Consider the following 71,309-nt stretch of genomic DNA (forward strand, 5'->3'; position numbering starts at 1 on the left):
TAGAGTCTCTCTTCGTGGCCCACTTCCTGCTCCATTGACCCTCTGCTTATAACAGTTATACCTCTTGAGTCGATGGCCATGCATCGGCTTTCTATCCTTAAGTCGATGTCTGCTGCATCGGCCGTGCTTAAATTTTTTTGAATTTTTTGCGGCCGATTTATGTATCGGCCCCCATACTTCCATACCCATCATCAAAGAATATCTTGGGCTGCTGGGCATTTGCAAGATACTTCTACTTCATATCCTCGTGTCTTATCCACCTAGGTGCCCCCCCCGAGCCGATTCTGTCAAGAGAATTGATGGTATCGGCTCTTTAGGTATTCCCTGCTGGATAAAATGTTGAACCCAGGCAGAATGGATGGTGAGGATAATTTTGGCCGATTGCTGGAATCGGCCTCCACGTTGCTTGCTCGATGAAGGTTTTGCAATGTTCCTCCATAAATCCTTGGGGCCGATCTCCTGGATCGGCATCGCCACGTTCGTCCATAGACGCTGCGTTCGCTACACGGTCGGGCCCGTGGATAAGACCATCCTAGTCCCATCCTGCGTCACGTTGACGCGCTCGCAGTCGTCGAAATTGGGTGCCTCGTAGAATCCTGGAGCACCAAACTCCGTTGGAAGGACGAGCACCATGTTTGTGCCAGCCGATGTCTCATCATCGGCTTTCCTTTGTCTAGGGCGCCACTCTTTTCTTTGTGGCCGACCTTCTTTGTTCCAGGGTTCGCTGAATTTTGGCGGCCAGATCAGGCCGTGCCTTTCTCAACGTGTGCAGGTATAACCTTTCAGCTTCTTCCAACCCACGTAGACGCTGAAGCCTTCGCTTCTGGGAACGGCTGAGCCCATCAGGGCACCACCTTGGCCGATGATACTTATCTTCTTCATCATCGTCCTCTAGTTCCTCGAGATCTTCCACCCGAGCGGACTCAGCATGCTTGTTCCGAGGCGGGAGAGGCCCTAGACGCTTGAACACGGACACGTTAGCTGCATCCTTCTTCTTTTGTTTGCATTCTGGGCAGTTGCCGATTGTAGGCAATCGGCTCATTCCTCGAATCCCAGCAGATGTCTGAAGAAGGGGCAGTCCCAGTGCCTATCCACGTCGTCTTGCTCCCTCGACTTTTCCTTGGCGTGGCGCTCATATCGCTCCTCGTCGTGATCATGCCGACGACGTCTCCTTTCGTCCCTAGCCAGACGATCCTTTTCATCATCGTCGTCGTCGTTGTATCGTCGGCGTTGGTCATACTGACTCACATACTTGTTGAGGAGGTGATCAGAGAGAGGTCGCTGATATCTTATGTTCTTCACTTCTCCCTCTGTGACGTAGCGCTTGCCGTCATGGCGGAGCCGATCGCGTGGAGCGGCTTCCTCTGTGTCTTTGCTATGAGAGCAGCTGCCCTCATCTCCGTCCTTACCGCAGTGGTGCCCGAGTCCCACCATGTTGATATTGCACGAGAAATCTGGCTGGCACCCTCCATGGTAAGTACACTCCACCATATTAACGGCGGGGAAGGGGTGTGTGTCGACCTTCATGGCGTACAGGTTGAAAATTAACCGCCCTTTTTCTATCGCCATTTGGATCTGCTGACGCCACACCCCGCAGTCGTTAGTGGTGTGGGTGAACGTGTTATGCCACTTGCGGCATGGCTTTCCGTTCAGCTCTTGCACCGTGGGGATCTTGTGGCCTTCGGGTACCTTTATATGCTTCTCCGTGAGTAAGAGATCGAAAATCTGCTCGCTTTGGTCACGTCGAAGTCGAACCCTTTTGGAGGGCCTTGTGGCTTAACCCATTTGCAGGACACGGGGCCTGCCGCCCGAGTCCACTCAGCCATCGCTACCTCTCGATCTCCCGCAGCACCTTCCTCCTCGTCTCGCCTCAACCGGGACCACCGCACGCTTGAATTTGTCCTGGTAAACATCCGGGTGGCGCTCGTTCATATGCTGACAGCCTTCGCACCATGTGCGCCAATGAAGGGTAGTCTGCTTGGGAGGCCACGTTCTTGATCGATGATGAGAGACCCACCACCGCCAACTCGATCGCTTCTTTTTCACTTACGTGAACCGAATAGCATCGGTTCCTAATGGTCCCGAAGCGCTGGATGTATTCCGACACTCGTTTCCCGCGCTTCGTCGTACTTGTGCTAGATCGGCAATGCCAGCCTTGGAAGCCTCTCGAGTGATACTGCTCATGGAATTGCTCTTCCAACCGCTTCCAAGTCCGGATAGAGTTCGGTGGCAGCGATGTGTACCACCCGAAAGCCGATCCCGTGAGGGACCGTGCGAAGAACCTCACACGCAGCTCGTCCCGATGCTGAGATCGTGCCCAGCCTGTGCCAAATATCGGCTCACATGCTCGATGGAGCTGGAACCATCCGATCCACTAAACTTTGTGAAGTCCGGGAGCCGATATTTGGGTGGTAGCGGGATCAATTCGTACTCGTTGGGGTACGGCTTGGTATAGCCGAACGTCTTCCTTTTCGGCATCATGCCGAACCGATCTTTCGAATTGTACAAATCTGATCCGCGGTGATGGCTGAAGGTGTCGAACCCCGAAGATTCGCCGGGTGGCATACTTAGCCAGCCATGCTTGCTTTTCCAGTTCCGAGCCAACCGCAGGAGCTGGGCTCGGAGGTTTGTCGGAGTGGCGTACTTAGCTAACCACGTTTGCTTCTCGAGATCTGCTCCCGACGTTCCTCCCTGCCGTTCCGGAGGCCCCCGCTGTTGCAGCCTGGTTCGAGAGTGCCCGAGTACTGCAGTCCGGTACGTATGCGCACGTGTATCCGTGCGGGATCTCCTTGGGCGCCTCGGTAGGAATTGGTAGTCACTAGGGTCACCACCAATCTTGTAGACGACGTATGCCGATGAGTTCGGCACTTCGGTGCTGCCAACGCGAACGGCAGCGGAGGACGGGAGTGGAGTGGCATCTCCCCTTTGTAAGTCCCCGAGCCGGTCCCGACGGAGAATACCGATGGCTCATGATTTCCTGGATCACGCGCAGAGCGACACGCTCCAAAGTGTTCACCAGGCTCTCAGAGTGGCGGTGCAGCGAATGAGCCACCATGAAGTTGATCTCCTGACGCAGCGACCTGGTGCGTTCTTCGGACGGGGTGGACAGGTCCACTCCATCGAGCGCGCCTTCAGGTGAGAACCCCTTCCACCTGACGCCGTGGGAGCGGGTTCTGTGGAAAGAGCCGATGAGGTCGGCTTCGAGGACCGCCTTGATCTCGTCATGCTTCTTCTTGAGCTCGTCGGCGCGATCCTCGTACTTGACCGGAGTGCTTTCCGCCATCTCGGATGTAGATGGCGATGCGGTGGATGTCGAAGATTGTCCCACCGGGCGTGCCGTAATGTGTTGCGGTCGAAACCCACCGGCGAGCAGCGACCGGCAACACAGTAGAGCCGGGAACAACTAGGGCTGCGGCTGGCCCCGGTCCCTCAGAGCGACGGCCCGCAAAGCCTTCTGGTCACACGTCCGATGCTGTCGCAAGGGCGTGCCACCCGACCTATACCCGGTCAGGAAGGTGTTGGATGATGCCTCGCTTAGTTTCCTGCAGGGCATACATGTAAACGTTAAATACGAGCCTCGATCGGCTCTCGAGTTATCATGTGAATCGGCTCAAAGAGCCGATCCACCCATGATTCGTACAAGGTGTCCGAATATATGGTGGTCCCGCTTGATCAAGATAAAGCTAATGCGATCTACGACGATTTAGGATTTTCACCGCATAATCGGATCATCCTACTCACGATTGGGCCTCGCGCTCGCGTACGGTGATCGTAAGTCCGATCCTAGACAGGGCCTAAAAACCAACACGAGGTTGATCCCCGAACATCCTGTCTAGGGCTAGCAAACTACACCCTACACGCCGCTGGATCCTCCAACCCTTTGTAAGGCCTAACTATTGCGGATATTAAACTAATCCTTGAGGAACAAGGAGCAACCGTAACGGATCGGATCTACTAAACAATGAATCAAGCGGGGTGCCGCCCCTACACCTAAGATAGGTGTAAGGGCGGCTAGATGTATAAGGGTTGCACTACAACAGCATATGATACGAAGAACAATGCTAACCCTAACACATCTAAGATAACTACGTTGCTCGCCATCAAAAAGGCTTCAGCACGAGCAACGCATGAACAACGTAGACAAGCTTATGCTGCCTAGATCGCAAGATGCGATCTAGGCAGCATGGTGCTTACCAAGAGAAACCCTCGAGACGAAGGAGTTGGCGATGCGCCGAGATTGATTGTGTTGAACGTTGGTTGTTGTTTATTCCATAAACCCTAGATACATATTTATAGTCCAGGGGACTTTATAATTCAAGCGTGCACCTAACCGTGCACGGGTAAAACTCTAACTCCTAACCGACACGTATCCTACTATGGTACAGATACAAGGGAAAACTAGCCCAAACTTTGCATATAAGGCCGATTCACGTATTTCTTCCGCATATAATCTTCAAGCCCATCTTGATCGCGGCCCACCTCTGACTCGGTCAAATTCTGGTGATAACAAATACTAAACAAAAATGAGGGATGTTTGTTTGAGTGAGAGTTATTTTTAAGTTTTTTTTATCTTGAATTAAAAATATGAACTCAAAACAATATGAACATAGTCTTGGTGTATTTTGCATACGCCATTGTAGATGTCTTGCCTCACCTTCAACCTAGGCCAATTCCTTGAGAAAGAGAAACTTAAAAATGATGGTTCGAACTTCACTGCCTGGTATCACAACTTGAGGATTCTCCTTGCTCCCCGCAAGTTTAATTATGTATTGGAAACTGCGCTATGTGACCAACCCCTGAAAATACCCCTGCGGACGTCAAGGATGTCTACCAATCCAAGGTGGACAATTCTTTGTTCGTCCAAAGTGGCATGCTTTGTTCCATGGAAGATGAGCTGCAAAATCACTATGAGAATATGGGTGCATACGAGATGATCACCAATCTCAAATATGCATTTGCACCGCAAGCTAGGGCTGAGAGGTATGAGGCTTCCGAGCTTTTCTTCTCGGCAAGGATGGAAGAGCACAACAGCATGAGCGAGCATGTGGTCAAGATGATTGGCTATGTTTAGTGCCATAATGCTTTCGAATGCTCGATTCCGAACGAACTAGCGACTGATAGGGTGTTGCAATCGTTTCCCCTAGCTTCAAAGGATTTGTCCTTAACTACAACATGCAAGGGATGACTAAGACCATTTGTGAGTTGTTGGCTATTCTCAAGATTGCTGAGAAAGAGATTAAGAAGGAGCGCAATGTGATGATGGTCAACAAGACTGTTAGCCACAAAAAGTCTGGTAAGAAGGACAAGGGCAAGATGGCGAAGCCTAAGAAGAGTGGCAAAACTATTTCCACAACTCCTAGGGCTCCTAAGCCTGGACCTAAGCCGGGCGTTGAGTGCTTCTACTGCAAGGGGGATGGCCACTGGAACTGTAACTATCCCAAGTACCTAGAGGATAAGAAGGTTGGAAAGATCCTCGTAAATTACAAAGGTATATCCTATATACATGTTATTGATGTCTAATTACATCACAAGTGCCAAGAGTAACAATTGGGTATTTGATACCGGATCTGTTGCACACATTTGTAACGCTCCACAGGGGTTACGTGATAAGTGGTGCTTGGCGAAGGATGAAGTGTTGATGCGCGTCGGCAACAGTCACATGGTGTGGGCATGAAGGCCGTCGGCGAACTTCATATTAGTCTACCTTCAGGATTGATATTAGTTTTGAATAAAGTATTTCATGTACCGCATTGAGAATGGACATCATTAGTGGATCTTGCTTGTTGCAAGCTGGATATTCGTTCAAGTCTGGGACAATTGGTTAGTTTCATGACCTCGTCCTTAATTGGGATGGTCTTGCTCTGGTAGGTGGATATTTTAATCTTGTAAGATCTCAGGGAGGACAAGAGTAACGGTAATGTAGATTTTAAATGGGTAGATAAGTTTAATGGATGGGTAGAAATGTGGGCTTTGCTAGGAATTGGGTTATTTGGTAGAGCATACACTTGGGTGAATACTCAGGAAAACCTTATCATGTGCAAGCTTGATAGTTTTTCTGTTCAACCTCTTTTGATGCTAAATTCCCTCTAGCTAATGCAAGGGCTTTGCTTAGAGTGGGTAGTTACCATACCCCCATTATTTGGGATTCTGGTGAAGCCATGAGTCCAAAAGAATGTGGTTTAAGATCCGAAAAATGATGGTTAGCTATTCCCAGATTTTAAACATCTAGTGGTTAAAGCCTACGATTTGAATGTCATCAGTAGTAATGTTGATCTAAGCTTCGGATTTTAGAAGGATAGCAAAAGGTTCGAGTGTCAACTTTGAGGCTACTACTAGGAAATAAAAAAGAGATTTAATAATGGAGTATGATGCTTTGGACATTAAATCTGAAACTTGTGTCTTCACTGTCTTTGAGAGAGTTGTATTTGAGTTTATCCTTTGAGATCTAAATAGCTTTTGGGTTCTGGAGGAAACAAAAGCAAAGAAGAGATTTAGCGATAGGGATGTTGTAGAGGGTGATAGAAACATTGCTTATTTTCACATTGTAGCTAATCCAAGGAGAAGGGGGGAAATTTAATCCATGTGCTAGATGGGTCTCATGGTCCAGTTACATATAATAAAGATATGCTTAAAGTAGCTACTGACTATTATAGGGATCTTTTACAATTTGAAGATAGACCTGAGATTAATCTCAATGATGATTTATTCCCTAAAGTGAGAAAGTCACAGTAGAGGAAAATATCATGCTAAGTCGTGATTTTACTCAGGAAGAGGCCAGGCAGTCTTTGGCTCTGATGGTGATGGGGCCCTGGTCTCGATGGACTTTCTTTCATGTTTTACCAAAAAAATTGGGACATTGATGCATGTAAAATGCATACAAGAACTTTGTCCTTTATCATATTGAATTCCCACATATTTGCAACATATAACCATGTTTTACATTGATTTATGGGGATTTACCAATGATCCCTTTTATTTGGTTTATAACTCTGCAGAACAAGAATTCCCTATTTCGCGTATTTTTCACTTGCAGAAACCTATACGGAGTCAAATTGACCTAAGATTTTCGGAGCATCACTTTTTCATCGGGAGAAGCACCCTGGAACCTGGAAGCAGACCTGGATGGGCCTGAAGCCCAAAAGAGGTCAGGTGGCGCGCCCAAACATGTAGGGCGCACCAGCCACCATCTTTCGACCGTCGATCGTTCAATCCACTTGATTCTTTCACCCACCGACGTATTTTGACCTAAAAATCAATATATATTGCTCCGAAGAGTTCTTGGGAGGAGAGGGCCACAAAAGACAGAAACGCGAAAATAGAGGCTGCATCAGCGAAGATTGGAAGGGGAAACTCCGGAGGGATCTCCACCTTCTCCAACGTCTTCATCATCATCACCATGATCAAGGGGGAGTAGTCCACCTCTGGACTACGGGTTTGTGGCAGTAGCTTGATCTATTTCTCTCATGTTCTTCATAGTTCTTAGTGCCATGAGCTGCCCTACATGATTATGGCCGTATTTGTAATACCTATGTGGTGGATCCTTATTCTATGATATTGTGCTATGAGATCTGATCATATTATGTGCAAGATGTATTGATATATGCATATTATGTACCCCGTTCTTAAATATTGTTCTGATCCAACATATATGCAAGAGCATGTGCGGGGTGATGTGTGTATTAGATAGAGTAGCATTGTTTTAATGATTGGACAGTGACAACAAATTCATGATCTATTATGGTTTTGCCTTTTCTTTTGCTACCTCACTAGCGATAAAGTGAATGCATGTGCTATGTCCGGCACGTGGCAAAAGTGATGATCTTGTTTATTCAAGGTAGCATATTTGATATTCAAACATCATGTCAAAGTACTTATGGCTATGCTCTGTTAATTCTTAATACAAGATTGCATGGATTTTTCCCTTTCTTGTGGAGTATAAGAGAGATGTGTTGCATCATCTCTATGTTAGGACGTGATGCCCATATGAATGCATATCTTTCACATGTTTTATTTTGCATCTTTCATATCCCATTGATGAATTGCTATTGTCCACTACAACTTAAAAGAGAGAATAGTCAAGTGAACCCATGAACCCCGGTCCAATTTTTATATGAGAAGCACCTTTATGTTGCTTTTATCTTGTTTTCTATTAGCTGCACTATTTTAATCCAAAAAAACAAAAATATTCAGTTTTCTTATTTGCATTTAAAACACCCAAAACAATCAACTGTTTTACTGTTTTTTTACTTAGTTACTCTATTCTATCTAGTTTTACTTGCTTTATTATTACCTGTGTTTTATTTACTTACGCGAAACCTTGTGCTTGACAACCACAAGGTGGAGTTGGGGGCATAAGGCTTTTATTTTACTTTGGAGGATTGGTAGGAGAAGAGAGGGAGAAAACACTCTTTGCTCAGTTCCTCGAGAGTTCGATATAAATCCTCGAGTCACCCTTGTGGGGAAAATACTCTGTTGACACGTCGTCGGGCCCCGGGAACACACACCACGCGTTGAGATCGAGTAGCGCATGGACGAAACCTGGTATCATCTCCCTGGGAAGGTCGCTGGCGCATTCAGTGCACCATGCCACCCTGCACGCTGAAGCAGGGCGACAAGACAGCTGAAGGACGTCGCATCAAGGCCGGCGGTGAGGCTCACACTTCTCCTTTAGCTACCCAATATTGGGAGATCTATTTTGTCTCTAATTAGCAAACTCACACCATTGCTGATCTTTGGGATGAAAATGAGATTAGAGGTAATTTTAGGAGAACTTTTACAAGTAAAATAATGATCCAATGGCAAGAGATCTTGGAAATAGCTAGAACCATTTCTTTCTCTGAAGAAGAGGATTATCTTATCTGGCAGTATGATTCAAAAGGGATTTACTCCGATAGTTCAATTTATGCTGTCGTTAACTTCAGCGAGATTAATCTTGTCTATTTACCTTATGTTTGGAGTTTAAAAATTCCTCGTATAGTACAAATCCTTTTGTAGCTTTTCTTTGAAAATAAGATTATCACTAGAGATAATCTTAGGGCTAGAGGTACGGCTAAACCCATGAAATGTGTATGTGTAAAGAATTTAAATCTGTTAGATATCTTATGTTTGAATGCATAGTTTCGAGACTCCTTTGGTAGGATGTGGCTGAAGTGTTTGATTTCCCTGCTTTGAATTTCGAATTAGTTGCTTCTAAATGGCTTTATAACAAGAGATATTTATGCATTTCAACGTAGTTACTTACTTCTGCTATCGTGTGGGGGCTATGGATTAATAGGAACAATCTTTTCTTTAACAAGGTTACTTAGATTAACATAAAACAGGTGTGACATCTGGTGCTCTCTTTCCTTCTAGATTGGAAGAGGCCTTTCAAGGAACTGGAAGGAGGCAGAGTCGATCAGTTCATGAACCGGCTGCTTGTCAAGCTAAAAAAAAAATCCTTTGTGCCTTCTAGTGGGGTGACCTCCACTGGCTTTGATTGGATCTCTTCCTGGAAATCTGCTGGCGTCTCAAGCTATATATGAAGTAAGATCATCACTGGAGTATCTCCTGGGGCACCCACATCAAGCTCGCAACATCCATGTGTTGTTGTGATGTTGTTATCCTACTTCTTCTGCCATCTGCTTTCGTCTTGCAACGAGGAAGGAAAAGAAGGATATGCTGGAAGGTGTCGCTGAGCTTGAAGTTTCTAGGGTATGTTCGTTTGTTAGACTTTTGTTTTGTTTCACTTCAGCCACAGCTGGGATGGCAACTGCTGTCTGTTTGTCATGTTTAGCTTCCTCGCTTTTGTTTTTCTTTGAGCTGAACACAATTTGCGCTCTGGTAGTTTCAGTTTAAGTTTGTACGAGAACTCGTAAAAGCTTCTATTCTATGAAATAGAGCTGGAAAGAGATCCCTATTCATCTAAAAGAATGAATCAAGATTAAAAGCTAACTGCCACGTGAATCAGGATTAAAAGCTAACAGCCAGAAGCTGCTGCAAACATGTCCAAGGATCCACGCAAAGCCTGGAAATCACCACCACAAGACTGCATGAACAACACCACATCATCAGCAAATAAGCTAGGACACTCTATGCTTGATGCCATGGTGATCAAGAGGCCTGAATAGCTGCAGCTGATCGCGTCAACTATATGGCGTTAAGCCGTTAAAGACTTGAATGATTAGAAGGAACAGCATCGGCTACACGGGGTCGCCGACAGTGCCTAAAATCATAGCGACCATCTCCCTAAATCTAGGGCCAAACCCACAATGCTCCAACACCTGTAGTTTCAGAACTGTGGAGGCTGCTTGTATGCGCGCATGTCGCTAGATCTTGGTGTAGGCCACCAGCATCCGTACGTGTCCATGCGGCTGCGCTTCGGCCAAATCCTGCTCCAAGACGCGTCCAGGACATTGGATGGGATACTAGAGGCGCCTCGGCCGAGTGTGCATGCGTACGTGTCCCGCCGGTGTTGTCCTCTGGTAGACGCCAGGGACTCGAAACTGTGCTAATGGAGCCTTGCGTACACGGGCGGATCCAGTAACACTCGGGCCATCAATGGCTTTCAACGACTGAATGACCCAAGCAATAAATTAGAGCAGACTCATGTATTCGTACGAGCACCCCTTACGTTCATACATTTCACATCCACAGTTCAACACATATACATTACCGCCCAAGACACCGTATTAGCAAGTGGCACCTGATACTTGTGCCCCCATGGCGAGTCTGGACAGCCATAGCACGCTGTAGCACACGGCCATGGCGGCCCACCCGCCGAGCAGCACCCGGGCGCCAGACCTGGCCGGGCTGGTGCCTCCGAGCGCCCCTCCGACGGCCCCGAACCCGGCCAGCGCGGCCGTGGTCACCGCGCACACGGCAGCGACCCGAACGGCCCAGGGGCGCACGAACCCGCCGGCCAGCAGCGGGAGCGCCGCGCCGGCCGCGAAGGCCAGTGCCGACGCGGCCGCCGCCTTCGCCGGGCTCGGCAGCTGCCCAGGCTCATCCTCGAGTCCGCGTTTGCGTCTCAGCAGCCGCGCCGCCACCTCGATGTCGTACTGCGCGTGCACGGACACGAACTCGCCGATGGCCATGCTGCACGCGCCGGCGACGAGGCCGGCGAGCCCGGAGACGAGCATGGCCCTGGCGGACTGGTTTACGGCGCCCACCCCGATCATCAGCGAAGCCACGGACACAAGCCCGTCGTTGACGCCCAGCACCGCCGCGCGGAGCCACTGCGCCCTGTCGGCGTAGTCCACGCCCGCTGCCGCGTCGTCCTGATCCTCAACTTCGATCTTGACGACGGCTAGCGCCTCTCGACCCTCGTCCTTCTTTCCTGGCGCCACCGGAGGAGGAGAAGTCGCCGTGGTCGTTGCATGGACCGAGGAGTTCATCTGCACTGCCATGCTCGGACGTGGGAGAAGGCGAGAAGCAAGAACAAGCTAGCCTGGAGCCGCAACAATGGGGGCCAAAGTGTGTGAGGCACACACTTTCCAGACTCTAGTGTGTCCCCGATTTTATAGAGCTCATGAGAGAGCATATATAACTGATCGATGGTGCTTGCTTCATTACTTCATGTGATTTATAAAGCTCGGCAAGACACATGGAAAGAATGATCAAAGCCATGTTTCTTACAGCTTGCTGCTCATCATGAGAGATTGCATCATGATATGGGGACGTGCGGGGAGTGAGAGATGACGGATAGCCGATTTGTGATGTTCTATACGTTTTGAATTTGGTTGCGAGGAGAACGAATTCTTGCTGGCTGCGCTTTATGTTGGTCGATATGATGATGAGAGTGTGTTGGTCTACAAAGGCGATTTTTCTGGACCTCCCTGGTCGCTCCACCGCGCTCGCCGGGATCCGGGGGATTCCTTCTCCTCCGTCGGCCGCTCCAGCGGCGGGAGGTGGGGGAATCCCCGGATCAGTGCTTGTGTTTAGTGTAGGATCTTCTGGGTGGCGTCGTGGAGGTGGCGCGGCTGTCGGCGTGGTTTTTGTTGGAGGAGCTTCTCCCCTCTGGCGGTGGTGTTCTCCGGGATGCTGCTGTCGAGCTCCTGCCTCCCCGGTGCTCGTGGATCTACGGATTCGGTGAGTACCTCAAGCCCTCGCCAGATCGGAGTAGGTGGTCGATCTGGATCTTGAAGTTGAAGTTGGAGATGGTGCTGGAGTTCGTCGCGACGGTGGCGGCGGCCTGGGGTGTAGGTTCTTCGGAGCCGTTGATCGGTGTCTTCCCGTCTGTGGAGGGGCTGCTTCCAAGCCAAGGCATGAAGTGGAGCAGTGGCAGTGGCGCGAACTGGTCTCGTCCTGGTGCTCGTTGGTGTCGTTGGGGTCCGGTGGGACTTTTCTGTAATTTTACCTTTGTTTTGGACCTATCTGTAAGATCGGCGATATAATATCATCTCCTTTTCTTGCAAAAAAAAAAACAAATTCAGCCCACCATACACTACGGGGAAAAACGTATTTTCCCGTGTTATTATATTTTTGCCTTGTGCATTATAGCACGGAACACAACAAAGGTGAGCTTTGCCGTGTGCTCCCAAAAAAGAACACGGCAAAAAATAAAAATACGGTAAATCCGCGAGAAAGACCACGGCAAAAACCAATACACGGCGAAGGGCATAAAAAACACAGCAAAAAATTGAACACGACAAACCCTATAGGAGGCACACGGCAAATGGCTGGACATGTGGCACTGGTGGCCTCCCAAGACGGCGCTATCATAACGGTTAGGCTTTGCCGTGTGTCCCTAACAAACACGACAAATCTCCCTTCTCGCGCGCACGCCCCCCCCTCCCGCCAACTTTTCCCGAGCCAACGAGCCAAGTCGGCAGCATTTTGACGCAAAACCTTCGCCGTGTGCAAATTGAGAACGAACACGGCGAAGAAGGAGAGGGGGTAGGCCGTGCCTTTTTTGCGGTGTCACGACTGACGGCGGCGCACGGCAAAAATGGAGAACACAGAAAGGCACACATAAAAAAGTCGAATTTCGCCGTGTTCACCGCAAAAATGCACACGTCAAAGGTTTTCTGACGTGGCACCGTCCGTTAGTGTGGGATTCCGTCAAACCGTGTTTTGGGGGGGGAAGGCACACGGCAAAGGCAACGCCGTGTTCTGGGAAGAAAGGTGTTTTTTATTTTGTTTTGCTCTGGTAAAGGTTGATTGTACTTAACGTGCAGACCGGTTGACACCAATTAGACATTGGGACTTGTTCTCCTTGTAATTAGCATGCCCGGATTCGCTTGCTTCCATGCCATAGCAACTCAGTGATCTGTCTTTTTTGATCCTTGCATGTAGCCGCGTTCCCCGAGGGATTTGTTGTTTCCATCCTAAAGATTCTTTTTATCTGGGCGGCCTAATACGGTATCTGGTGTTCCGAGCCCGTCCTCGCTACATAAAGGATGTTCCGGGTACACCGAACATAACGAAATGAGAGGCAAGGAGACGCGGGCCCGACGTGTCAGCGGCTCGGACGCTCAACCGCCGCCTATATAGTGACGATGCAGTTGCCGGGAAGGGGAATCGTCGCATTGGCAACTGCGTCGATCAACGAGCGAACCGCCGGATGGAGCGCGTACTCCGCGAAAGAGCAACCGCCGCTCGATCTCTTCGACATCTACGCCGCCGTTCATCCACGCTCAATAAGACCCCTACGTATGCGCTTTTAGATCTACAACCGACCGCCATTCATCCAAACCTCTCACGATGAGCGATCTCTCTCAGCTTTCATCAGACACCGACAGCAAGGGTAAGCCTCCGGGATGACGCCATTGGTGGGACAAAGTTGCGACGCCTAGCAGCGGCGATGATTCCCCGCCGCCGCTGGACAGCACAGAGGAATGGGAGGCCGTGGAGGAGGAGGCGGAGGATGAAGAGGCTGAGGCGGCGATGGCGGCGGCAGCCCAGGCGAAGGTGAAAACGAAGGCCAAGACGAAGGCGAAGGCGCAGCCGGCGAGCACCGTCGACGACGAGGAGGACACAAGTTCCTCCGACGCATCGACTAACACCGCCTCTGCGGAAGAGGTGACGAGTAGGAAGCTTCACCGTGAGGACGACCAGGCAGGGCCATCAAAGAAGAAGTAGTAGTTTAAAAAAATTATATGTAAGTTGTTTATGTTTTTTCGAAATTTTTATATGTAATTTTTTTATGTTGCACGTTTTAAATATTAGTACAAAATTTTCTTCTATCTATTAAAATAAAAATACAATGTTTTAAAGTTTTGGAGGCGCGTTTGGGGGATGCGGCTGGGGAGCGACGTCCCCCAAACACGGTACGAAAGAAACACGTCCCCAAACGATAAATCTGGCACCCTTTGAGGACAGCTTTGAGAGACGCCTTTGGGAACAGCTTTGAGAGACGTGCCTGGAGATACTCTAATAGCGCCGATCTTGATTCTTCGGCGAGTTGCTCTTGTCTCAATCCATGCCGGACTCGTCAGATAAGATTGGAACGAGATGAGATGTTACTCGGCGCCTAAGGGCATCTCCAACGGGGCGACCCATCCCGCGTCCGCGCGTCCGGATGGGTCGAGCTGGACAAAAATGCGGCCCAACGCGGGGACGCACCGCAAAAGCGGATGGCCGCGGCGTCCGGAACGACGCAAACCCGGCCCAAATCTGGGCCGGGTTTGCGTGGCCGCGGATGGCACGCGCCGTCCGCTTGCGTCCGCGCGCTGATCGCCTCGTCTCCCTTGGGCCCACCTGTCGGTGACCAGGGAGGCTATTAAATGGGGACTGGAGGGGATCTGGCCCTCCACTCCAGTCCCCACTTCACTCCCGCAGCGAAACCGCCGCCATGGCCCCGAAGCAACGGTTCGCTGCCGAAGCCAACGACGACGAGGCGAGCAGCAGCCGCCATCGTCCGCCGGCGCTGCGGCCATCCGGACGAAACCGAGGCGGCCTCCACATCGGAGAGGCCGCCCGCGGCGGCGCGGCATTGCCGCAACCGCCGCCGCTCCTTCTCGAGCCCAAGCCCGAGTCCTCGGAGGAGGACCCGGACCTCCGCGCCGCACTGCTCATCTCGGCGGCGGAGGAGGACGCGAAATGGCCGCACCTCCATGCGGCCATTCGCACCTCCGAGATGGAGGAAGCGGCCCGGCAGGCCGTGGAGGAAGCCGAGGGCTGGGAGCTCTACGCCCAGGCCCGCCAGGCGCGACGGGGGGAGGAGGATGCGGCGCGGCGGGAGGAGGCCAGGCGCCGCGCCGACGAGGAGCGCCGCAAGGAGCAGCGGCGGCAGGAGGCCAGGCGCCGCGCGGAGGAGCAGCGGCGCCGGGAGGCCGTGCGCCGCGCCTGGCAGGAGAGGCAGCAGCGCCTCAGGGAGGAGGCGCTGCTCCGTGCGCCGCCGCATCCTCGGGTCGCTCCGGACCCCCACTCGGCCTGGGAGGAGGCCCTGTGGTCTCCGTGGCAGTGCCTCGCCGCCTGGGGACGTCGTCCACGATGACGACGACGCCGACGACGCCCACAGGGGCTAGACGGCGCACTGGCGGCCACCGCGCCGCCGACCAAACCCTAATAGAGGGTTTTTCGTTTAAATTTTAAAGCCCATATAGGGGCTTCTTTTGTTAGTTATTTGCCCAAAATAGGGCAATGTACAAATTTGCCCAAAATAGGGCATATGTTTAATCAAATTTCGTTTAAATTTGCCATTTTTCTTTTATTTTCGTGTTTCTCCGATTATGCGTTACGTCCGCGCGTTGGGCGCAGCGCGCGACCCAAACGGACACGCGGACGCGGGCCGCTGTCCGCGTGTCCGCTCGGCCACCCAAACGGCAAAAACAAACCGGGCGGCCCAACGCGTCCGTTTGGGTCGCTCGGTTGGAGATGCCCTAATTCATTGGAAGCTCCTTTGAAAAAAATAAAAAATCTGCTTGGACGCTGCTGAGCTTTTCAGGGCATGAAAACAGACGATATGCACAGGCAGGTCACTGAACAGAGACCGCTCGCTTCGCCGGCTGGCGGTTCAACCCCTCGGCCGGCGAGCGTGGTGGCAGGGGCGCGACGTTGATCAGACGCTTGTCGCGCACGGCTATCGACCACAACGCGATGATGTTAGCCGGGGAGCGTCCTTCTCCGTGCAGTTCGGTCGGGCTTCGGCTCGTTTGGATCGGGGACGTGCCAGCGCCCTTCACACTACCGGCGCCACGACGCGCCGACGGCATCTTCATCCACGGTGTGTCACGCGGCTCGTTTTCAACACCGACGTCCCTTCGCTTGAAGGAGGAGGAGCACTCGCCGCTGCGAGAGCGTCCGTACCTACGATGTCCAAAGAAGGAGAACGTCGTGAAGAAGGAAAAAAACCATCATCCCCGCGCGATCGCCGCCAAGGTAGAAGAAATGGTGGGATTTTCGAGCTCGAGATCCAGGCGGCTCAACCTGCTCCGTACGACCCCGCCGAAGCGCTTGGCCCGGCGGCGCTCCTCAACCGCTCGTTCAACACCGCGATGGCGCGAAGTGCAGGAACTACCCCGGATTCTCTTAGTTAGGTATTTTTAATGTGTTACTGACTTACTGTATGAAGTTTTCAAAAGTCCACATTTTTGGGGGCCAGACTTTTGGGGCGCACCTGTTTGGAACTGTCATCCTATTCCTAGGATGGTGACGCCGGCGCCTTGAATAGTGGCTCTACCGGTGCCCTATAGTCGCCTTTTTGGGGTCGCTGATGGAGATGTTCTTACTGAAATAAAGAAAACATGGTGAAGTGGCCCGCAATAACGACATGTGCAGTTGTCGTTGGCGTCAGAGAGCCGCCCACGGCAACACCCGCAGTAGTCACAGTCTTCCTACACAGCAAACATGTCCCCACTTCCGAGAAGATAGTTGTCGTAGCGCAACTGTTGGTGTTTGCAGCACTGGCGGGATCCTCACCGGCGTCGCTTCTCCTTCTGTCACGGTTGCACCTCCAACTATAGGTGCTTGTGTCGGGGTTATTGCCGAATAGGTTATTTCACAACAGGGGCTTAACCTAGCAAGCGCAGGTGGCCCACTTGGGTGACAAAGATATCTATGAAGCCGGGCAACCTAGTTGCTAGAAGATGAAGGCCTAAGACGACTAAGGAAGGCTTCAAACCGGACTCAAGAAGGTTCAGAAATATAGAAGACTTGATGTACAAGATGCGACATACTTGCCGACATAGAGTAGGACTCCGTGATCGGTAGGTCTTTACCTCCATCTTACTCTAGGTCATGACATCTTTATAAGCCGGCCTGAAGACAAGCTTCAGGGCACGAGATGTACATCATTGTAACCTGTAATTTGAGTTATTATAATGAATTGTAGCATGTAGCGATCCTCCACTGAGGACACGTGAGCTTGGGTAAACCACCGAGTTACACCATCCCGAGCATCCCATCATCTAGTTTCACTACTAACCCTAAGTTGTGAGTACCCGAACATGGCACTATCGTTGATAAGGCAACGACTGTTGGCGTCCACCGTGAGGCTAGCGACATCTGGAGTCGAGATTCGAGCGGAAGCACTTGGAGGCATCGGTGATACCAGGTGGCCGGCAGAGTTGTCTACTTCGACGGCACGCCGTTTATCACGAGAGATACTTTCATGTCGGATTCACGTCAGTGCAGACGGCATATGAAGTAATCTCTACCGACTCACTCTAGATGCGGAAGAAGTCAGGTCTCGATGTACCCGATGCTGCCAAGTTCCAGATCGGAAAAAAAACTCTACCCAGACAATCTCCTCTCACCCTCTCCACCATTGAGGAGGAAATTGTGGTAGAAAGCAGATCTACGTCCGTCTTCCCGGTCAAGGGTCCCGACTATGATGAGCGGCACATTGTGGGCCACGTCGACGTTTCCCGGGATCGCCTGAAGACGGCGAAGACCATGAATCCGTGCTCCACGCCATAAACGAGGGGTGCATAGATAGCTACTCAGACGTAAGTACCGGGACTACCCATGTTCGCCAAGAGAACAAAGATCTTCGTGCTCCACGCCATCGTCGCCTGCTCTTCTTTGGTGGTGGGGTAGATGCGCTCGGCTCACCACTCTCGGTCGTGACCGAATGGCCGACTATAGGTCCTCTCGACTCGCAAGGGGAATCGAGATGAGCTCCTCCGCCATGCATGTGCTTGATCTCTTCTCCGGCGAAACATGCGTATCGGTGGCCTATGTTAGGGAACAACCGTTAAACAGCAACGCCCACACGACATAAAGCTACAATGATTCCTACTCCCTTTGGTCTCTTTCAATTGACTCGGATTTAGTACAACTTTGTACTAAATCTGAGTCAATTAAATAGGACGGGAGGAGTACGTCTCAGAAGCGCGGCGGTGAGATTGCGATGGCTCCGGTGATTAAAAAAAAAGTTTCATGGCATTCGGACTCCTTTGCAAGATCCCGCTCGGCTATGCAACTGACATCTTTCAGTAGGTTGGACCACACACACAAGGGCCGAGGTGGAGGGCTGGAGCAGGCATCCACGGTGGATCATTGGCCATGCCGGCAATGGCCGCCGACCAACAGACCCCGCAAACATATATTCTACAGCACATGTGCTAAAGTTTCTAGGTTGCACCTACCTTAATTAGCAATTGTTCAAGTCAAGTTGATTTGCCAATTAAGGACACTACAATGCTGGAACACGTCCACCCTCCTCAAAGAAATATAGATTGGACCATTTCTATCCAAAATCAACCTTGTATACATGAATTATCATCAAATCTGTTTCTTCCGCTATTTTCCGTCATAAAATCTCACCTTTTTTTTTTAGTGAAGAGGGTCCTCGAATTCGAGAGGCATAATCTATCGCCATTATATAATGCAGCAAAGCACTGTTTACAATTCTTCAGATCATCTCCACATGGACCAAGCTGTACCTAATAACTAGTTGGATCACAATCTACTCACTGGGATCAAGGAATCCGACGAGGCACTTCTCCAAGAGGAACTCTGCATTTACCCAGGCATGGTATTTATCTATAAGGAAGTCAAGGAAATCGTATAGAGAAATTGCATACATGCCCAAAAATCATTGGCCTACAACTATGACATTAATAATCACAATGATCATCTTGTACTCATCCAATTATGCCTGCAAAAAAACAAGTGTTGTTCAGGTAGCCATCTATAAAGCATGACGTGTCGCTACCAAACACATGTTAAAGCGTGTTATGTTCTTGTGTCAATCCACAAGAAGGTGGTAAACTATTTTCAATTTATCTGTGACAACAATAATAGTAGCAAAAGGATACTGAACAAAGCAGTGCAGTCTTTTCCAGCGCCCTTCATGAGCATATCAACTCCTGTAAATGCACAACAAAAATACTCATTCTGAAGTACAGTTGAATAGTACTTTCAAGGCATATAGCTTCGAAACTCAAACAGAACCAAAAAATTGCACGATGTTGAAGTTTATAAGTTACCTCCAGGATGAAATTTCATGTAGGGACCAATGTTGTACACACGACCTTTTAGAACTGTCCAAATACAATCTCCAGTTTTATGCTGTTTAACTTCTTCCAAAGTTATTAGCCTCCGGTTTGTCTGCCCCCTAAGCCCTACAGAAACAGGGAAATTGGAGAAAAGGAAAGCAACCTTACATCAATATGATTATTTGAAAGAAGAAAAAAGAAGCACTTGAATACAGGGAAAAAATCGAAGAAAACAAATAAAGAACTGATACACATAACTACACAAGAGTGCAAGCGTCAGCACCATTATTTCCCACTTTGAAATTATTGTTCGCAAGACACAACCTATTTACTGATATCCAGTCGATACAAATAAGAAAGAACTACATGCAAATTGATTTGTTCGGACATTTCAGATTTCTAACATCTTCAGCTGACCACTTATGTGTTTTGTATAATTTCAGGCAGCATTTTACACATTTATAATACGTCCTGGTCTTTCTCCATATTGCATAATACTTCTCAGCTAGACAAGGCAGACTTCCAAATAGTACAGGGAGCAAAAAAACAGCGTGTCCAGTTACATACGCAGGATGTAACATCATATCTGTCTTTTGTGATACATTATTACCTTGTTTGCACAAAATTATCTAGGGACCAACTTATGTCAAAATAAATCACTTGAAGATCATACGGGAGAGAGTTGGGGTAGCACCGATTGAAGAGAAGCTGGTCCAACATCGTCTCAGATGGCTTGGACATACCCAACGGAGGCCTCTGGAAGCGCCAGTGCATAGCGGACGGATAAAGCGTGCTGAGAATGTTAAGAGGGGTCGTAGTAGACCAAACTTGACATGGGAGGAGTCTGTTAAGAGAGAGAAGGTTTGGAATATCGACAAAGATTTAGCCATAGACAGGGGTGCGTGGAAGTTAGCTATCCACGTTCCGGAACCATGACTTGGCTTCGAGATCTTATGGGTTTCAACTCTAGCCTACCCCAACTTGGTTGGGACTGAAAGGCTTGGTTGTTGTTGTTTGTTGAAGATCATACAAACTAACTCTCAATTGAGTCAACTTAATCACTTGAATAAAACTACAATTAGCAGTAAAAATCAAAGTTTGCAACAGCCTAATTCGCATGAGTATACCACAGGGTGACAATGCAACAGTACAGCTACTATCAGGGACCCAAAACAATCACGGTTAGCACAATAGAAATGGCATCAGCAAGTCATATTAACATGAGTTTGTTTATATTATTAGTTCAGACAATTACTGCTACCCAGTCAATAGAAAACAAAAAAGAACTGCATGCACATTGATTGGTGCAGCCATTTCAGATTTCTAACATCTTTGGCTGACCACTTATGTGTTTGCATAATTTCAGGCAACATTTTACACATTTAGCACACTTTCTGGTCTTTTACTTAAGACAATGCATGCTTCCAAATGACACAGGAAGCAAAAAACAGTGTGTCCAGTTACCTACGTAGGATGTAACATCATATCTGCCTTTTGTGATACATCATTATCTTGTTCGCACCACAAAATTATCTAATTACCAACTTATGTCAAAATAAATCATGAGTCAACTTAATCTCTTGAATAAAACTACAATTAACAGTAAAATTCGAAGTTTGCAATGGCCTAGTTAGCATGAGATATACCACAGGGTGACAATGCCACACAGTAGAAGAAAAGTGAAGGCAAAACAATGGCATGGGCTTGAAAGGCTACGTCCCTGAAAGAAAGGGGGCAGTCCAAGGCGGGACCTATCCACTAATTGCGAAGTAATAGAAGAGAGGATTTATCGTATCTAGCAGAGGTACCACTACCAATGCTAGGCTCCGTAGAAAGGACATCAGCTCCTAGAAAATCCTGTTAGAGAAGTGCTTGATAGTCAGGGACCGCAAAACAATCCCCGTTGGCACAATAGAAATGGTAGCAGTAAGTCATGTATTAACATGAGTTTGGCTATGTGAGTAGTTCAGAAAATTAAAATCCAAGTCTGCGTTTCCCATTTTATTAATCCTTAATTAATTATGAACTAGCAGCATAAAACATGAGTTGGGCTATGTGAGTAGTTCAGACAATAAAAATCCAAGTCTGCGTTCCCATTTTCTTAATCCTTAATTATGAACTAGCAGCATAAAACTACCCAGTAATAATCAGAGACATTGATGTGAACAAACAGTACTAGCGAATGTCTTTCACAGTTTACCTGCCAGATCAGGATGTGTACGAGTTAGCTTAAGCCAGTCCATGGGGCTAAAGCCCTTCTCGAAAGGAACCTTTGCCCGTACTGCAGATTTTTTTGAAGATTTTGGTTGAGGTGATACATTCGATTGCACAGACTCTCCACTACTCTTTGGTACAACTGGTTCTTTTATGCTGGAGTCCTGGAGCGATCTTCCATCAGTGATTGGATTGTCTGTTTCTGTGTTATCCTGGATCTTCTTAGCTTTTGAAATATCTGCACCATTACCATCAACATCCTCGAGTGTCATGTTTGCCACAGTGATGGAACTAGGGGATTCCAAACGACCATCATTTTCAGCTTGCTCAACCTACAAAATAAAATAAACATGGATAAAAACCATATAAGATAGAAGCAAGAAAAGTTAAATTGACATCGACAAGTTTCTAGGGCAAGCCACTGGGGACATGTTTCAGTAATTCATGAGAAGATGTGCATTATATAATCAGCCACAGTAGGTTAAGATCGCTTAGCAGACTCACTTTAGGAAATTAAATTAAATGTACTCAATGGGTTGAAGATGTTAAGAAATGGGCACAGCATAAGGGTTATAATTGGTTACATAGCATTCGCATGACACACCCAAGCTGACACTATAATCACTTATCACAACAGAGAAAAATAAGAAGAACGAATTTAACCTGATATTTTGCAAAACAAAGATAGATTAAACATTAGGATCTTGCTGCACTTAGACACAAGTATTGACGGAGCAAGTTAAGACGTGCAGTCGCGTTTCGTACCTTGCAGAAGGTGAAATCGGACGAGTCTTCATCCGCCATCTCGAGCACAATATTGTACTCCCAGTTAGCGAAGAGTGCTGCAAGGCCTGAACCACGGAGCGCCGGTAGAATATTAGCAGAAACCTCCAAAAAGGGACGGCGGGCACAAATTGATCTTGGCCGCCGAAGAAAGTAGGAACCGCCCACAAGCTAGGGTTGCTTACCAAGAGGAGGAGAAATCAATCCGCGCCGGCAGAATATCGGCAGGACCGGCTAGTTGCGTCGCGCGCCAAAGACTGCGAGGTAAAGGAGAAGAAGAGCAGATTGAGGGGTGGGGCGGATTTGGGGAGAAGTCACCAGCGAGCGGTGATGTGGGGGAAGGTGGGAGGAGTAGTTCTTTCAATTGGGTTTACCTGCTGGCTGCTGCAGGTGGATCTGGAGGCGGCGGGTTCGCTGAGTCTCGGACGGCGTCGGGCCGCCGGCGATCGAGAATACCTACCAGGGAAGGAACGGGGTTGCTGGCTGCTGGTCACCGTCGTTCGTCGTCCCGCCACCTACCCCTTAATTTTCCTGCGACCTTCCTCATGTAGTGAGGAAATTACAAATAACACCACTTATTGGTGCAGTTTTTTGCAAAGAACACATTCTAAAATACGTTTTCATAAAACACCGAGTTTTAGTGTAAATTGTTACACAAAACACTAACAAAACACTAACCTAGTTGTCAATAGGAAAAATACCTAATTAAGCACATAGGGCCATTGGCACTGCCTCCAGCGTGGCTGCTAGTCTCATTCTTTCATGACAGGCAAAAAAAAGACGGCGGTGGTGCTGACGATGTTCGATCCCAACAACTACACAATAACTCACAACGGATGTAGACAAGATCCCGAGTGAGGGGTTTGTGCCACTGGTCGGCATGTACATCGACCATTTAAATGACATGGTGGCGTCATGTGCGTTCTTGAAGGACAATCTCCGATACGTGGCATAATCATCCTTCTCGAGGTCATGCTCTTCTCCATCTTCTAATCCCTCAGTTAACTACACCTCACTCTCTATGAGACACACCATGGGGCGGCGGAGCAACGCCATAGGGAGGTGGTGTCGGGACGTAGGACAACGAGATCGCTCCAGAGGGCACCATGGGGAGGTCGTGGGACTCAAGAGTGGCGGGGTGCGCCATTTAAGTGGTGGTGGGAACCTGGACAAACGGCGTGGAGGCCGATGTGATCGCGGGAATGGCGACGAGCGTAGAGAACACCCAGGCGAGCGGCTGCGAAACCAGGAACGACGAGACAACGGATGCAACATCAACGGTAGAAAGGATAGACACGGCACCGCCAGAGGCGGCGGAAGACATTAGAGATCGAACTAGGCAGATACCATATGAAACATAGATAGTTTAGAGTCGTGGGAAATAGAGCTTGATGCCCTGGTTCGGCTAACTTGTATTTATATCTAATACATGTTACATGGGTACACTTTAGTTACAGAAACTACAACAATTTAACTCTTTTGGTCATGCCCACCGGAGGAATTGACCTAAAGCACCGAGAAGCATCATTGTTGTCGTCTTCTTTCGGTCTAATAGTTGTCGGCATGACCAGTTTGGTGCATGGAGTCTCTACGTTCTTAATTTGGTATTTATCCTCTTAACAACTAGGTTTGTGTTTTGTGCAACAATTTAAATCAAAATCTGGTGTTTCGTGAAAAAAAATATTCAGATTGTGTTTTGTGCAAAAACTGCACAAGCAAGTGGTGTTACGTGCAATTTCCTCTCATGTAGTCATGTGGACCACAAGGGGTCGGTCATTATATGTCGGAACAAAAAGGATCTATCTGCAGAAGTTTCCGCTTCCCTTCCTCCCCCGATGTCCACTCCGCCACCGCCGCCGCTGCCAACTGCCACTCACCGCACGCGTCTCCGACGGCTTCGCTCGCAGCAGGAACAACGGTGGCCTCGGTGACCACGTTGGTTCGTTCCGAACAAGGAAGGGGGCAAAACCGATGTCCAAGGGGTGGAGCGGGTGAGTTCAGTAGCGTCATTTTACAATTGTTGAGGGCACGGATTGTGCTTTCCCAGGGGCATAATAATCACGAGTCTTCCATTCCTTTGATTCCGTGTTAGTGTGGTATGTGCATCATGTGAACTTGTGAAGGCGAAATCTTCGTCGGTTTCGGGGCAAAATCTTCCTGGGTATGGATGGATGATAAGTTTGATTTCATGGTGTTTTATTTTAGGCTTTTGCCGTTGGTCAGTTGCATTACTAACTTACCAAATGGGTCGAACTTAGTTGAGAATTTTGAGATACAAATATGCAAAGTAGCAAAATGCCCATGGTACGAATAAGTTTTCGTCAGAAAATTGGGATCACCCGCATTTCTCAAGGGCCTTTTTTATTCAATTAGAAAGGAACTGACGAAGCTAGGTTAGGTGAAAAACTGGAAAATAATTCTATACCTATGTTCACTGGTGTGACAACTGGCGGCGTAGAATCTTTTCCCTCAGATCTGGGCTGTGAGGTGTAGTTATACACATCACATTTGGCTGTAGTGGGCCACTGCTATAGAGCCTTACAAACTCAAGAATGAAACTGTTTCTTGGAATTATGATGTTGAATTATACACACAGCTCATTTGACTCTAGTGGGCCACTGGCTGCAGTTACACACAGCACATTTGTCTTTACATTTTATTCTTTAAAAGACATCAAATGCGTTGAATGATGATGCCACATGAAAAAAAAACGACCACGAGATCAGTCTTTAACCCACTTTGATTTGCATACTGTACAGTCTTGCGTAAATGCCATTGCTTGCTGCGAGCAATGTTGCGTGGCTACCCGTTTCTACCACCTCGCCTTTGTCCATCACGACGATCACATCTGTGTTTGTGACAGTGGACAGTCTGTGTGCAATCGTGATACTTGTCAGCTTGCTTGAAAGCTCACCTTTGCTTTTCCACCCCTTTGCGCCCAGGGTGTCCATCACCACCCTCTCGGATTCACCATCTAGAGCGCTCGTCGCCTCATCTAGTAGCAGTATGACGGGCTTCTTCAGTATAGTTCTTGCCACAGCTATCCTTTGCTTCTGACCTCCAGAAAGTTGGCTTCCTTTGTCCCCTACCACCGTGTCATACCCTTTTGACAGGCTGCTTATGAACTCATGGATGTTTGCCTCCATTGCAGCCTCCACTATTTCTGTTTCCGACGCACCTTCATTCCCGTAGCTGATGTTCTCTCTTATAGACAGGTTGAACAAGATTGGCTCTTGCTGAACAAATCCTATCTGCTTTCTCAGGCACTTCAGGTTGTAGCTTCTGAGGTCCTTACCATCGACAAGTACTCGCCCGTTGCAAGGATCATAGAATCTTAGCAGAAGAGCTAACACTGTGGATTTTCCTGAACCACTTGGCCCGACCAATGCGACCCTTTGGCCTGACTCAATAGATAGACTCAAACTATCTAGTATGGTCACTTCTGGTCTCGAGGGATAGCTGAACCTTACATCTTCAAACTCAACGTTACCTACAATTCTGTCTTCACTGGTCACTTTTGGTTCATCTGGCACAATCTGCGTTTCTCTGTCGAGAATGTCTAGTGCAGGATCCAATATTGCAATGGCTGACAGTACCATAGGTATCAAAGACCATAGCTCCGTGATGGAAGATATTGTCATTGCAAATGCTTGGTATGATCGCACACAGTCTTTAAATGTTGCTAGTCTCTTGTCAAGTAGCACAATGGTATAACTCAATGCAATAGCATGTGTCATATGCCACAAGCAGAGGGAAATCCCCTGTACTACGCCATACTTGATACTCTCGATCCTGCTTATCCGCATCGGTTCTTGCAATGCCAAATCTGCTTTCCTGAGTATTTCTTCTTCCTGAACAAAAGACGCCACTGTGCGAATGTTGCTAACAGCCTCTGAAGTGAGTGAGATGAGCTTCCGATGAGACTTAAAGGTGTCAGTAGCAAAACCTTTTGCTGACCTGACCTGTACAAGGCCGGCGACAAAGTGACATGGCATCAGAGCCCATGAAACTAGACCCATCCTCCAGTTCACTGCCATGCTTAACACTGTTGCAACCAAAATTGAGGAGATGCATTGAACAATAACAGCCATTCGATCAGATATAATTGTTTTAATCATGGAGGTGTCAGTGACAACACGTGAGGTCAGGAAGCCGACACTGTTCTTTGATTCTTCAAACCAGCCTATTTCGTTCCGAAGGACAACTGCATTTATTTTAGAGAATCGCTGTTACACTATGAACAGCAACAATATACTTTTTATAATGCAACTTGTTACTTTGTAAGGGACATACCTGAAAACAGGGCCTCCCTTAGGTTATTCATTGCCCTTTCGCCGACCAGGCCATAGATATAGTGCTGGAAGATGTTACTAAAGAATGTTGACATCCCAATAAGGAACAAAATTATTGAGTATTTGCTGACCATTCTCTTTGCATCTGGATCGAGGTATGCTATGCCAACTGTCATGATGTAGAAAGCAAATAGAGGCCTTGAGATCCCGGAGATTGCTGCTGCTGTGGAGCCCAGCAGAACCTTTTGTGGTACTAGTTTCATAGTTCCGAGGAATATCCTGTTGAAAGCAGATGTTCTCTTTCTGACCCCTTGCTTTGGTTGCTTTGTGGTGGGTTCTGGTTTCTTCTCTTGTTCATGGGCAGTGAAGGAGTGTTCTTTGTATGTTTCAGTGTCTTGTTCTGCTCCTTGATCAGTAAATCTGTTTTACAAATCAAAATGAACAAGTGACTAAACTATACTTCTATTCCAGGTAACCAAATTAGATATCACTGGTCTAGTTGCAGTTCACTCTTGCATCTTCTGGCATGTATGTCATCATATACTATTTGTTCATAATTGCATATGTACATTCCGATCATGGCTTCCCTAAGTGAACAATATAAAGTGTGAAAGAAGAGTTCAATTGATTGCATTTACCTTTCTTCACTCTTGCCAGATTTCTTCTCTAGATTTTGCATATTGCATACACTCAAGTAGAATGTACTTTTCTCCAGCAATTCTTCGTGTGTTCCAGATTGAGCTACTCTTCCATTCTCCACAACAACAATCTTGTCTGCATTTATTATTGTTGACATTCTGTGAGCAATCAAGATAACTGTCCTCCCTTGCATAGCTCTGTCAAGAGCATCCTGGACTACCTTCTCTGATTCTGAATCAAGTGCACTTGTGGCTTCATCAAGAAGAAGAATTGGAGGATCTTTGAGAATAGCCCTTGCAATTGCTATTCTCTGTTTCTGACCACCTGATAGTTGCACACCTCTTTCTCCTACCTGAAGTGATTCACAAGCATAGGAATGATGCTTACTGCCATATAGATGTGGCATGTAACTATTTTTCTGTAGGATGGGCAATTTTTATGTAACAAGTCGCTATTGTCTTGCTTGATTGCTTAGTTGTTCATGAATTTCCCAAGGGACAACTAAAAAGCTGTATATCTGTGCCAAACTTAAAAAGTTAAAATGTAGTCTGCATTTTATAAGTCCATTTAAGCCTATCTTCTTTTAACTTCAAATTATTTGATTTGTAACGATAGAATAGAGATATATGTGAAGTTTTCACTTGTCTTTGCTTTGTGAATATGAAGTCTTACCTCAGTTGAGTATTGGTTTGGAAGTTTGGATATGAAAGAGTGCACATTAGCTGTTTTTGCTGCTTCAATTATCTCTTCATCAGTTGCATCCATTTTGCCAATTCTCAAGTTATCCATGATAGTACCAGAAAATAGTGCTGGTTCTTGAGATACTGAACCTATATTTCTTCTCAAGGACTTCAGATCGAGTTCCTTAATGTTTTGACCATCGATAATAATGTCACCTGCACGGTTACATCATCTTACTAACATGAGAAAAAAACTGAAAAATTACTCCATGAATCACTTCCTTTCTTGTGATGGAAAACTAGATTCTGTTTGACGTGCAATCATCTCATTTCTATGTTTGTAACCTTAAATTATAGGAAAGTCAAGAATTCCTGGACATAACGAAGCACATGAAGTGCAGAACATACACATCAGGAAATATTTGTGCAGAGATAGTGTTAAAGACCTTGATCCACATTTAGATAATTTGGGTAGGGTAAAGGTCTGAGGACCAGGGGGGTCTGAGGACCAGGGGTAGGGCCCTAGTCCAGGCGACAGGCAGGCCACTTCCCTGACGGGGAAGAGCAGCTCTACGCTTAGAGAATTTTGCTTATTCCATTGCTTAATCCACAGAGTTGCAAGGTAGCACTTCATATAGGTGACTCGCTTGTGTCAGAAGACACAAACTCTATCCCCAACTCTGTATCTTCCTAACTAAACTGATTCTTGCCTAATACATAAGTCTTTCTTTTGTCTCCTAATGTCACATGATTCCTAATATCTAACACCATATTTTTATTTTGGCTAGGTTGCCTCTTCAGCCCATAAAAGATATGAATCTTTCCTTGAAGCTTACCTGATATAGGATCATAGAACCTTTGTACCAGAGAAATCACGGTGCTCTTCCCACATCCACTGCTCCCCACAAGAGCCACGACTTTGCCTGCTGGTATAGTTAGCGAGAATCCTTGAAGAATTGGGTTTTCCTCACGGGATGGATATGTGAATTCCACCTCTCTTATTTCAATATCTCCAGTGACCTTGTCTAAGATTATTCCATCTGATTCATAACTTATCGCCGGTTTTCTTTTGATAACCTTAAATACTTCTTTACCAGCAGCTTTAGCTTGGCTGAAGGCCTGGAGATCTGGTGCTGCATTCGAGATATATCTGAAATAGCAGGTTAAAATATCAGCTCTGGGTCCCTGACAACTTCACTTGGAAGAATTATAACTTAGGTTAACCATTTTAATATGCTTATTGGTACAAAGATAATTATCAGTATTACATCGCAGCGGAGAGGATGTTAATGACGGCAGCAATTGTTTCACCCGCTGTCGCAGATCTTGCAGTTACCGCTACTGCTCCAATATAGACTGTCAATGAGTACGAACAGAAAGTTGCAATCTGTAACATTCCCAAACCTAGTCCTTTTGTCATTGCCTCTTTCTTGCTTAGCTTGTATTGCTTGTCCATGCATTTGATGAACGATCTCATTGCGGAGTTTTCTCCAACAAATGAGAAGACAGTCTTGATGTGTGAAAGAGTCTGTGCACAATTGTATTTGTATCATTAAAATATTTATATGGTAGATGTACTTAGTACTTAACTTCTAATGGTGCATTCAGTTGCATAGGTACCTGTTCTACAACTGAGGTTGCTTCAGAGACCAGAGCTATCCTTGTGATCGACATGCCAATCATCATTTTGGCATATGTTGCTCCAATCACAAGGAGCATCGGAACAACCAAGAATGACATCATACCCACTTCCCAGCAGCACACAAAAGCGATAATGATTGCGACTAAGAATGTGGAGAAATTGGAGATAAAGTGACCCATCTGAGGGAAAAATTAGTAAGCCCACGTATACTGTTTGTTATTATCGAGCACACATTTTGTGCTGCCGTTGCAATTACTGCAACATACAATGAATGTTTTGAAATGCAAATTGATACCTTCTCGCCAATTGCATCTTGTATGACCTTCATGTGGTTTGTTGCTCCAGCCATGATGTACGCAGTGGTTAAGTCAGTGTCGAAAGCTCCAACATCTTGACTGAGCACTGATCTCAGATATGCCATCTGCATGCGTGTCATTTGTCTCTGACTTGTATACATCCAACATGCAATTTCTGCAGCAGGGTCGTTTTGGCTAGAAGGTAAGACAGTTTATTGGAACAATACTAATGCTATTCATATTTCCTGTGTTCCCATCAATGTGGTGTTCTCTTGTTATGGTGCATGTGGAGAAGTAGCTAAATGGCGAATGTCATAACTATGAAATCACTCTCTTTTACAACCATAACATTTTTTTTCTCTACACATTTCTTTTTGTTGTGACGTGTTGCTACTGTGTGAACTTCAAGTAAAATATTTTGTCATGTTTTTTTCATGTGGCTACCAGCCTACTAGAATAATGTGGAACAAACTGGGTAACTAATAACTAACGCCATGAGGATGGTTGGACTGCATGGGGTTGGGGATTGGGGAGTAGAACATAGGTTACTTGAGGGGAATGAGGGATATAACAGATTGGTAAATATTCTATTATTGCTTGATTAAATCTGTTATATGCTAGTCCTTTATGTATGATGACTTACTTGACCCCTAAATAATAATCTAAAGGATACAGATTCAGCCTCTAACTCTAATCTTATCTCTCTCCCAATTAAATAACTCTCTTGACTATTTAGATAATACTATTATATATCTATGTGAATATTGCATAGTCCTACACATAACATAATGTCTGGTAAGGTTATGTGACAAAAAAAGTTGATCAAATTCTATTCAGTTTGACTGTCTGAGCCAATCTCTTTGTAAGTACACCAATATTTGAATTGATCCCCCAACATTTTGGACTAAGCTCTAGTTCATCTCCTATCTGATTTGACTGAAACATTGATATGCCGCTGCTTTACGAATAATTATATATGTTCCTATACAGAAAACTACGATGTCAGGTTTTATTAGTTCTGTTGTTCTTCACATATTCTCAAAACAATCAGTATCATATATGAAAATAGTCACTTTATTTTGCTATTCTGCTAAGACTCGAAGTAATTATATTGTTCTTCACATACACTCATAATTGTCAACTACTTTAATTCCTTGCGATTCTCAGATTTCCATAGAATCCCATAGACCTCCACTATGCTCTGTTTCAGGGTAGGTGGATAACTTTCATTCTTTATGTACATTATCATTATCAAAGATAGAAAAGCTAGAAGTTTTCTCTCACCAATTATTCCAGCAGGGAGTGTGATGAGTGCCAAGAACCACATATATGGAACTAACTACAAACAAGTACAACGAAAATAGACACTGTCAATTGCATAACCAACAGTGTTTTCTCCAATAAAATAAAAGGCATTTCTAAAAAACAAATAATGGGTTACATATATCATAACTTATTAAAATCCGGGATAGAAGTTACCTTAGAAAGTGCATGGACAATTGCGTCCAGATTGCCTAAGTTGTTCCCAACTGCGTCGACAGATTTCCCAAGTATGTAATACGACATCGAAGGCCCCATGCCATGCACGAAGGACCCCATGGTCCCCAACACCATGAACATCCAATCTAGTGCATCGGCATAGCAAAGTAGGCCAAAGAACGGGAAAGGCTCATCCACAGCCAGTTTTTCTGGTGCCGAGGGTGCTGGCGATGATGTGTTTATCTTGTCATCCGCACTTTCGGATTTACACGATTCGACATGGCAGTCATTCTCTTGGATGAATGACATTGTATTTGCAAGAGTTGAGATAGTTTGCAGGAGAATAGCCAGAACACCGAGTAATATATATGGTAACAGGTAACAATGTGGCTAGCTACAAGTTAGGATGAAAAATTGTTACTCCCAAGGTTTATATTATAATATCTTGAACTACTTTGGCATGGGATCAAATGAAAATAGTTTATTGAATCGGTCTTAGCGGCTGATGCTTTCAATCAAAACTGTGTTGCTGGCGCGAGCATATCAACCTATTTATTATAAGTCACTAGAAATGAAATATTTGTTGTGAGTGACGTGTGGAATTTTATTATTCATCTGGAGTCACATCATTGTGAAATACTAAGAATGAATCTTTTGTTTCTGTGTGAAACGCTGAGCATGAATCTTTTGTTGTTGTAACCAATATATGGGGACACGAGGCAACTTTGTTTTCATCTACAAATTACATAGAGTTAGGCCAGCTGCAGTCTACTCCAGATTGGCAGTGGCACTTGGTGAAAGCTACTCTACCAGCTATTCTACAGGCATTTGATATTGCTTTAGATGTCCCTATTTCCTTCCAAATTTGATAAAAAAAACTTTCTAGCATCTTTGTATAAATGCACGATGCGCTGCTAAATATCTTTGAAGTCTGCTGCAAAATAAATTACAGATTAGGTCGACAAGATCAAGGTGTCTAGTACTGTAGGCATTTTAAAAAATGGTGGATTCCTAGGAGAAGTATCAATTGCACTAGGATTCCTAAGAGGACTCAAACCCGGGGTGGTAGGATTGTACATCCGCTTCCCCACCCAACTGAGCTAGGACCAGTTCCTATAAGTAAGGTAGTTTCCATCCAAGTCCACCTCTTAGGTTATTTGTCCAGAAAAGTTATCAAGATATTTGTATACAACCATGTTCTTCGTTGCATGTTTATCTACTTAAAATATTACCACGACAACATATTATACTGGGTCTTCAGAGGAACTAGCACAGTACCAAATTCCTGAACTCCCAAATCTGGTGGTGTAGTATGCCTCTGTTGACAAGTGTTGTACTGCCTAGGAGTAATAAGTTGAGTGTACCACATGTGGTTGTTAGAATCTCCTAATTGATACGAAAGTCATGTTAGTACAAGATTGTCTGCATGTACCCAATAGTAATTTGGAGGATGGGTGACTCATTTCTTAACTCATTGACTATGCATCTTCAACATATGAAGAGATATCTATGTTATTACAGTCTGTCAACTGACAGAAAATGCATCTAAACGATACTGAAAATCCTCACAAAGCACCTAACTACTTAAGTTAGGTCTCTTGGCTACAACTGGACTTGATCAGATAGAACATCAATCCTTCATGTTGCTTTGCAAGTGGAACAGCCTTGAGTAAACACCATCATCTGCAGATATCAATGTTTGGTGATCCCCAAGTTCGACCACCTTTCCTTTCTCCATCACGACAATTACGTCTGTGTTTATGACCGTGGATAATCTATGCGCCACCGTGATACTTGTAATCTTGCTTGATTGCTCATCTCTGTTCTTCCACTCCTTGGCCCCTAAAGAACTCATCACCACCCTCTCAGACTCACCATCAAGTGCGCTAGTTGCCTCATCAAGAAGTAGAATGGCTGGCCTCTTTAGTACGGTTCTTGCAATAGCTATTCGCTGCTTCTGCCCTCCTGAAAGCTGACCTCCTTTGTCTCCAACAACTGTGTCATAACCTTCTGGCAGACCACTGATGAACTCGTGAATGTTCGCGTCCATGGCAGCCTGTATGATTTCCATTTCTGAAGATTCTTCACTTCCGTAACTAATGTTATCTCTGATGGATGAATTGAAGAGAATTGGTTCCTGTTGAACTAATCCAATTTGCTTCCTGAGCCATCTGAGATTGTAGTTTCTTATGTTCTTGTTGTCAATTAGTACTGTACCCATGTGAGGATCATAGAATCTCAATAGTAGAGCCAGGACAGATGATTTTCCTGCACCACTTGGCCCAACCAGTGCTACTCTTTGGCCAGGTTCGATGACTAGATTGAAGCCATCCAGAATGGTGACCTCTGGTCGTGATGGATAGTTGAAGCTCACATGCTGAAACTCAGTTCTCCCGACGATCCAGTTTTCGCTTGTCGTTTTTGGTTCATCTGGCACAATTTGTGTCTCTCTGTCAAGCATGTCAAATGCAGGATTCAGTATAGTAATGGCTGACATGACCATGGGAATCAGGGTCCATAACTCTGTGATGGAAGGTACTGTGAGCGAGAATATCTGGTATGACCGTATGCTGTTCTCAAATGTTGCTTGCTTTCTCTGAACCAGAACCGTGGTGTACCAGAGTGCCACTGCATGTGCGATGTTCCACAGACAGAGCGATATCCCTTGGATTACCCCATACTTCATGCTCTCAATCTTGGTAATTCTCAGGGGTTCTTGCAGTGACAGTTCTGCTTTCTTAATTATTTCATCTTCATAAACAAAGGATGCCACGGTTCGGATGTTGCTCGTTGCCTCTGAAGCAAGGGAAACAAGTTCCTGGTGGGCAATAGCAGCATCCCCATAGAATCCTTTAGCTGACCTGGCTTGAATGAGTCCGCCAATGAAATGGCATGGCATGACTGCCCATGATACTAAACCCATCCTCCAGTTGACGTACATGCTAACTGTCGTTGCTATCAGGATTGAAGAGATGCATTGCACAATGACTGCCATCCTATCAGATATGATGGTCTTGACTGTTGAGGTGTCGCTGACAATGTGTGAGGTAAGAGATCCTACGCCATTTTTTGGCTTTTCAAACCAACCAAGTTCATTCCGGAGAACAGCTGCATTATATTCAAATAAAAGCTTGTCATATTGTGAACAATGAAAACTCTTGCAAGATATTGACAAGACGAATGAAGAAAGTTTTCATATGGCATACATGAAAAGAGGGCCTCCCTTAGGTTTATCATTGCCTTTTCTCCAATAACACCATAAATATAGTGCTGCAAAATGCTGCTGGCCAGTGTGATCATCCCAGCCCCAAAGAAAATCAAAGAATACTGACCAACTTTTTTTGTTGCATTTGTTTCGTAATATGCCACACCAATTGTCATGATAAAGTAACCAAACAAGGGCTTTGAGATTCCTGAGATGGCTGCTGCTGAGGAGCCTAATAGAATCTTTGCAATGTCATCTTTACGTAGCCCATACCAAATTCTAAAGAAAGGAGGCGTTTCCTTTCTGACCTCTTTCTTTGGTTGTTTTGAGTTTAGTGGTTCCAGTTTGTTCTGCGGTCCCTGCTTCATTGTGGGCTGCCTGTCGTATGCTTCATTGCTTTGTTCTTCTATTACATTATCAGAAGGGCTGTTCAATAAATCAAATAAACAAATTAATATGTTCTTATATAGTATTCCTACTTGCATATATTATCACTTAACTTTTGTGTCATAGATTTTCTGAGCATCCCTTAACCGTTTAAAACTTCTTCACTTACAGTTCGGAAAATCTTTGTCGATGAATAGTTAAACATCTAACATGCATATTATACTACTTTTTCCAGCGATAAGCATAAGATATTGGTGGAATAAAGTTTTCTCTTGGCTACATTAAGTTACCTTGCTACCCTCTTTCCAGCTTCCTTCTCAATATTTTGCATGCTGCATATGTTTGAGTAGAATGTGCTTTTCTCGAGCAACTCTTGATGTGTCCCGGTTTGTGCTACTCTTCCGTTCTCGACAACAACAATGGTATCAGCGTTTACAATTGTGGACATCCTGTGAGCAATCAAGATAACAGTCCTCCCACTCATGGCTCTCTCAAGTGCATCCTGTACTAGCTTTTCTGATTCTGAATCAAGGGCACTTGTTGCTTCATCCAGGAGGAGAATTGGTGGATCCTTCAGCATTGCCCTTGCAATAGCTACTCTTTGTTTCTGGCCTCCTGACAACTGCACACCTCTTTCTCCTACCTGGAACAAGTAATATGTGGGTAAGGCCCAAGGGAACACCTTTTCTTTTAAGGAATTCTTGATACATTCAGTCAACCATCCATGGTTGTACAGTAAGATCAATTTGTGGCTATTTGGACTTTTAAACTTCTATTCGATATGCCAACCACGCATTATAATACATTATTTGAGGAACTTTGTTGATGTTTGACATAACAAGAGCCAAAACCATGGGCAAAATAATAATTCATCTTGCTCTCTCACATGTTGCAATGTCATTCAGTATGCCTGTTCCATTAACTGACGACCAAAAGGGTTTATTGTGTTCTTTGTGCTAATCTGCTCTCTTATTGATCTGGTTTCCTTTGCAAGTTGTAATCTTATTTGATTTTCGTCAAAGCTGTATGCATTTTTCACGTTTAAGATTCTGAAAGTGACATGAGATGTTCATGTCACTTGCATACTACTCATTGTTGTCCGACGACATTTCTTTTATCCTGTCAATTTTCTTTGTCCTCTTAGTAAGCAGTCAATTTCTGTATAACCAGGTATTATCCAATTACTATTATTTTAGCTTCGAGTGGTCTTATGCCTTTTCAAGCCCTACTCAAAACGATGAAGGCAGGCATATCTAATTCTGGAAACTTGATAGCTTTGAGTCAGATATACAATATATAAAATTTCCCCGTCATTGCTATTGAACATATACATACCTCTGTTAAGTATCCATTCGGAAGTTTAGATATAAAGGAATGAATGTTAGCTGTCGTTGCTGCTTCAGTTATCTCTTCGTCAGTTGCATCCATTTTACCAATCCTCAAGTTGTCCTTGATAGTACCAGAAAACAACGATGGCTCCTGAGATACTGAAGCTATATTTCTGCGCAGGGATTTCAGATCAATTTTCTTGATACTATGACCATCAATGAATATGTCACCTGCAGTAATACGTCTCATCACTGACTGGAACATTATGATTAGTTTAGCTTGCGAGTATGTAGGCAGTTTAATTCATGACAACCAACATCTAACCTTACTTCAGATGTCAAATTTTTCACTAAATAAAATATAATACCCAACTATTGGCTTTCTTCAGTCTTATAGTTTCAGTAGGAAGATGGCAGAAGCCTACCTGAGGTCGGATCATAGAACCTTTGAAGTAGTGAAATAACTGTGCTCTTCCCACAGCCGCTACCTCCTACCAGAGCAACGACTTTGCCTGCTGGGATGGACAATGAGAATCCTCGGAGAATTGTCTTATCCTGGCGGGAGGGGTAGGAAAATTGCACCCCACACAGTTTGATCTCTCCATAAACCTTTTCTAGCACCACTCCACCTTTTCCATAACTTATGGATGGACTTCTTCTAATCACCTTGAAGACCTCTTTTCCTGCAGCTTTTGCTTGATTAAAGGTCTGAAGGTCTGGTGCAGCGTAGGTAATTGATCTGCAGTCCATCCATGTGGTGAACGCAAACAATTTAGTCTATGGAGGTTGCAATATATCTCAGTATGAACATTAACAAAGAATATCGGTTGATACTTTGCTATGTTTGAGTCATGAATTGGCTATTTTTATATTGACAAATAAGTGTTTAGGTGAAAATAGTTTAGGTGACTCTAGCAATAAAAAAGGCTGTAGTTTTATTACATTGCGCCAAAGAGGATACTCATGATGGCAGCTATTGTGCCACCTCCTGTTGCTGTCCGTTTGCTTACTGCAACTGCCCCAATCCAAACCATGAGTGCCCATGAACAAAAGGTCACTGTCTGGAACAAGCCCAGCCCTATTCCCTTTATCATTGCTTCCTTCCTGCTTAGTTTGTATTGATTGTGTGTGCACTGGACGAAGGATTTCATGGCCCAGTTCTCTCCGACAAAGGAGAAGACGGTCTTGATATGTGACAATGTCTGCTCACAAATGCGCACAAGGATTACAAATTTAAATCTTGTCAGAAAATATGTTTACTTTCCGCATTTCTGTTAATTCAAATAGCCTGGCTTCAGGCAAGAGGTGTTGACCAATCTACATTGTTACCTGTTCTACAACAGATGTTGCTTCTGAGACGATAGCATTGCGTGACAACGATATGCCGTTCATCTTTTTCGTATATGTTGCCCCGATAGCGAGGATCAGAGGAATAACCAGGAAGGACAGCATTGCGACTTCCCAGCAGCTGGCAAATGCAATTACTATACCAGCAAAGAAAGTGGAGAAGCTTGCGACAAAATGACCAAGCTGCAGAAAAAGCGAGCTCAGAGACAAGTTTGTCAGCAGAATTTCAGAAATCTTACAGTTAAGTGTTGTCAAATCGGTTACCTTCTCACCAATTGCGTCTTGTATGACACTCATGTGGTTAGTTACTCCGGTGATTATGTGTGCAGTGGTCAAGTCGGTGTCAAAGGCCCCAACCTCTTGTCTGAGAACCGACCTCAGAAATTCTAGCCGCATGCGTACTAGCTGTCTCTCGCTCGAGTATATCCAGCAAGAGATCTCTGCAGCCCGGTTATCAGGGGAAAAGTATGTAATGTTTAACAAGTCACTATCTATGGCATTGCTGCCGTTAGATCTCATATTATCCTCATTTGTGAACATAAAGGGTTACAGAAAAAAATTGTCGCTCTAATTTACCATTCATCCTGCACATTAGTGTACATTTGTTGTAATTGTTAAAGTTTTAATGTGCTTTTATGTTTTCTTAACAAATGTGAACTTTTCAAGCCATAGTTGAACAAAAGTATACCTGTAAAAATCTCTTCCAAGCAATACATCAATGTTATTTATATTTGGCTCTTGTAAAATCAGATCAGAAATCAATGGGAAGTATTTAAGCAACTTATGGGGCTCCTGTTTTCCATTATATTCATCAATCCATATTTGTTGTTTCTAAACTACTACAGATATATGCAGCTAGTGCATGGCATGCTAGATTATTTCTTTCACCAAAGGAAAACGACATTCATCATCAAAGCAATTAAAGGATTCCTGAGTTTTGACTTACCAACCATTCCGGCAGGAAGAGTTGCTGCTGCCATATACCACACATAGGGAACCACCTTCAAGAAACAAGTAGAAAAAGATACGTGTAAAGACATTGCAGACCAACATAATAGAAATTCAGGACCAATGGTAGTAATGATGTTCACCTTATACAATGCATGTACCATGCCATCCTGGTCATTTATGTTGGTTCCAAAGGCATCAAGTGCTTTCCCGAGAAGGAGATACCCGATCGGGAATGCCATGCCGTGGATGGCAGACCCGAGGGTTCCCAGGGCCATGAGGAGCCAATCCACCTTATCAGCATAGCAAAGCAGCCCGAAGAACGGGAATGGCTTCTCGTCATCGGTAGCTTCTGGGGGCACTGAGATTGTGCTCTTCTTTTCATCCGTATCATCATGCTGGGGTGATGAGATGGGGTGGTCTTTATCTTGGACTATGGCCATTGTTTCCAGTGGTTTGCTGCTCTTCTGCACCTGGGCACTATGGAAAAGCAGGTGCATACACGGTATCAGGTATTATAGGTGTAGCCGTGTAGGTGTTGCATAGCGTGTATGTTTACAGATGTTACTGACCACCACCATGTCTCCCCAAATGGTTTGAATCAGTAACTGTGTAGTTACTCTCAAGGCAGAGTATAAAATATGATGAGCTGGTCAAGGGATACATTAGCACATTACACGGATTTTGTGTAGTGGTGTTTTCGTTAGCTTTGGGATGGCTCACTTTTCTTTGATCTATATGGAGAATGTAAGGCCTGAAATGGCGTTGCTGTTTGAATATAGAAAACGGCCTACATTGTTGTTTCTTTGCATAGTTATCTTGGTGAAGCAGGGTAGCAAGAAGGTATTATACTTGACAATTATGTTTGTTCTTTTTTTTTGACTTGAAAATACATCTGGGGACCAAATTAATGTCCAGGATCTCACTTCAGAGATCCCCGACTCTGCAATTTAAATCTATTTCTTGCATCCTGGTGGCATGATATGATTCCTTAAAGAAGTATCATGGGTAGTTAACATCGAGAAGATTTGATCTGCAAAATAGGTTAATGAGCCCTTACATAACCGATGTGGGTGTCCGGGAATAACCGTAGCATAATTTGAGCATATGCCTTTTCGGCCTGCATATAAGACACGAGGTCGTCGATGTTGCATGCGTTTGCAAACTGCTCATAGTGTTTGTTTGTATCTGCAGGCAGCTTGCTGATGCAATTTTCGTCCAAGAGGCAACGTCCAAAAGAAAAGAATGCAACCTTCTCCGCGTTGCCAGAGATGGGGATCTCCTGGAGCATGCCATATTCTATGTATGTTCTCTGAATTCACTCTCATTTCTCGTCAAGATTTGCCCAAAAACAAACAGCTGCGCCATACCGCGTTGTATGTGCAGGTTCGCAATGCGGATGCATGCCCACAGCTGGGTGGTGGTTTATTCCAGGATCGTTGCGACGGAAGCACAAGGTTTTGGGGTTCAGTTCAGGAGGCCAGTTGGAATCTAGAGAGAAGGAAACAACTCTTGGCCAAAGGCAGGTTTTTGTTTCTTTCCAGGGGAAGTGCAGGCAGATTAGACCTTTCTGAACTTGTCAACATCCATCTCGTTTTCATGCATGGGATAAGGAGAGAATATCCGGATGATGTCCTGAAGACGCGAACAATGACCAGTTCAAATGTCGTGTTAAATATTCAGATTGCCGTCCCATGCGTCTGCCTTCTGAATTCCTATTCCCGCTTGACATAATTTTGTCTGAAATTTGCCTCTAGCCTGTCCACGTGGAATATATAGTGACTTCTGTGGAATTTTATTTTTGTAGACTATGAATATCAAAAGAGACTGATGCAATGCAACGACCCGAAAAGAATTTGTCAACGATGCTTGTTTTCCCTTACAAAAAGAGGGAATCGCGCACTAATTTTCTGGATTGGATCCCTTGTCCTTGTCTTTTTGTTTGTATATGTAATGAAAATAGAGTTAGGCTCTTTGATTTGGAGGAAACATAGAGGAAACGTATAGGAATAGGAAATTTTCGGGAGAAGCTACTGTTTAGTCATTTAATTCATAGGAATGGTGCGAGGGAAAAGTATAGGATTTTTTCCTTCAGACCTCACTTTGAAGACAAAATGCACAAGAAATAAAAAAAATTCACTCACACCTCATTCTTTGAATTCTATGCACAAGGAAAGAGGAAAGTTTTACGCCTACCATCCTTTCCTATTCCTATCCCTTCCTTATTCCTTTGATTTTTTCATCCTACAAATCAAAGAGGCCCTATACTACCACCTTGATTCAATCGCCTGTGCCACGCACAAAAATTGTAAAAACCCTCTGCACCTCTTGCTGTGCATGTACTTCATCTGTTTCAACAGATTTATCTAGATTCACACATATCTATATACTAAAGTACGTCTAAATATTTATGAATCCAGAAAAATTTGTGATATTTAATTCGAAGCGGATGAAGTAATGTACAAGAGATGATGCACTACTTTTTTTCTTGGGAAAGATCCGAATCTATTCCATGAGTTCACAAAAAGTACAATGCGACCCAAACATAATAAAAATCACATCGACATCCTTGGACCACCTCGAGACCAGTACTGCCGCCAAAGCGAGCCTTCGACGCGCCAATGTTGCTGCTCCCTTAACAAAGCGGACCTAACGTTGTTGATGATAGTTGGGAAGTCTTTGTGCATGTATCCCTACGGAGCATCGCCCCAAAGCTGAAGTCGTCACCATTAAACCCTTGAATTGATCTGAATCTTCTAACACCAAACCTATAACAGACATAGATTGGACGAGTTCAACCACTCCAGGGAAGCGGTGACCAGACAAATCCTCGCTCTCCACAACGCCATAGACGAGATCGCTGCCGACGAGGTAAACCAAGAGGCGGGTATACCTTATTCTTGTCCCGCACAAGGCACCACCATAGCCACCATAGTGACGATGCTGATTGACCAAACTTAGCTTTAGGGACCCTTTTACAACGCCGAGCATAGGTCCGAGGTCCCCACCCTCTCCCGCCCGGAGCGGATAGCAGAGAAGATGGGACCTGTCGATTCCCGATCGTAGACAAGGAGAACGACACAAATGACGGTGGCTGCTAGGGTTTGCGCCTTAGCAGCCGTCTCTGTTTCTCCCGCGGGAGGAGAGAGATGGAACGGTATGCAACTTCCTATGGCCGAACTAAGAGTGTGTTCGGTTCTAGAATTTGGTGGAATGGAATGGGATGGTTCCGCATTCAGCACGGTTGGGAGCGAAGGAAGATGCGGAAGCGAGTGGTTCGGCCGAATTGGTCGAATCTCGAGGAACGGCTGCCTATCAACCAACCTAAACCCTATCCCATCTCAAACAAAAAAAAAATTGACACGGGACACCGTTATTTTATAACGTTTGCTAAAATACATCGCCCGATTATATCTTTGCCAGGTACCATTACAATTTTACGGAACATTTGCCACAACACACCATCTGGCTAAAAACGGAAAGTTTTGTGTTATTAGCCAGGAGGTGTGTTCAGGTTTGTGCCACATAATTGCAAGGGCATGTGCAATGTTTGATAAAACTGTCCTATCTTAGGGTCGCTACGTAATTTAGATATAACAACAAAATATGATGTACAATAGATTATTTGTTAGTCTTATTATAGTAATCAGATATCTAAAATTTGTGATGAGAGAGATTGTGCTAAAAGATCATCTCTTAATTAAGAGAAGGAAAACCCTTTTTCAACCTTCTCTCTCTTCCGCCTAACTATTTATGCTATGTGGCACTGCTAAAATATCACCATTGTACATGCGCTAATGGTATCTAGCAAATACACAATCAGGTGATGGGTTTCAGCAAACTAACAAAATAATGGTGTCAGGGCATCTCCAACGGGGTGACGCAAACGGACACTGAGTGACCGTTTGCGTCCGCCGTGACCGAAAATGCGTCTGGGCCATGCTCCAGCGGGACGACGAAAAGTGACCGAGCCGTCCGTGGCGACGCAAACCTGGCCTAAATATGCGCCAGGTTTGCGTCTCCGCGGACGCTAGGACCACGCATCAGTGGCAGGGAGGCCGATAACAGTCCCGCCAGTGGCCATTCCCCGCGCGAAAAATCAAAGTAGACCGGCGCGAGCAGTCCAGAAGCGATGGACGTCCTCGCCGCCGCAGCCACCACCATGGATGCCGAGGTAACCCTCGCTCCCACCGCCGCCCCACATTCCCCCATAGCCACGACCATAGCCAGAATGGAGGCTGCAGCTCCGACGGAAGCAAAGCGGGCCGCCACCGGCGGACGGGACGCTAAGCCGAAGTCGGCAAAGAAGGTATTGTCCAAGGAGGAGAAAGGCGTCGAGGCCGCGAAGCGTCGCGGCCGGCGCAGGAACCTGGAAGAGAGGAATGCAGCCGCCGCCACCCTGGACGCCGGCCAGCAGGCGTGGCAGGTGCAGATGAAAGCCAGCGTCGCGCAAGTAGGCCTCCATCCGGGCTTAGCGGAGGCCTACATGCTCGTCAAGCGAGAGAGGATCGCCGGCGTCGCTCCTCCGGCCTCGTCAGTGAGCTTGGTAAGTTCCCAATTGCGTCCTGGAACTCCCGCTCCCTTGCAGGTCCACCCGGCGTCGCGGTTCGCCTCCGGTGTGGCGCCGGTGCAGTTCAACGGGGCGGCGGTTCCCAACCTCAATCGGACGCCTAGAAGTGGTGACTCGTGCCCGGACGCGACACACAAGACGCGCCAGCTGCCGGAGGAGAGCGTGCCGGTGCCCTGCATCTTGTTTGACGAAATGGCACTGACTGCCTCGACGATGGACGACCCGGTACGTGAGCTCTCTCAATGTGTGTGACTGTCGTGTATCATGCGTCTGACGTCCGGTCATTCGTAGGCCTATTGGAAGGACCGGAATGAGAAATACATTGAGGCCATGATCTTCGGCAGTGGCTTCGTTGCCGACGACGGGGTCGGGACAGGCCCGCATGATGAGTGGGCACCGACGCAAGATGCGGAGGACATCGATGGCGCACGGCTGTTCTCCACCCAGCCCAGAGAGCCAACACCCGTGTGCGTCAACGACTTTGAGGACGCGCCAACAGGGCCTGTCCTCACCACGGACAATGCTACCAAGAAGAAGAGGGAGAGCCACGGGACACAAGGATTCATCGACGACGAGGACAAGTGTTTGTGCGACGCGTGGCTGGCAACAAGCCATGATTGTATTAATGGCGTCCAACAAAAGGGCAAGGTGTACTAGGCCAAGGTCATGCAGGAGTACAACGAGACAAAGATGCACCCGCCCTACCACATCCCAAGCCCTCGCACGGAAGAGTCCCTCAGAAAAAGATGGAACTACATAAAACAAGAGACAAGCAAGTTCTGGTCGACCGTCGAACATACTAAGAGCCACCCCGTTAGTGGCACTGGCGTGATTTTAGTGGTAAACAAGAGAGAACCATCATCATTCTATTCTATTTACATCATTATATGTACATCATTAGTGGCGTTGGCGTGATTGCAGGTATCCCGGGCCTTGGAGAGGTTCAAGGCAGTGCATAAGAAGGGCTACCATATGGTCCATTGCTGGGAGAAGCTCAAGGACGCGCAAAAGTGGAAGACAAGCTTTGCGGCCTACGATGAAGCTGTGAAGAATGGGACAGCGGTTAACCTCGATGGCGAAGACGGCGATCATGGCCGTCAAGCCCTTCCACCTCATCCCGGAGGCCATGAGGCTACCAAGGCTGAACTAGCCTGGGAGACACAACCCATTGCGTTCACCCAGAGCCTGGAGAAGATGATGGCCGAGAATCATGCTGCCTTGGCTGCTAGGGACGAGAAGAGGCGTCTGGAAAAAGAGGCCGCAGCTGCCATCTACCTCAACCTCACGAAAGAGGTCATTGAGGTCCAAAGGATGGACGTCGAGGTCTGAAAGTGCATGGAGCCCCCATGTGTGGTTTTGGTAATTAATGACAATCCATATGGACTAATGCTTGCATTGAGTTATATTTGTAGGAGTTGTCCATAGGCAATGCTTGAAACATATGTTGGCTTCAAGATTGCAATAAGAAGCAAATGAACAAGATCAAGTGTCAAGTATGTCTTGAAGATTAAGATGAAGTGAGCCCTCAAAGTTAACTTCAAGACATCAACATGATGAAGAATGAAGAAATGAAGAGCAAGTTCAAGATGAGTCAACTCGGAGAGATCTTATGCTTGAATCTTGTCATCCATATGGTGTTCATGGATATGTTAAGATGCGCCGAAGAAGAAGCTCTCCCATAGTGGAGTATGGGGGAGCAATTCGCATGCCTTCATCAAGCAAGCACAATCAAGAAAGGCGTTCCATCTTGTTGCGGTCAAGACCATCATCATCAAGCTCAAGTGGAATGCGTAAGGTTAAGGTTTGCTCTTGATAGGGTTTCTTCCTCACCGGTCTCATGGTATAGTAGGAGACCGGTTTATAGTTTAGTCGTCGTACTATCAAGAGGGCTCTCGAGTGAGTAACTCGATCGTATCCTTCGGAGAGCTCAAACCTTTGCATCCTTGCATCATCTTTCTTGGTTGTTATTTGGATCTTATCCATGTGATGTTTTAGAGCTTTATTCTCATGACAAGCTCTAGTTCATCAAGATTGTTTTTTGCACGGGCAACTTGTTGCATTCTCAAGGTTGGAGGTTTTACCGGTATGTCTTTTTTAGATAGGTCAAACCTTTCATCATTTATTTATATCCTACCTTGCTGGACTATGATGGTTCCCTGCATGATCACGTAGAGCTTGTTACTAGCTTCGAAACTAGCCCAAGATCATCCAAATCGGAGTTCGGATGCTCAGGTTATGATCATTCTCGTTTTGGTGTTTCTGCAGTTTTCGGGGGGGGGGGGGGGGATAATCCGGCCCGGATTCAAAATATCCGGGGCCCTTACTGCGAGCAGTTTCCTCAAGTCCTTAGCCGTTTTTCGGGGGGCGGATTTTTGCAATAATCCGGCCTCGGATAATCCGGCATGGGAGGACCCGAACGGTCATATTTCAATGGGAGGGGGTATTTAAGACCCCCTTCTTACTCCTTGGGCAGCCACCTCTTCCCCTTTGTGCTCTCCACCATTGTTGACCTTGAGAGCTTCTCCTTTCCCTCTACTCCTCCTATTCTTCTTGAATCTTTTTGAGGAAAAAGGAAGAGGAGATCTAGATCTACATTCCTACCAATCAAATCCCTCTCTTTGTGAGGGGAATCCACTAGATCTAGATCTTGGAGAAATTTGGTGTTCCTCCTCTTATTTGTTCTTTCTCTCTTATTCCCCCAATAGCTTTTGTAGCTTTGTTGGAATTTGAGAGAGAAGGACTTGAGCATCTTTGTGGTGTTCTTGCCATTGCATTTGGTGCATCGGTTTGAGTTCTCCACGGTGATTCGTGGAAGTGAAAGCAAGAAAGTTGATACTCTTGGGTTCTTGGAACCCTAGACGGATTTGAGGCCTTTGTGGCGATTTCTTGTGAGCCTCCAATTAAGTTGTGGATGTGTGCCCCAAGCTTTGTCTAAGGCCCGGTTTCCTCCTCGAAGGAAATCCCTTAGTGGAGCTGTGACCTAGGCCTTTGTGGTTAGGGTCACCGGAGAATAAGGTGAGGCGCCTTTGTGGTGCTCGGTGTGTGGTGTGAGTACCACATCTTGGGGTGAGGCCTTTGTGGCGTTGGTGTGCATCGAGCAACCACACCTCAAGGTGAGGCCTCTTGTGGCGTTTGGGAGCACTAAGCCACCGCACCTCTCCAACGGAGATTAGCACTCGCAAGAGTGTGAACTTCGGGATAAATCATCGTCTCCCGCGTGCCTCGGTTATCTCTATGCCCGAGCTCTTTACTTATGCACTTTACTTTGTGATAGCCTTCATGCTTGAAGTTATATATCTTTCTATCACATAGTTGCTTGTATTGCTTAGCATAAGTTGTTGGTGCACATAGGTGAACCATAGTATATAGGATTTGGGCTTGACAAAGTAAACGCTAGTTTTATTCCGCATTTGTTAAGCCCATCTCGTAAAAGTTTTAAATCGCCTTTGACCCCCCCCCCCCTCTAGGCGACATACGTGTCCTTTCAATTGGTATCAGAGCAAGGTCTCTCATTTTTAGGCTTCACCGCCTTGAGAGTAAAGATGTCGGTTAGGGGATTAGCGCACAATGGGTACGTTTGGATGGTAGCCATGAGCTGCCCCACCAATTTTTTGGCGTTGACTGAGGACGTTGGCGTTCGTTTGGATGGAAGCCCTAGCTTTGGATATGGGCCAATTATTTGGTCACCGCGTTCATTATTTCTGCCAATGCGTTGGCTAGCTGCTGGCGGCAGACACCTTCGCCAAAATTTTGGCTTGCCCCGATTTGGCAGGGCTGGCAGGGGCACAATCCAAACAGCCCCAATGACTGTTTATATTTGATGGCACAAATTATGATCTATGGAAAATTTATGTGCTTAATATTTTGCGGGGTATTTCCCCGGACATGGAGCGATTTCTTGACATGGGTTTTTCTTCTCCTAAGGATCCTCAAAATTTATCTCTTGAGGAGAAGAAAAAATCTTGCCTCGATGCTCTTGCTTCTCATGTGTTTTCCATTATTGTGAGCAATGTAGTTTCTTCTTCAATCATGCCTTTTGGGAGCTCTCATGAATTATGAACAAAGCTTCAAGATAAATATGATGTGTCCAATATTATTGAGGATGATTGTATTGCTTCCACTTCCGGCCATGATGAGTTCTCATCGTCATCCACTTCACCAATGTGTGACAAGACACAAGGTAATGATATGATGAGTGGTGATGAAAATTGCAATGTTGGTATTGCGCTTACTATTGATGATCCTTCATCTATATCTCATTGCAATGGTTCATCTTTGCACTTAAACACATCTAGCACTAGAAATGATTTACATGCTTGTGGTTATAGTCCTTGCATATCATGTGCAAGTTGCTTGAATAAATCTAATGATGATATGCTTGCTTTGTCTTGTGGCCATGATAAAAATGATTCTATTTCCTCTAGTTGTTGTGAGACTAACAATGTATAGGAAACCAAAGATTCTATTGGTCAAGACAAGATATTGAAAGGAGCCTCAAGTAACTCCTCATCTTTATCTCACTTTTCTCATATATGCCTTATGGCCAAGGGTTCCACAGTGTCTCCCACCATGGAACCTAATATTTCTTGTGGTGATAAGTATGAAGAAGAGGATTGGGTTGTCTCTCTACGCGATAAGGGTAAGAGTGTATTCAAGGTTCTTTGCAAAGATAAAGTTGCTAGCTCTCACTTCTTTGAAATCTTGACTACCGCTATTGAGAACCAAAAACTTATTTGGATGCATGAGAACACCATTGATAAAATGGGTGCTCTTGAACGAGAGTATGCCAATGATGTAGCATCCCTAAAGAATGATCTTGAAGAAATACAAGATACCGTAGCCTCTCTTGAGGAGCAACTTGAAACCCTTGAAGTCTCTCAAAATGAAATGTTTTCTAAACTCACTAAGGAAAGAGACCATGCTAAAGCTAAATTAAAAATGCTTAAAAATGAAAATTCCAAAGTTGGTGTTGTTCATGATAAACTTGTTAAGGATCTAGATGATCTAGACAAGGCCCACAAGGCCTTGGAGAGCGAACACTCTATCCTCACCAAGTCACATGAGCAACTACAAGCTTCATATTTAAAAGAGCATGCTATGTTACCCTCTCTTCTTGATATGTCTTGTAATGATGCTTGTGCTACTAACTCTACTTCTTGTGAAGCATCTATCTTGAAGGAGAACGTTGAGCTAAGGGCTCAACTTGAATTGCTAAATAGCAATTATGGGAAATTGGAAGAAAATCATGGAAAGCTTTCTAGCTCCCATGAGGATCTTCTAGCTTCTCATGATAGGCTAAAGTTATCTCATGAGGCTATCATATCAAAGGCAACACCTCGTGAGCCTCATGTGGATACTAGCACTACTACTCAAAATGCTATATTGCCATGTGTTAGTACTAATAATTCATCCACTCATAGTATTGCTATATCTTGTGATGAATTATCTTCCTTGCCTTGTTGCTCTAACAATGAAGGTTCTACTTCCTCTAGTACTTGTGTTGTTACTAACCATGTAGAGGAAATCAAAGAGCTCAAGGCCCAAGTCACTTCTTTGAAGAACGACTTGGTAAAGAGTCATGAAGGGAAATGCAAACTTGACAAGATGTTGAGTGTGCAACAATCCCTCAATTACAAGAGTGGACTTGGTGTAGGACAACGTTGCATAGAAAACAAAAAATTTCCTACCGCGAACACGCAATCCAAGCCAAGATGCAATCTAGAAGACGGTAGCAACGAGGGGGTATCGAGTCTCACCCTTGAAGAGATTCCAAAGCCTACAAGATGAGGCTCTTGTTGCTGCGGTAGACGTTCACTTGCCGCTTGCAAAAGCGCGTAGAAGATCTTGATCACGATCGGTTCCGGCGCCACGAACGGGCAGCACCTCCGTACTCGGTCACACGTTCGGTTGTTGATGAAGACGACGTCCACCTCCCGTTCCAGCGGGCAGCGGAAGTAGTAGCTCCTCTTGAATCCGACGAGCACGACGGCGTGGTGTCGGTGGCGGTGGAGAACTCCGGCGGAGCTTCGCTAAAGCTACGCGGGAGATATGGAGGAGAGGGGGCGGCTAGGGTTTGGGAGGGGTGGCCGGCCACTTCAAAGGGGCGGCCAGCTTGTGGTCTTGGGGTGGCCGGCCCCCTCCCTTGGCCCCTCATTATATAGGTGGATCCCCAAGAGTTGGTGTCCCAGTCTTCGAATAAGACCCGAACCAAAAACCTTCCATAGGAGGGGAACCCTAGCCAAGCTAGGACTCCCACCAAAGGTGGGAGTTCCACCTCCCATATGGGGGGTGGCCGGCCCCCTAAGGGGAGTCCACTTGGGACTCCTCCCCCACTAGGGTTGGCCGGCCATGGAGGTGGAGTCCCATGTGGACTCCACCTTCCTTGGTGGTTTCTTCCGGACTTTTCTAGAACCTTCTAGAACCTTCCATAGAACCTTCCGCGACATTTTAATTCACATAAAATGACATCCTATATATGAATCTTATTCTCCGGACCATTCCGGAACTCCTCGTGATGTCCGGGATCTCATCCGGGACTCCGAACAAATATTCGAACTCCATTCCATATTCAAATACTACCATTTCAACATCCAACTTTAAGTGTGTCACCCTACGGTTCGAGAACTATGCGGACATGGTTGAGTACTCACTCCGACCAATAACCAATAGCGGGATCCGGAGATCCATAATGGCTCCCACATATTCAACGATGACTTTAGTGATCGAATGAACCATTCACATACAATACCAATTCCCTTTGTCTCGCGATATTTTACTTGTCCAAGGTTTGATCTTCGGTATCACTCTATACCTTGTTCAACCTCGTCTCTTGACAAGTACTCTTTACTCGTACCGTGGTATGTGGTCTCTTATGAACTTATTCATATGCTTGCAAGACATTAGACGACATTCCACCGAGAGGGCCCGGAGTATATCTATCCGTCATCGGGATGGACAAATCCCACTGTTGATCCATATGCCTCAACTCATACTTTCCGGATACTTAATCCCACCTTTATAGCCACCCATTTACGCGGTGGTGTTTGATGTAATCAAAGTACCTTTCCGGTATAAGTGATTTATATGATCTCATGGTCATAAGGACTAGGTAACTATGTATCGAAAGCTTATAGCAAATAACTTAATGACGAGATCTTATGCTACGCTTAATTGGGTGTGTCCATTACATCATTCATACAATGATATAACCTTGTTATTAATAACATCCAATGTTCATGATTATGAAACTAATCATCCATTAATCAACAAGCTAGTTAAGAGGCATACTAGGGACTCTTTGTTGTTTACATATCACACATGTATCAATGTTTCGGTTAATACAATTATAGCATGGTATATAAACATTTATCATAAACATAAAGATATATAATAACCACTTTTATTATTGCCTCTTGGGCATATCTCCAATGATCTCCCACTTGCACTAGAGTCAATAATCTAGATTACATTGTAAGGAACCTAACACCCATGGCATTCCGGTGTTGGTCATGCTTTGCCCTAGGGAGAGCTTTAGTCAACGGATCCGCTACATTCGGATCGGTGTGTACTTTGCAAATCTTTACTTCTCCATCTTCGATGTACTCGCGAATCGAGTGGTAACGCAGCTTGATATGCTTCGACCTCTTGTGTGACCTTGGTTCTTGTGCATTGGCGATGGCACCCATGTTGTCACGAGTATATGACTAGTGGGTCCAATGCACTAGGAACCACACCGAGCTCTACAATGAACCTCTTCATCCATACCGCTTCGATGAAGCCTCCGAAGCCGCTATGTACTCCGATTCCGTTGAAGACTTCGCCACCGTGCACCGCTTCGAGCTTGCCCAGCTTACTCGCAGCACCATTCAATATAAACACGTACCCGGACTGTGACTTAGAGTCATCGGGATCGGTGTTCCAACTTGCATCGGTGTAACTTGTTACAACGAGCTCTTGGTCACCTCCATAACAAAGAAACATATCCTTAGTTCTTTTCAAGTACTTCGAGGATATTCTTGACCGCTGTCCGGTGCTCCATTCCTGGATCACTTTGATATCTGCTAGTCAAACTAACGACATGTGCTATATCCGGTCTTGTACATAGCATGGCATACATAATAGAGCCTATCGCCGAAGCATAGGGGATCCGATTCATCCTTTCTCTTTCTTCTGCCGTAGCCGGTCCTTGAGTCTTACTCAAGACCTTGCCTGGTAACATAGGTAAAAACCCTTTCTTACTTTCGTCCATTCTAAACTTCTTTAGAATCTTGTCCAGGTATGTATTCTGTGATAGCCCTATTAGGCGTCTTGATCTATCTCTATAAATCTTGATGCCTAATATATACGATGCTTCACCAAGGTCTTTCATTGAAAAACTGTTATTCAAATAACCTTTTACACTGCTTAATAGTTCTATATCATTCCCAATCAATAATATGTCATCTACATATAATATCAGGAATGCTACAGAGCTCCCACTCACTTTCTTGTAAATACAGGCCTCTCCATGACACTGTATAAACCCGAAGTCTTTGATCACCTTATCAAAGCGTCGGTTCCAACTTCTTGATGCTTGTTTCAGTCCATAGATTGAACGCTGAAGTTTGCATACTTTGTCAGCATTTTTAGGATCGACAAAACCTTTGGGTTGTACCATATACAACTCTTCCTCAATGTCACCATTAAGGAACGCCGTTTTGACATCCATCTGCCAAATCTCATAATCGAAAAATGCAGCTATTGCTAACAAAATCCTCACAGATTTTAGCTTCGCTACGGGTGAGAAAGTCTCATCGTAGTCAACTCCTTGAATTTGTCGGAAACCCTTTGCGACAAGTTGAGCTTTATAGACAGTAATATTACCATCAGCATCTGTTTTTCTCTTGAAGATCCATTTATTCTCGACAGCCTTACGGCTATCAGGTAAGTCTACCAAAGTCCATACTTTGTTATCATACATGGATCCCATTTCGGATTTCATGGCTTCTTGCCATTTGTTGGAATCCGGGCTCATCATCGCTTCTTCATACGTCGCGGGGTCCTCATAATTGTTATCCACAATCATGACATTTAGACAAGGATCATACCAATCGGGAGTGGCACGTTCCCTTGTCGATCCGCGAGGTTCGATAGTTTCCTCGTTCGAAGTTTCATGATCATTATCATTAGCTTCCTCTCGTTGCCGGTGTAGGCGGTACAGTACATCTTCCGTACTTGCGCTACTCGATCAACGAGTATAGATTCATTAATCTCATCGAGTTCTACTTTTCTTCCAGATCACTTCTTTAGTGAGAAATTCTTTCTCAAGAAAGGTTCCGTTCTTAGCAACAAAGATTTTGCCTTCGGATCCGTGATAGAAAGTGTACCCTATAGTTTCCTTAGGGTATCCTATGAAGACGCATTTCTCCGCTTTGGGTTCTAGCTTGTCCGGTTGTAACTTTTTTACATAGGCTTCGCAACCCCAAACTTTAAGGAACGACGACTTAGGTTTCTTATTAAACCATAATTCATACGGTGTCGTTTCTACGGATTTTGATGGTGCTCTATTTAAAGTGAATGCGGTCTGTCTCTAATGCATAACTCCAAAATGATAACGGCAAATCAGTAAGAGACATCATAGAACGAACCATATCTAAGAGAGTTCGATTACGACGTTCGGACACACCGTTTCGTTGTGGTGTTCCCGGCGGTGTCAATTGTGAAAGTATTCCGCATTTCTTTAAATGCATGCCAAACTCATAACTCGAGATATTCACCTCCACGATCAGATCAAAGAAATTTAATCTTCTTGTTACGTTGATTTTCTACTTCACTTTGGAATTCCTTAAACTTCTCAAAAGTTTCGGATTTATGTTTCATGAAATAGATATACCCATATCTACTCAGATCATCTGTGAAGGTTAGAACATAACGATAACCACCGCGCGATGCTACGCTCATTGGTCCGCACACATCGGTATGTATGATTTCCAATAAGTCAGTAGCTCGCTCCATCATACCGAGAAAATGGAGTCTTAGTCATTTTTCCCATTAGACATGCTTCGCATCTATCAAGTGACTCAAAGTCAAGTGATTCAAGTAATCCATCGGTATGGAGTTTCTTCATGCGTTTCACTCCAATATGACCAAGACGACGAGTGCCACATATAAGTAGAATTATCATTCAATTTAATTCGTTTAGCATCAATGTTATGTATATGCGTATCACTACTATCGAGATCTAACGAAATAAGCCATTCTTTTCGGGTGCTCGACCATAAAAGATATTATTCATAAAAATAGAACAACCATTATTCTCGGACTTGAATGAATAACCGTCTTGCATTAAACAAGATCCAGATATAATGTTCATGCTCAACGCGGGTACAAAATAACAATTATTTAGGCTTAAAACTAATCCCGAAGGTAGATGTAGAGGAAGTGTGCCGACAGCGATCACATCGACTTTGGATCCATTTCCAACGCGCATCGTCACTTCATCTTTCAGTAGTCTTCGTTTATTCTTTAGTTCCTGTTTCGAGTTACAAATATGAGCAACCGAACCAAGTATCAAATACCAGTGTACTAGAACGAGAACCAGTGAGATAAACATCTATAACATGTATATCGAGATATACCTTCTTTCTTCTTCTTGACAAGGCCGCTCTTCAGATCCGCCAAATACTTGGAGCAATTACGCTTCCGGTGTCCCTTCTCCTTGCAGTAATAGCACTCAGCATCAGGCTTAGGGCCGTTCTTAGGTTTCATAGGAGGCGTGGCAGCTTTCTTGCCACCCTTCTTGAATTTTCCCTTAGACTTGCCCTGTTTCTTGAAACTGGTGGTCTTGTTGACCATCAATACTTGGTGCTCTTTCTTGATTTCAATCTCAGCAGCTTTTAGCATGCCAAAGAGTTCGAGTAACTCCTTGTTCATGTTCTGCATATTGTAGTTCATCACAAAGTTCTTGTAACTTGGTGGCAGTGATTGAAGGACACGATTAATCCCCAGTCTGTTAGGAATCACTATTCCCAAGTCACTGAGTTTCTTCGCATGCCCGGTCATGGCGAGCATGTGCTCACTAATGGAGCTGCCTTCTTCCATCATACAGCTAAAGAAATGTTTCAATGCTTCATAGCATTCCACGGCCGCATGAGTCTCAAATATAGCTTTCAGCTCATTCATCAACTCATGAGGATCGTGGTGCTCAAAACGTTTTTGAAGATCGGATTCCGGACCGCACGGGATGGCACACCGAACTTGAGAGTACCGAGTTTTCCGAGTCTCGTAAACAGCTTTTACTTCATCGGTTTCAGTTTACGCAGGAGGGTCACCTAGCGGTGCATCAAGCACATATTGCAGATTTCCGCCGGAGAGGAAGATCCTCACATGACGGAACCGATCGGTGAAGTTGCTACCGTTGCTCTTAAGCTTTTCTTTCTCTAGGAAGCTGGTTAAAATTGATTGGGGACGCCATCTCTACAACATATATTTGCAATAGTTTAGACTAAGTTTATGACAAATTGAGTTCAAATTTTAATTCAACATAATTAAAAAAACTAGGTGAACTCCCACTCAAAACAATATCCCTCGCATTGTCTTAGTGATCACACGAACCAAATCCACCACACCATAGTCCGATCATCACGAGACAAGGTGTAATTTCAATGGCAAACACTCAAAGTGTTCATCATATCAATTATATGATTCATGCTCTACCTTTCGGTATCACGTGTTCCGAGACCATGTCTGTACATGCTAGGCTCGTCAAGGCCACCTTAGTATCTGCATGTGCAAAACTGGCTTGCACCCGTTGTATGCACTTGTTGATTCTATCACACCCGATCATCACGAGATGCTTCGAAACGACAAGTCTTGGCAACGGTGCTACTAAGGATGAACACTTTATTATCTTGAGATTTTAGTGAGGGATCATCTTATAATGCTACCGTCGCGATCTAAGCAAAATAAGATGCATAAAAGGATTAACATCACATGCAGTTCATATATGATATGATATGGCCCTTTTGTCTTTGCGCCTTTGATCTTCATCTCCAAAGCACGAACATGATCTCCATCATCTTCGGGCATGATCTCCATCATCGTCGGTGTAGCGTCAAGGTCAATGGCGCCGTCTTCATGATTGTCCTCCATGTAGCAACTATTACAACTATCTTGAAATACTACTCAACATGAAATTTAAAGACAACCATAAGGCTCCTGCCGGTTGCCACAATACAATAATGATCATCTCATACATATTCATCATCACATTATGGCCATATCACATCACCAAACCCTGCAAAAACAAGTTAGACGCTCTCTAATTTGGTTTGCATATTTTACGTGGTTTAGGGTTTTCGATATAGATCTAATCTACCTACGAACATGAACCACAACGTTGATACTAATGTTGTCAATAGAAGAGTAAATTGAATCTTTACTATAGTAGGAGAGACAGACACCCGCAAAGCCTCTTATACAATACAAGTTGCATGTCGAACGAGGAACAAGTCTCATGAACGCGGTCATGTAAAGTTAGTCCGAGCCGCTTCATCCCACTATGCCATAAAGATGCAAAGTACTCAACTAAAGATAACAAGAGCATCAACGCCCACAAAACCATTGTGTTCTACTCGTGCAACCATCTATGCATAGACACGGCTCCGATACCACTTTGTAGGACAACGTTGCATAGAAAACAAAAATTTCCTACCGCGAACACGCAATCCAAGCCAAGATGCAATCTAGAAGACGGTAGCAACGAGGGGGTATCGAGTCTCACCCTTGAAGAGATTCCAAAGCCTACAAGATGAGGCTCTTGTTGCTGCGGTAGACGTTCACTTGCCGCTTGCAAAGCGCGTAGAAGATCTTGATCACGATCGGTTCCGGCGCCACGAACGGGCGGCACCTCCGTACTCGGTCACACGTTCGGTTGTTGATGAAGACGACGTCCACCTCCCGTTCCAGCGGGCAGCGGAAGTAGTAGCTCCTCTTGAATCCGACAGCACGACGGCGTGGTGTCGGTGGCGGTGGAGAACTCCGGCGGAGCTTCGCTAAAGCTACGCGGGAGATATGGAGGAGAGGGGGCGGCTAGGGTTTGGGAGGGGGTGGCCGGCCACTTCAAAGGGGGCGGCCAGCTTGTGGTCTTGGGGTGGCCGGCCCCCTCCCTTGGCCCCTCATTATATAGGTGGATCCCCAAGAGTTGGTGTCCAAGTCTTCTAATAAGACCCGAACCAAAAACCTTCCATAGGAGGGGGAAACCTAGCCAAGCTAGGACTCCCACCAAAGGTGGGAGTTCCACCTCCCATATGGGGGGTGGCCGGCCCCCTAAGGGGGAGTCCACTTGGGACTCCTCCCCCACTAGGGTTGGCCGGCCATGGAGGTGGAGTCCCATGTGGACTCCACCTTCCTTGGTGGTTTCTTCCGGACTTTTCTAGAACCTTCTAGAACCTTCCATAGAACCTTCCGCGACATTTTAATTCACATAAAATGACATCCTATATATGAATCTTATTCTCCGGACCATTCCGGAACTCCTCGTGATGTCGGGATCTCATCCGGGACTCCGAACAAATATTCGAACTCCATTCCATATTCAAATACTACCATTTCAACATCCAACTTTAAGTGTGTCACCCTACGGTTCGAGAACTATGCGGACATGGTTGAGTACTCACTCCGACCAATAACCAATAGCGGGATCTGGAGATCCATAATGGCTCCCACATATTCAACGATGACTTTAGTGATCGAATGAACCATTCACATACAATACCAATTCCCTTTGTCTCGCGATATTTTACTTGTCCAAGGTTTGATCTTCGGTATCACTCTATACCTTGTTCAACCTCGTCTCCTGACAAGTACTCTTTACTCGTACCGTGGTATGTGGTCTCTTATGAACTTATTCATATGCTTGCAAGACATTAGACGACATTCCACCGAGAGGGCCCGGAGTATATCTATCCGTCATCGGGATGGACAAATCCCACTTGTTGATCCATATGCCTCAACTCATACTTTCCGGATACTTAATCCCACCTTTATAGCCACCCATTTACGCGAGTGGTGTTTGATGTAATCAAAGTACCTTTCCGGTATAAGTGATTTATATGATCTCATGGTCATAAGGACTAGGTAACTATGTATCGAAAGCTTATAGCAAATAACTTAATGACGAGATCTTATGCTACGCTTAATTGGGTGTGTCCATTACATCATTCATACAATGATATAACCTTGTTATTAATAACATCCAATGTTCATGATTATGAAACTAATCATCCATTAATCAACAAGCTAGTTAAGAGGCATACTAGGGACTCTTTGTTGTTTACATATCACACATGTATCAATGTTTCGGTTAATACAATTATAGCATGGTATATAAACATTTATCATAAACATAAAGATATATAATAACCACTTTTATTATTGCCTCTTGGGCATATCTCCAACACTTGGATTCAACTCCAACAACAAGAACAAGTCCAAGAACAACAAGATTAAGAAGGGCCAATTACAAGTCAAAGACCCGGCCAAGATTGTTTGCTTCAAGTGCAAAATTGAGGGGCATCATGTTAGATCTTGCCCTTTGAAGAAGAAGCAAAAAGGGAAGAGGCCTCAAGCTCAAATTCATATTAAACCTCAAGTTGAAGAAAATGCCACTTCCCAAGAAGAATCAAGCCAATGCTCCCATTGTGGAGAAATCTAGTGAGAAGAAGGAGAAGAAAAGAACTTGCTACATATGCCGCGAGAAGGGCCACATCTCATCCTTTTGCACTATTGGTACCTCATCCAACTCTATCACCATTGATGATGTTTATTCTCTTTGTAAGGATGAGGGTGGCAATGTGTTTGCCAAATATGTTGGTGCTCAAAGTGGTGTCAAGAAAAGAACCATTTGGGTTGCCAAGCCTATTGTGACTAACCTCTTAGGACCCAACTTAGTTGGGGACCAACATTCCAAAACTTGATCAATATGTGCTTGTTGGAGTGCATTGGAGACTTGGATACATCATGAAGTGAAAGGGTATTTTACCCTTATCCATTATTTTGGTAACAATGACACTGTGCTAGAGTATTTGGCCTAATACATGTTTGAAAGGATAATCCCAGGTATTAGCCAAAGAGGCATAAATGGTGTATCAAAGGAACAAGAAGGCTAAAGGAGACCCCCCCACTTCGACAACAATCAAAAAGGGGTCTACAGCATCCAGCCGGTCAGAGGCCCGATTGGACCGGCCCATGCGTCGGCCGGTTCCAGTCTGCCGCCCGGTCGATCGGGCGCACGGCCGGGCGCTCCGGCACCAACCGGCCCCTGCGCTGATGCCTTCCGGGAGACGTACTGGAAGACACGGAGCTGCCCCTGGTCGGGGTCCGGTCTGCCGCCCGGTTTGGACCGGCGTGTCCGGTCCCTGGCCCGATCGGACCGGGTGCTCCACCGGGCGCCCCAGCGCCAACCTGGCTCGGCGCTGATGCCAACCGAAGGGAGTACTGCGCGACACTTCGAGGCTCTGGTCGGGGTCCGGTCTGCCGCCCGGTTTGGACCGGCGGGTCCGGTCCCTGGCCCGGTCAGACTGGGCCCTGTGCCGGACGCTCCGGTCTGTGGTCCGGTTGACCGGGAATCTCGGGAGAAAGCTGAGTTGGCAAGTTGACAACGGCCATATTTCAAGTGACACTATATATACCCCTTCTCCTACCTCTGAAGGTGTAGGCACTACACTACAAGCTGTTCTTGAGCTCTCTCTCTCATACTCCATTGCTAGAAACACCAAAAGCCTTAGATCTCCCTCCTCCTCCACCCAAACTCAAATCCCTCCGGGGAAACGATAGAGGAGGACCAGATCTCTTGTTCTACCAAGCCAAATCTCATTCCCCCTTGTATTCATCAAGAAACTTGCTCTCTAGGGTTCCTTGGAAACCCTAGGTGGGCAAGAGTGGTCCGGAAGCATCCAGGCTGTGGATTTGCTCCTGACAAGATTGTGAAGGTTTGGAGGCTACCTCAAAGTCTACCACAAGTGAGAGAGCTATTCCTTCGTGGGATAGGCTCCGGAGAATAGGGTGAGCCTTCGTGGCGTGGGGAATCCTTCGTGGGACCTCCACCCCTCCAAACGTGACGTACCTTCTTGCAAAGGAAGGGAACACGGGAATACATCCTCGTCTCCGCGTGCTATCGATTATCTCTAACCGAACTCCTTACTTGTGATATAACTGCCTGTGAGAGCATTCGTGCTTGAGTTACTTGTATCCTCATATAGGTTGTTTCACCTAGTTTGCATCAGCCTCATCTTTATATTCCGCAAAGCCTAATATTGCAAAGAAAGAATTAAAATCTGTAGAAACCTATTCACCCCCTCTAGGTTTACCATCTCTGAACTTTCAATTAGTATCAGAGCCTGGACTCTTGTTAAGGGCTTCACAGCCTTAAGAGTGAGATGGAAAAACTATTCGAGGGTATGGATGATGACTCTAACCTTTTGGTTAAAGAAATGAAATCCAGATTCTTGGCATATGATGCCGAGAAAAAGAAAAAGGAGGATGAAGTACAAAGCCAAATGGCACAGATGAGTGCCATGCTTAAGAACTTGACCTCTAGTGGGACCTCTAGTGGGGCTTCGGTTCCTCCGGAAGGTTTCCACCAAGTCAATCATGACTATCCCAAAAACACTTCACCCATGCCTCATATAAACCATAGTGGGAACGTTCCCCATTTTTACGGTACTCACTTTCCTTTTTGGAAATCCTCTATGGAGTCTCATATTCGCAGCTGCAGTGTGGAGCTATGGGAGATCATTGTTGATGGATACCGGAAGCCACAAGATCCCGCTCGGTTGACCTCCACCGAGTTCTACAACCGTCAACTCAATGCCTCCGCACGTGATAAGATTAGGAGTGGCATCAACCGCAAGCTCCTTGATCAAGTGAATGACATTGACTCCGCTAAAGAGTTGTGGGATCGAATCGTAGTACTCCAAGAGGGAACCTATTTGATCCAATCAGCTCTTTACGAGTCCGCAAAGCAAGAGGCCACTATGTTCATGATTAGAGAAGGAGAGTCCGTGGCCGATGCCTATGCAAGACTTGGTGCTCTTAGAGTGAAGGTCAAGGGTCTTGGAGTTGAGAAGTACAATGACGGCTTTGAGATGAATGAAGCATTCATAAAGTCCAACGTCATTGCCATGATTGCAGTCAAGCAAGAAGACACCACCCTTGCACTCAACTTGCAAATCATTACCAAGAGTGCCGATCTGAACTCCGATGATCTTGTCTCCTATGTGGCGGCCAATGAGAGCATGGCCAAGTCAGGAAAAAGGGTCATGGCAATGAACCGTGTTGATGAAGCCTCACACAACCATGAAGCCTCACACAACCTTGCCCTCAAAGCAAGAGCTGACCATCGAAGAGAAGAAGTCTATGAAATTGAAGAAGATGAAGAGATGACTTCAACTAGTGACATTGCTATCGACTTTGCCTTCTTTGCCAAGAAGTACAAGGCAAAGTTTCCAATGCTTCTCAATGAGAAGAAGAAGAGAACTTGCTACAACTGTGATGAAGATAGCCACTTTGCAAGTGAGTGCCCTTATGAGAAAAGGGTAGACAAGCCAAAGTTCATCAAAGGGGTCAAGCCAAGATTGAAGCCAAACCCAATCAACGATTGATACAACAAGAACAAGGGAAGAGCCTTTGTTGGGGCCGAGTACTTGTCCCGATGAAGAAGAGGAAGATGAGGAGAAGGAGGCCGGAGTGGCCGGTTTGGCTTTCTCTAAGCCCGGGTCACTCTTCACATATGACTACTCCAAGGATTACGCCACGGAGAATGATGTTGGTTCTTCCTTCATGGCAAGAACAACTCAAGATGATGACTCTGATGACTCTCCCTCCTCTAGAATCGTTGGCTCTTGTCTTATGGCAAGAGAAACCAAGGTAATGGAATCCCCACCTTCTCTATCTAGTGTTCTTGATGATGAAACTGAAAATCAAGAAGAATTAATTGTGCTTAAGGAACTTTACAATGTTAGATGCACCCTTCGTGGTGAAGCTCTTGTCAAGTTTGATTTCTTGATGGACTCCCTCAAAGAAAAGGATGAGTCCATTGAGGAATTAGAATATCATTTGAGTGAAAAAGAACGGAGATTCAATCTCCTAAGACAAGAGCTAAAACCGAAAGGTGCATATCTCAAGGCCTTAAGCAACAAATTGAAACTTATGAACTTGATAAAGTTAAGGACCTTGAAACTATTGAAAGGGCTCAATCATTGACCCAAGAGCTCAATGCGTCAAAGGAGGAGCTTGAAGTTGCTCATGCTTCTCTCACTAGGGATCTTGACCACCTTGAAAGAGCTAACAAGGTTGTTAAGGATGAGCTCAAGAAACTTGGAGAGAACCATGATCTACTCCAAGAAACCTACAAGAAGGCTCTTGGATCAATGAAGGGTCCCATTGTTGTTGAAAAGGTTGCTAGTTCCTCCACCTCCTTTACTAGTGAGCATGCTAAGCTTGGTGATGAACATGTTCGTTTACAAGAGGAACTCTCTTTGCATGTTGAGACCAATGCATATCTTGAATCCTTGGTGACCAAATATGGTCTCGACTATCATCCTAATGAATCTTCTTGTGAGCAAGCATCTATTCTTGAGGAAAATGTTAGGTTAACAAAGGAACTTGCAAAGTTCACCATCACCAAGAAAAAGATGGGATTGGATGACCTCTTGAGTAAGCAAAGGTCAAACAATCAAAAGTTTGGACTTGGATATGTTCCCAAGTCCCACAACAAGAAGAACTACAAGAAGGAGAAGCCTGCTCAAGATAAGAACAAGAAGGTCACTAATGATGGCAAAGCCTCAAAGGGCAAAGCCACTAGTGGTGACCGCACGGGGCCAAACAATCACTATGCTTTATTTGTTGATTATTATGGTGATGTTTATGCTAACTATGTTGGCCCTCGTAGTGGCTATGCTTACATAGGCTACTCAATTTGGGTACCAAAATATATTGTTGCCATTGCAAAGGAACCCATTAATCAATGGGTTCCTAAATCCTCTACTTGATCTTGTAGGGGTATTCCTCCGGTGGTCCAAAATGGGTGTTTGATAGTGGATGCACCAATCATATGACCGGAGGAAGAGGTGTGCTTGACCAATTCATTGAAGATATAAACAAGAAGTCAAGCATCACCTTTGGTGACAATTCAAAGGGAAAGGTACTTGGGTATGGCAAGGTGGCAATCTCTAAGGACTTGTGCCTTGAGACGGTCATGCTTGTTACAATTCATATTTTACTAATTATTGTGTGAAAGTCTTTAGGAGTGACAATCTCAAATTGGTCCTTGTTGGATATGTGGAGAGCAACCTTTATGTGGTTGACCTCTCGAAAGAGAGCCCCTCTCCCTCCACATGTCTAATGGCGGCCAAACATGACGAAGGTTGGTTGTGGCATCGCCGCCCTTGGTCATGTTAACATGAGAAATCTCAAACAACTCCTAAACGGTGAGCACATTGTGGGACTAGCCGGCATTTCTTTTGAGAAAGATCTTGTTTGCAGTGCATGTGTAGCCGGAAAGCAACTCAAGAAGAAACATCCTATCAAGAGTATCGTCACCACATCTAGGCCTTTGGAGCTCCTTCATTTGGATCTCTTTGGGCCATCACATTATGATACTCTTGGTGGGAGCAAGTATGGACTTGTCATTGTTGATGATTACTCAAGATACTCTTGGGTCTTTCTCATTAAGTCTAAGGACGAGACCTATAGAGAGTTCATCACCTTCGCCAAGAAATCTCAACGTATGTATGAATCCGAGATCAAGGCGATTAGGACCGACAATGGCACCGAGTTCAAGAACTACACCATGCAAGAGTTTGTTGATGATGAGGGCATCAAGCATGAGTTCTCGGTGCCATACACCCCTCAACAAAATGGTGTTGTTGAAAGGAAGAACCGGACTATCATTGAGATGGCAAGAACCATGTTGAGTGAATTCAAATCACCCCACAACTTTTGGGGAGAAGCCATCTCTACGGCTGTCCACTACTCCAACCGGCTCTTCCTCCGCCCCCTCCACAACAAAACTCCATACGAGCTTCTCACAGGTAACAAGCCTAACGTCATGTACATTCGTGTCTTTGGATGCAAATGTCTTGTTAAGAATAACAAAGGGAAGCTCGGTAATTAAATTTGAAACTAGAACCATTGAGGGCACATTTGTTGGATATGCGGAGAACTCCCACGCCTATAGATACTACAACAAGTCCACTGGGGCTATTGAAGTATCTTGTGACGTGGTGTTCTTGGAGGATAATGGCTCCCAAGTGGAGCAAGTTGTTCCATGTGTTGCAGGTAATGATGATGATCCTTCTAATGCCATCAAGCTTATGGGCATTGGACACATCCGGCCCACAGAAGTTCATATTGATGACCGAAGTGATGGAGTAGAAGTATCAAGCACGGCTCAAGTGGATCCTAGCTCAACTCAAGCTGAACCTTCAAGTGCAACTCAAGAACCATCCTCCACTCAAGATGAGTCACATTCCGAAGAACAAGAAGAAAGTCCACATCCCACTGAGCAAGACCATGATGATGATCAAGAGACATCCTCAACTCATGATCAAGCTCAAGTGGTCCCTCATGATCAAGTACTAGCAAGAGATGAGTTCATTGATCATGAAGGAACCATACGGAAGATCAAGGCAGCTACAAGGGCAAGTGACATGAAAGTCGATCAAGTCCTTGGTAGCATCTCAAAAGGAGTGGTAACTCGTAGACACCATGCATTACTTATCACTTATTGTCAACACCATGCTTTTGTGTCTAGTTTTGAACCACTCAAGGTACATGAAGCCTTGGTTGATCCGGATTGGGTAATTGCCATGCAAGAAGAATTGGAGTGTTTCACTCGTAATGAAGTATGGTCTCTAGTTGAGAGACCCAAGGATCATCGCATCAATGTTATTGGGACCAAATGGGTATTCAAGAACAAGCAAGATGAGAATGGCATTGTCATACGAAACAAAGCAAGGTTAGTGGCGCAAGGGTTTGCCCAAATAGAAGGTATGGATTTTGAGGATACCTTTGCACCGGTAGCCCATCTTGAAGCTATTCGTCTTTTGCTTGCATTTGCATCTTTCTACAATTTCAAACTATATCAAATGGATGTGAAAAGTGCATTTTTGAATGGTCCTGATACGTCCAAAACGTATCTACTTTCCCGAACACTTTTGCTATTGTTTTGCCTCTAATTTGTGTATTTTGGATACAACTAACACGGACTAACGCTGTTTTCAGCAGAATTGCTCTGGTGTCTCGTTTTTGTGCAGAAATCCAACTTTCAGGAAAATCCTCGGAATTTATGCGAAAGGTACTATTTTCCAGAAGATTGACGGAGCCAGAAGGGCAAGCCAGGTGGAGGCCCGAGGGCCCCACACACTAGGCCGGCGCGGCCCAGGAGGGGGGCGCGCGGCCCTAGTGTGTGGCCCCCTCGGCTGGCCTCCGACGCCCTTCTTCGGACTACTTAACGCCTTCGACCTAAAAATGCACGGGGGGTTAGAAGAAATCACCAGAAACCATCCAGTACGCCGCCACCGTCGCGAAACTCCGTCTCGGAACCGAAGACTCCGTTCGGCACTCCGCGGGACGGGGAATTGGAGGAGATCATCGCCATCATCACCACCGACGCCTCTCCATCGACCAGCCATGTTTCCCCCATCCATGTGTGAGTAATTCCCCCGCTGTGGGCTGAAGGGGATGGTAGGGATTGGATGAGATTGGTCATGTAATAGCATAAGATTGTTAGGGCATAGTGCCTAGTGTCCGTAATTGGTACCTTTATGATATTGTTGCAACTTGTTATGCTTAATGCTTGTCACTAGGGCCCGAGTACCATGATTTCAGATCTGAACATGTTATCGATTCATGATGATATTCATTGCTTTATGATCTTACCTGCAAGTTGTATACACGTATTGTTGTCCGGAACCCAAGGCCCCAAAGTGACAGAAATTGGGACAACCGAAGGGGAAGGCGGTGATATGAGGATCACATGTGTTCACGGAGTGTTAATGCTTTGCTCCGGTGCTCTATTAAAAGGAGCACCTTAATTTCCAGTTAGATTCCCTAGAGGCCCGGCTGCCACGGCTGGTAGGACAAAAGATGTTGTGTAAGTTTCTCATTGCGAGCACGTACGACTATATATGGAACACATGCCTATTGATTGATTAGTACTTGGATACCGTTTTATTATTATCTGCAAATGCCCTGCTTTGATTGCTACATGAGTTTCTCTCATCCATGCAACGCCCGTCATCCATCCCTGTGCCTACAGTATTTTAATCCTGCTGTTTACTATAATCACTACTGCTGTCTTTGTTACTCTGCTCGTTGTTATTTCACTACTGCTACTACTATAAAACTGTTACCTACTTGATAAACTCTTGCGAGCAAGTCCGTTTCCAGGTGCAGCTGAATTGACAACTCCATTGTTAAGGCTTTCAAGTATTCTTTGTCTCCCCTTGTGTCGAATCAATAAATTGGGTTTTACTTCCCGCGAAGACTGTTGCGATCCCCTATACTTGTGGGTCATCAAGACTATTTTCTGGCGCCGTTGCTGGGGAGCATAGCTTTATTTGGAAGTTCACTTGGATTGATATTGTTCGCTGCAAATTATCCATCATGGGTAAACCTCGCGATCCTAAAGTCGCCATATTACCATCCACTACAAGAAAAGGTACAACTCCGAGTACCTCTCGTTGCTCTTGATTCACCATCCGTGATTGATAAACTTGTTTCACCACCCCATGCTTCACATGCTGGTACTTCTGCTAGATCTGAAAATTCTTATAACATTGATGATGCTTCTGATGTGCTTGATGATAGTGGTTCATTGGGATCTTTTCTAGATGCTACAATTGCTAGGTCTGGACAAATTGAAAATGCTGAAACTCCTAATGAAAATGCTGCTACACTCGTTAATTCACCTGAGTCCGTTGAATACTCTACTGATGATCTTGATGAAGATTATGTAGAACTTGATGATGATTTTATTGATAAATGCAATGCTACTACTGATGCAAGAAAAATTAAAAAGTTGCTTGCACAACATACTTGTTAGATATAAACTGTCTCCTGATCCTAAATTTGCCACATCTCCTATAAACATTAAGGATAAGGATTATGATTTTTCTCTTGATTTGTCTCATATATCTATTGTTGAGAAAACACCTTTTTGTGGTACTCGAAAAAGAAAGTGATGTAGAACACATGATTGAGCTATCTACTCTTAGTAGCTTGTTTTCTGATGATGTTAAGAAGCGTACTTATTTCGTTGCTAAAATTTTCCCTTTCTCATTAAAGGATGATGCTAAAACTTGGTATAATAGTTTGCCACCTGATTCTATTAATAGTCCAAAAGAATTGCTTGATGTTTTCTTCCGGAAATACTTTCCTGCTAGTGCTCAACATATTGCTTTGCGGAGAATTTATAATTTTGATCGGGAAGATGGAGAGAAATTGCCCGAGGCTTGGGCTAGATTTTGCTCTCTTATTAGAGCTCGGCCTGAACATGATTTGGAAAAGCATGATTTACTTGATATAATTTATAGTGGACTAACCATTGAGTCTAGGGCATACCTGGATAGTTGTGCTTGGTTGTGTTTTCGAGAAAAGAACTCCGGACGATGCTCGAAGAATTATTGGCGAGAATAGGCCGGAATCATGATGATTGGTCTACACCTGAACCAACCCCGACACCAATATTGAAGAAGAGGGGTATGATTAAATTAAATGATGAAGATATGAGGGAAGCCAAGAAATCTCTTAAAGAGAAGGGTATTAAATCCGAAGACGTGAAGAATTTACCTCCCATAGAAGATTCATGTAAGATCACTCCCCCTTCATCCATGATTGAGGTACACTCGCTTGAACGCTTTACTAGAGAAGATATTCTGTATTCAAAACCACCTGTTCAATGCTTAGATGAGTTTGATAATTATATTGTTAAGCAAAGTAATTTCAATATGAGAGTAGAGAATCATTTAATGGAAAATTCTCGAGCTATTGGTGAATTGCATGGTATTGTGGAGAGAACCTCCAATGATGTTAAGATGCTTGTTAAACATTTTCAAATGGTTCAAATTCAAATTGATCAACTCACTAAAGTGCAAAATGACTTGTTAAAAGATAATTCTAAAGAAAAACATGCTTATGAAGTAACAACTAGAGGCGGTGTTTCTACCCAGGATCCTCTATATCCTGGAGGGCATCCCAAAAGAGTTGAACAAGATTCTCAACGAACTGAAACTAGTGCTCCATCTAAGAAAAAAAAGAAACATAAAACTGTTGTAGAATCCTCTGAGCCTGTTAAAGATCCTAATAGTATTTCTATTTCTGATGCTGAAACTGAAAGTGGTAATGAACATGATAAAGATAATGATAGGAATGATGCTTCTGATAAAGAAGAGGTTGAAGAAGAACCTAAAAAGCATGCTAAAAATAAAAAGTATACTAAAGAAGATTTTATTGCTAAGAAACATGGTAGTGAAAGGTAACCTTGGGTTCAAAAGCAAATGCCTTTTCCTGCTAAGAAACTAAAATCAAAGGAAGAAGAACACTATAATAAATTATGTGATTGGATGAAACCTTTATTCCTGCAAATACCTTTGACTGATGCTATTAAATTGCCTCCTTATTCAAAGTATATGAAAGATATTGTCTCTAACAAAAGGAAAATTCCTAATGAGGAGATTTCCACTATGCTTGCTAATTACTCTTTTAATGGTAAGGTTCCAAAGAAGCTTGGCGACCCAGGTATTCCGACTATTCCTTGTTCTATTAAGAATAATTATGTTAGAACTGCTTTATGTGATTTGGGAGCGGGTGTTGGTGTTATGCCTTTCTCTCTTTATAAGAGACTTTATTTAGATAAGTTGATACCGACTGATATATCTTTGCAAATGGCTGATAAATCTACTACTATTCCTGTTGGTATATGTGAGGATGTTCCTGTTCAAGTTACTAATAACTGCTTGATATTAACTGATTTTGTTGTGTTGGAAATGCCTGAAGATGATAATATGTCTATTATTCTTGGGAGACCTTTTCTTAACACCGCAGGGGCTGTTATTGATTGCAATAAAGGAAAAGTTACTTTCAATGTCAATGACAAGGAGCATACCGTTTATTTTCCCAAGAGGATTGAGAAAGCATGTGGAGTCAATACAATTTCTAATGTGAGAACTATCAAAGTGGGAACTATTGATTGTCCAATATATGAGCCTAAAGAAGAATATCAAACTCTTGTGATTGGATCCATATCAATTCAATACAAGGTAACATGATTGATTTGAGGTTTAATTCTTCTTATGTTATGTAAAATTTATTTGGTGGCAAGACTTGATCAACCTTGTTAACAAATTCATTTTATATGCATAGAAGATCTAAACAACATCTCTTTCTTCCTCCACTTGATCTACTTGTTGTAGCACTTTTGTTTTGCAAAGCTCTTTAGTTAATTAGAGGTTTCAAAAAATTTCCTGCCCAGTAATAATAATTTTGACACCCAGAAATGTGCATTTTTCAAAGTTTTCAAAAATTCACAAAAATTATACCATTGGTCCTATTTTTCGACGAGGCACACGGGAACACCGGGGATGACCGGTGGGGCACCCCAGGGTGGCACCCCACGGCCGGCGCGGCCAAGGAGGGGCGCGCCACCCCGGCGTGTGGGCCCCTCCTTGCCCCACTACTTCATCTCTTCCTCCCACTTTCTTCTCTCTCCCGAAAAAACTCGCACCAGGTTCCTCTCACTCGCGTTTCTGCTCAAGAGCTCAAGATTTCTCGATCTCTTTGCTCAGCCCAGATTTTTGTCTGAAATTTGGCACATTTGCTCTCCCGTATGTGACTCCTCCGATTATCCAAGTAGAATTTTGTTTGGTGGAGTATATCTTGAATATTTTGCTGCTGTAGGTAACATGTATAGTGAGCTTGCATGCTTGTTCTAAGTGGTAAAAACTAGTTTTGATGCATGATTAGTACTCTAGTAAGTTCCTATGGTAGTTTCCCTCAATTATAGATCACCAAATCAAATTTTATAATGTTTGTTGAAAAATTTCAGAAAATGGAGTGGAGTAGGCACCAACTGAACCAACAAGAATTGGAGGTGCAACGGGTTATGAGAGTTCACCGCGAAGAAGGAGTATACCCCGCTTACTACCCGTGCGTGGATTTTATGAGAAGTGCAGGAATCTTGCAAGATGTTCAAAGTCTAATTTCTCGTGCAGGGTTGGATGATTTTGTTGTTGGTGAACCATGCCAATATGCAAAATTGACTATGTAGTGCAGGATTTTGAATTCAATTGGTCACGATCTAACCCCATGGTTCGGTACAAAATTTATAATAAAACTGTCAACTTGCCATTCGATGATTTTTGTGCAGCAATCAGAGTGCCGCAATGGGGATCATGCGAGAAGATAAGAGGATCGCCGCAAGAGCTCTTGAACCTCTTCAAGATGATTTGTCATGGAAGAAGCTACTCAGAGGATGGTGGTAAAATCAGTAGTATTCAACTCCCAGCTATTCGTTACTTTGCTTATTTCATCACTAAGTGCGTTCTTGCTAGAAAGAATGCAAGTAAGTTATCTATCCAGGATTTAGCCTTTCTAGCTGCTGCATTACAAGGTGATAGGACTTACAAATTGGGTGCTTTGATAGCCAATAGACTTGCTACTAACCGTGAGAAGGGAGGAATTTGTGGAGGTCTCATCGCCTCTCGTTTATTAGCTATGCATCGTGTAGAACCTCACCATCTTGATATTCAACTTCCCATAGAGAAACTTGACATAGTATCCATGATTAAACATGAATTTGTTTCTGATTCATCTAATTTGGGTAACCTGTTTTACAAGATAACATTTTACAAGAAAGCTTGGAGGATAACTAAGAAAACTGAAAAATTAGTAGGATTGCCTGCACCTGTTCTATTTAACCTTGATTCCAGGGAGGATTGGTCAGTCACAGAAGGTGCACTAAATGCATACATAGAGGGAGGAGGCCATCATGCAAGAGACAACACAAAGGAGGTCGAGGAACACCTCGACTCGTCATCCGATGCAGCAAGTTCTTCGCATCAACAAGTTGGGCATGAGGAGCCTCCACGCTTTTCTTCTGCATCGGGACCTTATTATGACTACGCCATGTATGATCCACCGGCGTGGAACCCAGACCCTCGCTGGGGTTGATCTCCACTTAGGCCAAAAGCCTAAGCTTGGGGGAGGTATACCGGCATCACTCATTCTTTGCATATTATGGTTGCTGGATACTTGTATATACTTATTTAGTTTCTTTGAGTGGTTTTCTAATGAGAGGGAGATGATATTTGGGGAAGTGCTGATTGAAAACAGATTCTGGACTGTTACCAAAAAAATTCCCAAAAACAGACAGAACGTTATTTTGCAAAGCCAATTTTTGTGCATGTTCCCCAGGTTATTATCTAACTTTTATTAGTTGTACACTTTTCGAGCTGAGTAGCGGAAGAATTTCTTAAAAATCAATTACTGTACTGCTGTCAAGTTTGACGAATTTCTGCTGCTTTGCGTTTATGTGACTCTTCTAGTTTTCATTTTCTTGTTTTTTCTTTGTTTCTTTCCTAAAACACAAAAAGACCAAAAATATTTCTGTTGTTTCTCTTCACCACTTGTTTATTTTAGTTTCTTTCTTTTATCTTGCTTTATTTGCTATCGTTGGTTTGCTATAAGAAAATCCAAAAAGATTTTGCTTTGTTTGCTTGTTTCCTTTTGTTTTTGCTTCCAATTCGAAAACACCAAAAATATTTGCTGTTCTTCTTTGGTTTTGTAAAGTTCATTATGAGTTCAATGGTCTTCGGTGGCTGGAGCGTGGTTTTCATTCCATATTATTCAAGCTACACAAGTGAAAAGGCAATAATGACGATATACGACGATCTGATTGTGGTGAGAGGCTGGTATGAACTCTATTTGTTTTCATTTTTGTACATATACTCATCCATGTGAGCATGCTTAGTTGGTTCATGTGAGGTATATGTCATTTAAGAAAGTCTAGTAGTTCATGATCTCTCATGATTAGCTCCAATTTATTAATATGAGTAACATGTCATAAATATTTGCTTGCATTGCTTTATTCATAGATAGGTAT

General features: G+C 45.0%; 4 protein-coding genes across 5 annotated transcripts; all 4 read right to left on the reverse strand.

Moving 5' to 3' along the window:
• Positions 1–9,955: 9,955 nt before the first annotated feature.
• On the reverse strand, positions 9,956–11,384 carry LOC124653997 (vacuolar iron transporter homolog 3-like). Its single transcript, XM_047193047.1, has 3 exons — positions 10,689–11,384; positions 10,437–10,550; positions 9,956–10,024 (listed from the first exon to the last, which is right to left on the reverse strand). The coding sequence occupies exons 1-3, from the start codon at positions 11,382–11,384 to the stop codon at positions 9,956–9,958; spliced, it is 879 nt and encodes a 292-aa protein (XP_047049003.1).
• A 7,255-nt stretch (positions 11,385–18,639) lies between these two features.
• Positions 18,640–22,859, reverse strand: LOC124686958 (cytochrome b5 domain-containing protein RLF). Of its 2 annotated transcripts, XM_047220832.1 has the most exons (7): positions 22,733–22,858; positions 22,544–22,615; positions 22,341–22,426; positions 21,562–21,907; positions 19,353–19,487; positions 19,182–19,232; positions 18,640–18,906 (listed from the first exon to the last, which is right to left on the reverse strand). In XM_047220832.1, exons 3-7 carry the CDS (start codon positions 22,377–22,379, stop codon positions 18,830–18,832), a joined length of 648 nt encoding a protein of 215 aa, XP_047076788.1. In that variant the 5' UTR covers positions 22,380–22,426; positions 22,544–22,615; positions 22,733–22,858; the 3' UTR covers positions 18,640–18,829. The 2 variants fall into 2 exon arrangements, with proteins under 2 accessions (XP_047076788.1, XP_047076780.1); XM_047220824.1 differs by having other exon boundaries at positions 22,544–22,859.
• Positions 22,860–25,087: 2,228 nt separating this feature from the next.
• Positions 25,088–31,506, reverse strand: LOC124654007 (ABC transporter B family member 10-like). Its single transcript, XM_047193057.1, has 10 exons — positions 31,387–31,506; positions 29,907–30,032; positions 29,374–29,497; positions 29,238–29,325; positions 28,806–29,119; positions 27,962–28,185; positions 27,289–27,641; positions 26,782–27,070; positions 26,652–26,715; positions 25,088–26,562 (listed from the first exon to the last, which is right to left on the reverse strand). Exons 1-10 carry the CDS (start codon positions 31,504–31,506, stop codon positions 25,088–25,090), a joined length of 3,177 nt encoding a protein of 1,058 aa, XP_047049013.1.
• Positions 31,507–33,016: 1,510 nt separating this feature from the next.
• LOC124654018 (ABC transporter B family member 19-like) lies at positions 33,017–43,066 on the reverse strand. Its single transcript, XM_047193062.1, has 11 exons — positions 42,971–43,066; positions 39,690–39,883; positions 38,763–39,081; positions 37,636–37,836; positions 37,317–37,508; positions 36,973–37,083; positions 36,675–36,731; positions 36,314–36,562; positions 35,269–35,621; positions 34,593–35,017; positions 33,017–34,494 (listed from the first exon to the last, which is right to left on the reverse strand). The coding sequence occupies exons 1-11, from the start codon at positions 43,064–43,066 to the stop codon at positions 33,017–33,019; spliced, it is 3,675 nt and encodes a 1,224-aa protein (XP_047049018.1).
• Positions 43,067–71,309: the final 28,243 nt, after the last annotated feature.

This window comes from Lolium rigidum, chromosome 1, assembly GCF_022539505.1.
Source record: "Lolium rigidum isolate FL_2022 chromosome 1, APGP_CSIRO_Lrig_0.1, whole genome shotgun sequence".
Taxonomy (NCBI): domain Eukaryota; kingdom Viridiplantae; phylum Streptophyta; class Magnoliopsida; order Poales; family Poaceae; genus Lolium; species Lolium rigidum.

Bases quoted from the DNA above. Each gene is read 5' to 3' on its own strand.
- LOC124653997 (XM_047193047.1), bottom strand. From the start codon at position 11,384: ATGGCAGTGCAGATGAACTCCTCGGTCCATGCAACGACCACGGCGACT. The intron at 10,551-10,688 runs GTATCAGGTGCC...TGGGTCATTCAG, and splicing joins GACTCGCCATGGGGGCACAA to TCGTTGAAAGCCATTGATGG. The intron at 10,025-10,436 runs GTACGCATGCAC...TTGTTCATGCAG, and splicing joins GGACAACACCGGCGGGACAC to TCTTGTGGTGGTGATTTCCA.
- LOC124654007 (XM_047193057.1), bottom strand. From the start codon at position 31,506: ATGGGGTCCTTCGTGCATGGCATGGGGCCTTCGATGTCGTATTACATA. The intron at 29,120-29,237 runs GTAATACTGATA...CTGCTATTTCAG, and splicing joins AACATCCTCTCCGCTGCGAT to ATATATCTCGAATGCAGCAC. The intron at 27,642-27,961 runs GTAAGACTTCAT...GAATCACTTCAG, and splicing joins CAAACCAATACTCAACTGAG to GTAGGAGAAAGAGGTGTGCA.
- LOC124686958 (XM_047220824.1), bottom strand. From the start codon at position 22,379: ATGGCGGATGAAGACTCGTCCGATTTCACCTTCTGCAAG. The intron at 19,233-19,352 runs GTAACTTATAAA...GTGCATTTACAG, and splicing joins CATGAAATTTCATCCTGGAG to GAGTTGATATGCTCATGAAG. The intron at 18,907-19,181 runs GTATCCTTTTGC...ACTTCCTTATAG, and splicing joins AGACTGCACTGCTTTGTTCA to ATAAATACCATGCCTGGGTA.
- LOC124654018 (XM_047193062.1), bottom strand. From the start codon at position 43,066: ATGGAGGCCTACTTGCGCGACGCTGGCTTTCATCTGCACCTGCCACGC. The intron at 37,509-37,635 runs GTAACAATGTAG...ATTTGTGAGCAG, and splicing joins CAACATCTGTTGTAGAACAG to ACATTGTCACATATCAAGAC. The intron at 36,563-36,674 runs GTATTATATTTT...ATAATGTTCCAG, and splicing joins TGAAGAAAGCCAATAGTTGG to TCAGTGATGAGACGTATTAC.